The 69,172-nt window shown below is 58.3% G+C and overlaps 2 protein-coding genes across 2 annotated transcripts; one reads left to right on the top strand and one right to left on the bottom strand.

Annotated features, from left to right (window-relative positions):
- Positions 1 to 18,660: 18,660 nt before the first annotated feature.
- Positions 18,661 to 22,178, bottom strand: MFAP3 (microfibril associated protein 3; the record flags this gene model as incomplete). The annotated part of the gene is made up of 2 exons (XM_084242495.1): positions 21,849 to 22,178; positions 18,661 to 19,451 (listed from the first exon to the last, which is right to left on the bottom strand). The coding sequence occupies exons 1-2, from the start codon at positions 22,132 to 22,134 to the stop codon at positions 18,661 to 18,663; spliced, it is 1,077 nt and encodes a 358-aa protein (XP_084098621.1). The 5' UTR covers positions 22,135 to 22,178.
- Positions 22,179 to 27,435: 5,257 nt separating this feature from the next.
- Positions 27,436 to 46,012, top strand: FAM114A2 (family with sequence similarity 114 member A2; the record flags this gene model as incomplete). Its single annotated transcript, XM_084242496.1, has 13 exons — positions 27,436 to 27,645; positions 28,255 to 28,354; positions 28,758 to 28,850; positions 29,294 to 29,379; positions 30,420 to 30,554; positions 31,038 to 31,196; positions 31,796 to 31,919; positions 37,585 to 37,664; positions 40,693 to 40,812; positions 41,162 to 41,301; positions 42,750 to 42,822; positions 44,779 to 44,832; positions 45,911 to 46,012. 13 exons carry the CDS (start codon positions 27,436 to 27,438, stop codon positions 46,010 to 46,012), a joined length of 1,476 nt encoding a protein of 491 aa, XP_084098622.1.
- Between the last annotated feature and the right edge of the window lie 23,160 nt (positions 46,013 to 69,172).

The following is a 69,172-nucleotide window of genomic DNA, read 5'->3' on the forward strand; positions in this document are numbered from 1 at the left end:
AAGTCAAATAGGCTGCACTGTGAGGGCCAGATCTGCATATAAAACCCTCAAGCCTCATGGGATTGCTCAGAAGAATAATGAGGAGTATGGAGGTGGAGGGCTGGCAAAAACAGACACTTCCTGTTCCTATGAGAAGCCCAGACGCTGGGAATTGGAAGGCCACCAAGTCTAACTCTCCATTTGCTGCCATATCCTCTCCAGGTGGCTGGCCAGCCTCTGCACACGCTGCCAGGGCGGGAAACATGCCCTTCCTGAAGCAGGCATTCTGCAATCCCTCTGACCATTAAAAATAAACATTTCTATTTTGGATCCAAATATGTTTTCCTGTAACTTCTACCTCCTTTTCCGGGGAGTCTCAGAGAACAAGTCAAACTCTTTTGGAATGACCCAGAATAAAAGCACATGGAGGCTGAGGGTCAGGAAAACGTGGCCGTCTACTAGCAGTCAAGGGGCATGTGATCCAATGCAAGTGTGGGAGTAAAAGCAATTTGCATGTCACAGAGAGGACCCCACTGTCACCCCCACCATCATCACCCCATCACCACCATCTCCCCATCATCATGACCCCATCACCCCACTACCCCATCACCACCATCTCATCACCCCATCACCATCATCACCCCATCATCGCCCACACCCCCCCATTACACTTATCACCACTTCATCCTCCCCGTGACCCCGGCATCCCGGGCAGCCAGGCCGTCGCACACCAGGCGCTGTTCTGGCGGCGCCATCTACCTTCATCCCTAACTCACCCTGAGGCAGACGCTGTCATGGCTTCGCCGCACAGATGAAAACACAGAGGCCGCCGGAGCTGCGTGGCACCACTCGGCTGATTCCAGAGGCAGAGTCGGGAGCGGCCGTTGGCCGGATCCCCAGGAGCGTGTGCCCTGTCCAGGGAGCCCCCGGGAGTGCGGTGAGGATGGATAGTTCAGCCGCGAGGCTCAAGCGGGCGGCCACGCGTGGTCCTCTGCTCTCTTCCACGGTTGCTGAGCCGTTCCTGGGCTCCAGTGTGCCAGAGTCAGCCCAGAGACACCCCCAGCCAAAGGGCCCCTCGAGGCCAAGTCTCCAGTGGAGGGTGTTTTCCAAACGGCCCCTGGCCCGCAGGCAGCTCTCAAGATGGGGGTGCCCGGGACGTGGGAGGGGCCGCCCTAGCAACTCGGATGGGGACCCTGTTCCAGGGAGGGCGAGTGTCCAGAGCCGGCACCCTGCTGCGGCCGCCTCTCACTCGGCCTGAAACTCATACAGAGGCGTCAGAGGGACGAGTGCTCTGGGGACTGTGTTGTCAAAAGGGACTTAAGAAGTAAGGTTTGGGGCCTCCCTGGTGGCGCAGGGGTTGAGCGCTGGGTTGCGAAGCTGCCCGCGGCCTCTGCGGCGCCGGTTCGATCCCCGGCTGCTCCCCGGCCACCGGAGGAGGGTCCCACATGGCGCGCAGACCTCTCCTGCCGCCCGCTGCTCCCATCAGCAGTGTCCTTCGGTCCTTCTGCCTGCTCTGCTCCCCGCTCTGGCTCTGGTGAATTCTCTCACCCTCCCGCGCTTCTGACTGTACCCAGTGCTTGTATGAATGAATGAATGAATGAATGAATGAATAAATAAATAAATCTTAAAAAAAAAAAGAAGTAAGGCTTGTAGATCAAACTCAGTTCTTAATTGAGTCAGGAAAGCTGGGGAAAAATTAAAAGGGCGTCTGATGAACCAGCAGGAACACATTTTGAATACGCAGATTGAAAAGGAAGGGCAGGGCAGGCCAACCGCTGCCTCTGCACAGCAGTTAAGCCTGGAGGAAACAAAGCAGGAAGCGACCGGAGCCACAAACCCCATTTTGGAAGACACATGGTCTTCCGTCTGTCTGTCCTTCCACTTAATTCACCCACATTTCATTCATCTCCGCCGTCAGCGCGTAGCCGGAAGGCGGCTCCAGCTGCTGGGACTGGGTTAAGCTGAGAAGCAGGAGACCAGGCGCCGGCCCTGGGGGGAGCTGGTCATCGCCCCGTGGAAGCCAGGGTGGCTGCCTGACCCCAGCACCCAGCTGTCTCCCCACCCTCCCAGCCTGGACCCCCTACTCTTCTGGGGAGACCCACGAGGGGTCGCTTTAGTAAGTGCCAGCCTCTGCGCCCCAGCATTTCTGACTCTAGAGCTGACTGGTTTGGGACTGATGGGCGGGAAGGGCCCTGTTTCTGCTCCCTAGTCTCCAGGGGGCCTGGGGGAGAGGATTCCATTCCTGCATGGAAGGAAATGGGGGTTCAGAGGCTTTCCTCCTCTGGCTTCCCCGGCCCCCAGGTTGTTTCGGCCACTCTCAAGCCGGGTACCGCTGAGTAAACTGCTTAAACTCTCTGCTCCCCAGTTCCATCACGTGTGAAACAGAACGATGGAAGTTTTTATTGAGAAATGCGTGTGCCGCGCTTACCGCAGCGCCGGAAAATAACCCACACTGGGCGGGCCCGGACTCGAGCCGGTGCCAGAGCGCGTGGCCCATTTTCCGTAGCGTCCCCTTGTGTCACCGTGCCCTTGAGAGGCACTTAGCCTGGTACCGCCTCCCGCGTGCCACAGGGCTGGCCACTCCTGCTGCTGCTCCCCGGCGTGCGCCTGGGCCACGGGCGTAGAACAGGGCCTCGAAGAGCACTTGTTTAATAGGGCAAGCGGGCTGACGGCCCCGCGTCTGCTCCTGGGCCGCCAGCGCAGACTCTTTGCTGGCGCCGCCCTAAGAAGGAGCCTTACGAGTCAGAGGGAGAGGAGGAGAAGCTGGAGGAGAAACTGTGGCTCAGCTGGGGCCTGCCCCAGGGTCAGGGAGCCGGAGAGGAGGGAGCGGGAGACAGAGACAGAGACAGAGACAGAGACCACACTCCGCTTCAGAGACAGAGAGACACTCAGGAGAGCGGCAGCGAGGTGAGCTGGGCAGGAACCGGCTCTGGGCTGCCAGAGGCAGAGGTCGCTCCCTGGGGAAGGAGGGAAGCCGGGGCTTGAACTGGCAGCTGAGGGTCTGGAGAGACAGAGGGGCAGAGAGCGGGCCAGCGTGCCCGGCGGCTTGGCTTATGCCCGTGGAGCCCAGCCCCGCGCTTCTTGAGGCCAAGCCCGTGGCTTTGGGACAATGGGGTGGGGGTCAGAGGGTGCAGGGGTGGGGGCTGTCTGCGCTGATGGGACATGGGGGTGACGGAACCAGGGGATCACGTCTGGAGGACTGGGGTGCCTGGGCCCTTCTTCTGGAAGCCGCACAAGAGGTCTGGGCAGAAGCCCCCCCGCCATGGCTGGCCTTCCTCCCTCGCCCTCCCTCCCTCCTCCCGGCCTTCCTTCTGCTCCTCCCTCCTTTCTGCCACCCCAGCTGCCCCTTCAGCCAGTTCAAGGCCACCGGGGAGGCAGAGACAAAGCAAGACATGAGAAGCCCTCAGCGTGTGGCGGGCAGAGCAGGAGCAGAGAGCAGGGCGGGGGGTGGAGGTGTGTGTGAAGCTTTTTATGCAGATCTGTGCACACACATTCTGGAGGCCCCCGCCCCCCATGAGCCCCAGGAGAGTGATCCACTCAGGAGCCTCTTGGGGAGGCAGGCGCTCTGGACTGAGATGCTCCTGAAAGCTGCAGAGAAGAGGCTGCGGGGGGGGGGGGGGGGGCAGTTCCCACACAAAACACTGCCTCTGGCTTCTGACACTCACTCCAAGTGTCAAACTGTTTCTAATGGCTTTTTTTTTTTTTTAAAAAAGATTTATTTATTTATTTATTTATACAAGCACTGGGGTACGGTCAGAAGCGCGGGAGGGTGAGAGAATTCACCAGAGCCAGAGCAGGGAACAGAACAGGCAGACTGACGAAGTACACTGCTGAGGGGAGCAGCGGGTGGCAGGAGAGGTCTGCGTGCCATCTAATGGCTTCTTGAGCAGCAAAATCCTCTTTTGCCCAAAGGAGGCTTTAAATGGGACCCTGGTGGAGAATAAAGGAAAAGAAGCTTCCCCGGGAGTAGGGGGAGTGTGGAGCCCCCTCGGAGGGGTGCTCCCTGTACCGCCTCAGGCAGCAGGGGCTTGGCCTGGATGAAGCCCTTTGCCACCCGCGGGCGAGCTCCTCCTTACCCTGCTGCACCTACAGCCCTTCTACTCAGTGGGGCGCCTGGGCTCAGCGCAGTCCTGTTCTGGGGGCCTGTCTTCCTCCCCAGGGGATTCTTAGCATCTGCTTGACCTGCTGAGGCCTTGACAGCGCTCGCCACCCATGGCCAGGTTCATCCAGTCATTAGGGACTGCAAAACCCTGATGTTCTTCTTTGTTTATAGACCAGAATGCTTCCAGAAAGAGAAACATCACCTCGGTTTTTTCACATTTGCAGCAGAAAACACAGACTTCATGGTTGATTCATTCCATGTCTTCACCAGTTTTCAAAGCAGTGAGTTGGCGACCTGGCAGTCCTGGGGTTCAGGCGGCCTCGTTTTGTTTCACCATGAATTTGGGGCTTTAATGTAACGAATGGGTTTTGAGACGCCGTCCTGGGGGTGCTCTGGTCACCGCGAGCTCGGCTGCCACAAGCTCTCCTTCCTGCACGCCCCGGAGTCCCCTGAGCGTGTCCTGAGTGCTGTGTCCTCTCGCTCCCAGGAGGGAGCACCAGGCGCCTTTTGCATATGAATCAGCTGCTTCTGCAAGAGTCCCCTACCCGGCTTCTCCCTGGCCCTGTCCCAAGCGTCTACGGTTGCGTCTGGTGGCTTTAGTGCGTGTCTCCTCATGAGTAGGCTCGCAAAGCGCCTTTCAGTTTGCTGGTCATTTGTTTATCTGTCTTTGAGAACTGTCCACTGGTTTTGCTCATTTTTAGAAACAGGAGTTACGTTAATCATCGAGTTCTAGATTCTTCTGTGGTCCAGATAAAAGCTGTGTCTCTTGGGCGCCTTGTGATATTTTCTCCTACCTAAGCTCTTCATTCTCTTTTTGGTGCCTTTTAATGAGCAGAAGGTTTGATTTTGAGGAAGATAAACTTATCCGTATTCTATGGTAAGTGCTCTCAGTGTCCTGCCCAGGAAACCGTGGCTCCTCAGTCTGCTTCGGCCTGTTGCTTGCACAACCTGTCTTCACCTTGACTTACTTTACTTTCAACCTTATCTGCGCTTCTAGGTCTCGAGCATTTCTTGGTGACAGCATGTGATTGGGTCTATCCTGTCTGTCTGAGAATTGGGGTGTTCCTGTTACTTGCGTTTCATGGAAGGTCTTGTAATTATTGATACGTTTGCTTGAAGACTGCCATCCTGCTATTTGCTTTGCATTTGCCCCTCCTTTTTACCTCCTTTCCTACAGCCTTGTGAACTGATTATTTTGAGTATTCTATTTTATTTCTTGTGTTGGCTTTTTAGCTAGACCTCTCAGATTTATATTTAGTGACTGATTTATGGAACACATAGGAATCCTTAATCTGTCATGGTCTACCTGGAATTAACACCGTATCAATTCATGTTAATATGAAAAAGTTATTACAATACATTCCCACTTACCACCTACCCATCCTTTCTGTCAATATTATACATTTTACGGATGGTCTCACTCATAGCAGGAATTTAAAAAACCTAAATAAGGGACCAGGAAAAAGACTAATTAATACAAAGTAAAAATCAAAATCAACAAGCAACTATAAACCAGAGACACACTATGGGCAGGAGGGGCGAGGAGAGGAAGGATTAGGGTCAAAATAAGGGGGATGGGAATTGTATGGGGAATATAACCAAAATGAAAAGGCATACATTGTGCAAAAATGAAAAATGATGTAAGAATTATATAAAATAAAATATTACAAAAAATTATACATTTTGCTTCCACATGTTATAAACGCCACAATACATTGTTGCTTTAAATCACCCTTTAGAATTAAAAAAAAATTAAGAAACAAGAAACCATTTACATATCTCTATATACAGCTCTATTTATCCAACTAGATCAGTGTCTCATCTGAAGAGCTTTAGTATTTCTTGCAGAGCAGATCTGCTGAGGACAAATTTGCTCAACTTTATTCTTCTGAAAAGTGTCTTTATTTTGCTTTCAAACGAAGGTCATTTCCCTGGATGTAGAATTCTAGGTTGCCAGGGTTGTTCTCTTTCCCCCTTGCTCGTTCAACATAGTATTATGCCCCCCCAGCTAATTAAAAATCATTTATTCAAAGCAATAAATAAAAGTGGGTGTCTTACCATTTTTGTCCAGTGCGGAGTGTACTCCATGGCCATGGTCACGTCTAAGATGCTCTTGTAGCTTTGGTTTAAGCAACTTAACCATGATGTGCTTGTAAGCGTCCTGCTTGGTGATCCCTGAGCTCTTTGAAGTAGAATGATATTTTCCAACAAATCTTTCAACAAATCCGAAGAGAAAAAATTGCCCATTATTTCTTCAAATGTCTTTTACTTATTCCCCTACTTCTGCAACTGTAATAAAATACGCACCGATAGACAGACGGCTTGAGATTTCCCCAACAGAAACGGCACCCTTCATCTTGAGTCTTACCCTCTCTGTGCGCTACTCTGGGTGGATTCTACTGTCATAAAGTCAAGGTCACTGGTCTTCCCCCTGCAGTGCCGGCTTTCTATGTGCTTGTTCTTTCATTTTTCATTTCCTAGTTCTAGAATTTCCATTTTTTTAATAGTCCATTTCTCTGATTGTCTTGCACAGGTTCATTCATTATCACCATCTTTTCCTTGAAATCTTCAAAGCATATCAATAACAAACTATTTTAAAGTCCCCATCTATTAATTACAACTGTTGTAGAGCAACCCCGATACAAAACGGGGTGCCTGACTGTGGGTCCTCACCCGCGCGCTTAAAAGGACTTATCAATGCTCTACTGCAGGCACACGTGAAAGGTTAATAAAAGGTTTATTTACAAGGGAAGGGGAAATGAGGAAATATACAGCTCTGGGAGAAAAGCGGGAGACAAAGTTTTAAATGAGTCCTACCCGATCCGCCGATCTGGAACCCCAAAATGGCGCTCTGAGAGCTGGCCGCCAGCCAGGAGCGGTGAAGCCGGGAGGCGAGCGATCGCGAGCCAGAGAGAGCCCTAGGCCCACGTGTTTGGTTTTTTATATCCAACCTGGCTGCCCAACTCCACCCTCAGGTCCCAGCCACCCTCCCCTTGGTGGTGATGGGATTTGTCTTCCCCAATGTCCTGATGGTTTTAGTCTGGAGTGGGGGTGGAGTCCACAAAGCCTGTATGGGATTAACTCAGGACATCACTTCCCCTAACAATTCTCCCCTTTCACTTTATCCCAGCATCCATATGTTTGATCTTCATCACCATGGAAATGGTGGCAAAAAGTGAAAGGGGAGAATTGTTAGGGGGAAGTGATGTCCTGAGTTAATCCCATACAGGCTTTGTGGACTCCACCCCCACTCCAGACTAAAACCATCAGGACATTGGGGAAGACAAATCCCATCACCACCAAGGGGAGGGTGGCTGGGACCTGAGGGTGGAGTTGGGCAGCCAGGTTGGATATAAAAAACCAAACACGTGGGCCTAGGGCTCTCTCTGGCTCGCGATCGCTCGCCTCCCGGCTTCACCGCTCCTGGCTGGCGGCCAGCTCTCAGAGCGCCATTTTGGGGTTCCAGATCGGCGGATCGGGTAGGACTCATTTAAAACTTTGTCTCCCGCTTTTCTCCCAGAGCTGTATATTTCCTCATTTCCCCTTCCCTTGTAAATAAACCTTTTATTAACCTTTCACGTGTGCCTGCAGTAGAGCATTGATAAGTCCTTTTAAGCGCGCGGGTGAGGACCCACAGTCAGGCACCCCGTTTTGTATCGGGGTTGCTCTACAACACAACGTCTCTGTCCTCTCCAGATCTTTCTCATGACTACCATTAATTATTTATTTTCCTTGATTGTGGTCTCCTTTTCTAGTTTCTTCACATGTTTAATAACGTTTGATGGTGTGATGGGTATTTGGGATGCTGTGGTGTTCAGAGTCTGGATTTTGTGTTTTCCTGAATTTTTCTCAGGGAATACAGTTTGCTAGTGGATCAGCTCAGTCATCTGAAGGCTAGTTTTTACGTGTTGCAAGGTCATGTAAGCTTGTGCCCTGGGGCATGGCTTTTCCAGGATCTCAGTCAGTGCCTATCCTGTTCAGCAGGTCGCTCCACCCTGGATGATAGGACTCACCTATCTCCAAGTGTTAGGGGGAAAGGCTGTCCTAAAGCTAATTCCATACAGGCTTTGTGGACTCCACCCCCACCCCAGGCCAGCCGCACCTGACATTTCTCCCACAGTTGCCCAATGTTTAAATACTGGCTCACGCATTTTTTTTTTACAACACTCTGTGTATAAGACCAGGACGCAGTCAGGGTGGCCCCGTCAGCCTGTTTGTAACCCTGGCCGAGCGCCCAGTGGCTGGGAGGAAGGTCCCAATATCTGACGCGGCTCTCGGGTAGGGAAACGGAGGCTGAGCCTGAGTGAGAGAGCGAGGCCGGTTCCAAGCGGGCTGGGCAGGGCCAGGACGATAGCTCTGGTCTCTCCATTTTTTGCTCTTCTGACAAGTCCCTGGCTCACGGACACCCCCTGGTGGGACTGCCTGGAGGGAGGCAGGAGCTCCGGCCCCTCTCCCACAGCCCTTCCTGCTGCCCCTGCAGGGCACAGTTATCCACAGAACTGCACCCGAGTGGCCTTGTTAGGGGGAAAGGATGTCCTGAGCTAATTCCATACAGGCCAACCTGACCGCTGGGGACACCGCAGCCTGCGGAGGCGCAGGGCTCAGGACAGGGAGGGGTGATGGGGCAGGTCAGGGGGGCTCTTCCCCAAGAGCTAAGCCTCCAGCTCTGCCCACTTTCCTGCCATCAGAGACACAGAGTCTTTTAGCTGCAAAGTCCCTTAAAAGCAGGTGGTAGATTGTTATTATTAAATTTCTTTTTGGTTTTCATTCTTATCAAACAAACAAATGAAAAGGACAAAGTAATTACAATGTATCTCCTTTGTGGCTAAATTCCTGAGCTATAACAAATTTTAAATTAAAAATGGATGGCTTTCTTTTGCATAAAAACAAGGTCAGCCAAGGAAGGTCCACGTCAGGAAGAGCAAGACCTCCAGCCGGCCCTCCCGCGCGCGCATCCTCCCGGGGCCAGCCTGGCAGACGCACCCCCAGGCCCTCCAAGCCTCGGCCCAGGCCTCAGTGCTCAGCCTTCACTGCCTTTGCTTTAAACTCTGGTGCAAACCAGCTCAGCCCTCCCAGCCGCCTGGCCTGGCTCTGGCAGCCTCAGTCCACGCTGCACCCTAAGAATGTGGTTAGGGCGATGGGACGTTGGCGAATGGCTTCTGGAAGAGTCCTGGCGTTGGCAGGAGCCCAGCAGGGCTGCGGGGACCACCTGAGGCCGGCAGCCTCCCCCTCCTTCTGCTTCTTGCTGGGGTGGCCATCACTTCTTTTCCCTCAATTGCTTCCTCTCAAAGGTATTTGCATTTAAACAAGCGCTCACTCCTGCTGATCACTCCCCTGGATGCCAGCGGGGCTGCCTGTGGGCGCCATGGCAACAGGGGCCCAGTGAACTGTGGGCCAGCACCGCGCTCCTCCCAGCTGCAGTTGGCCGCGCAGTGTCCGCATTCAGGGGCATCTCAAGGAACTGAAAACAAGTGTTTGCCACCTCTGGGTCTCCTGGGCCTGCTCCAGAAGCCCCTGGGCCTCCCAGAGGGTCAGCCCCTCAGAGGGCTAAAGGCCGGAGCCACAGGGTTCCAAGCGGAAGCGGAATGGGGCCTGCCCCGTCTGGAGGGTGGCTCGGCTACCTTGGGTGCTCCTCCCCCTGCTGGGTGGGGAGGACCCCCGGCATCTGAGCCCAGCCCACCACACCCCACACCTCTCTAAGGATGCGCACTCCCAGCACATAGACTCCAGGGGCAAAGCAGGCCCAAGGCCTCATGCAGCCCCTCAAGGCTACAGCTTTTGGTGAATAGCTTAGCTGTGCGAATTTCAGGTTCCCCTTGGGGTGACTTGGGGTTCAGGGGGTGAGGAAGGTGGTGGTCAAGAGATTACCGGGCTTCCCTCCCTCCCTCCCTCTCTGAGATGCTGGGCGGTTTTATTCTGGGTTTGCTCACTCCCTGTCCGGTCTGCACAGTCTCCCTCGGAGGTTGGTCTCAGTGAGAGATTCCTGCATCTCTCCTTGACAAACAGCTTGGCTGCCGTGGACCTGGCTCTGTGTGGCGATGGGGACACCCTTCAGACAAGGGGTGCAGGGGATCGATCACTTGGGTGCCGTCCACGGAGCTGGGAAGCGGTGTCCCTCCCTGCAGACATCAGGGCTTTCTGGCCTGGCTCAAGAACTGCGCTGAGCACAGGAGCTGGGCATTTGGGGCGGTGGGGCCAGTGCTGCAAAGGTGGGTAGACAGCGGCCCCGGCCACGTCGGCCCCCATCTTCACATGAGCGTTCACAGAGGACAGTTACACGACACCCCAAGCCATGGCACCCCAAGCCTCCTCTCCCTACCATGTCCCAGCTGGCACCGTTGCCAGGGGGTGCACTTCATGCACCAACTTGTGTGCAACGGCCCCAGCGGGGGGGAGTGAACAGCCTCGCTGCAGCTGAGTAAACTGAGGCAGAGCGCGCTCTGCTTTTAAGAGTCTGACGCAGATTTAAATCAAAGTGGTTGGCATTTTTTCTTTCCAGTTTATTAGCGTGACTTGACTTTCTTTCTGCAGCCTTTTGAGATTTACAGAAAAACAGCGCAAGGAATAGAGAGCGCCGCGCACTCCCCAACCCTCCCTCCCCGTGTTCCTGTTAGTAGCCCCCCCGCATTGGAGGGGTGTGCCTGATGGCCCCCCTGGCTCAGCTGCTGCTAGCCACCATCCACAGCCAGCGTCCACTCGCGGCCCCACCAGCACAGCGTCAAGCAGTCCCCGGCACCTCCTGCGTGTACACGAGTCGGGCTTGGCGGGAGCTGCCGGCACCTGCTCTGTGCCTGCACCGGGTGGGGGGCCTCTGGCCTGCGAGCGCTGGGCGCCTGCCAGCAGCACTCAGCATGCACGGCTCTGCGGATGCGCTTTTTAATTTGTGGGGATGCGATGAAGGTTTGAAAGAGACGACCTTTAGGATCGCTCTGGCCCTGGGAGACTAAGGTGATGGAGGACTCCTCACCCATCAGGCTGCACTGGGAACGGCTGGGGCCTGGCGCGCCCGGCACAGAGGCCGGCTCTGCCACCCAGCAGGGCCCAGCACCCGGCCAGGGGCCAGGAGGAGTCAGAGCCCAGCAGCCGGAGCCAACTTTCCTCAGCGCCCTGGACCCCACATTTCCTGGCTTCTGAAAACCTGCCTGTGTCCTCCCTTCTCTGCGCCTGTGGGGTCAGATCTGGGATGGGAGCCAGCCCTGCCGGGCTCTGGGCGGGGTGAGGGGCTCTGGCCGGGGAGGCCCCCGCCTCGAGGGCTGGCTGGGACACCGGGCAGAGGGTGGCTGAGCCCAGCAGGCCCAGGAGGGAGGCGTCCTCCGCTGCAGGGAGTGCTGGGGGCAGAACAGGAGTAAGAGACGCAATAAACCAACCGTGTGCACCAGTCTGCTAGGGAGCCACCTGGAGGTTGTTGGCTTCAGAGCCCCAGAGGGCTCCAGGGAGCTGGGCTCACGGCAGAGGCTGTGGTGTTTTTAATTTTAATTTTTTAAACTTTTTTTTGATATTTAATTCCCCTCCCCCATCCCGTGCGTCCCCCTGTCCCTCCCTGCTAACCTCAGAGACCTCAGGGCAAGTGTCGACGTCAGCCGTTTTTTTTTAAAAAGAGTTTTATGTTACCGAATTGTCTGCTATAACATGTCCAGCATTTGTTTTTGTTGTTCTGACTTGCTTTGCTGCACACGACTCCCGGCTTCCTGCTGCTTGGTTGAGAATGCCGGCGTGCCCTCCTTTCTCATGGCTGCGTAATACTCCGTGGTGTGAGCAGTAAATACTCCTGATTTACTCCTGTCAGTGGCTTCCGGGCTGCTCCCGGCCATTGTAAATGCTGCTGCTGTGGCTGCGGCTGGGCACGCGGGTTCTCGTAGTCACGCTTTCTTGTTATTTGGCTGGATGCCCAAGGGCAGGATGGCTGGGCCACACAGAATCACCATTTTTAGTGTTTTAGGGTCAATCCACATCACTTTCCCTGACAGCCGCCCCACTCACATCCCACCCACAGGGTAAAGGGCTCCTCTTGCTCCACACTCTCCAGCACTCGCGCGCGCGCGTGTGTGTGTGTGTGTGTGTGTGTGTGTGTGTGTGGGTCTTTAAATATGTGGCATTTTCATGGCTTGAGAAGCACAGGTCTCCCCACTAGCGGAAAACAGGTGTTCCTATTTGGGGTGATTTGGTAGGTTATTTGGGGGGTTTGGGAACACTCAAATTTTTTTTGGTATAATTTTTTTTTATTTTGTATGCATTTTTGATATAAATTAATAGCATTCCCAGTCCCCAAAAATGACCTGCCAAGTCACACTGGATAGGGACATTCTGCTTTCAGAGAGAGGGCCAAGTCACTTCACCTCCCTGCGCCTGGCTCCCTCAGCACAGACTGGATGAGCGCAGCTGGGACCTTGCAGATTTGCTGGGGGATTAAATGGATTCACTACACAGGGCGCTGAGGGGCCAGAGCTCGGGGCCTGGACTTTGTAGCTGTTCTCGTTGCTCATGTGACTCTCAAGCCGCATGCACACCGCAGCACTCAGGCCTGTGGGTCGCTGACCAGTCACAGCTGCCCCAGCACCGTGGGAAGCTGAATGACCCACGGCCTGGCATCTGGCAGCTCCTGGGAGGCCCAGGAGTCACCCGCAGCCTGGCGTCTGGGGGCCGGCAGGAGCTCCAGAAGAGCTTCGTCATATCGGCCCAGCGGGTCCCTGCCCGCAGTCGAACCCTCAGCCAGGGGAGTCACACAGCTGGAGCTGGCACAAGAAACTTTCTCTTGAACCCCCAGGCGTAGGGCTTCCACGAAGGGCCCTCAGCTGCAGTCTGTTGGGCAGGAGGTGTGGCGGCCTCATGAGGCACGAGGACAGAGGCCAGCACGGCCCTGATGAGGAGGGCTCCAGCCCGGGAGGCTCCAGCCCGGGGGGCTCCTCTTCACTCCCCTCTGGGGTTCTTGGGGAGTGGGTTTCTGCACTGGGAACCCCATGCCCCTGGGCTGAGCACCAGGCCAGGCCCAGTCCATGTCCCCCCCTCTCCCCGGGTGCTGGGGTCCCTTGACCCCTGGTCGGGCAGGTGACAGTGCTGTAACCCTTCAATGAGATCCTTTCCGAAGCTGGCTGGACACAGATGCCGCTGGGCACGGCGGGGCCTGCAGTTGCACAAGGCTTAGTTAGGAGCGGGTAATAAACAGCCTCCAGCCCCAGCTGCACCCGCCTCCCACCTCTGCTGGCCCCTTACCTGGGCTGGAGCCCACTGTCCACGGAGGCACCAAAGCGGCCTCTCCAGGACACCTGCAGAACTGCGCACACCCCGTCCAACTTTCAGGGCTTCCCTCCCTGCCACGGACACTTACCGAGACCTACCGCACGCTGGCCGGGGCGCCAGGCACTGTGGGCAAAACCAAGTCCCTCTCTGCGAGGGAAGTATACATGTATGCAGGATGCTTGGGGAACTGGGAAAACAGGGGCAGGTGGGGCGCCACTTCCCAGTGGGGGGTGCTGACACCCAAGAGGCAGGACCCAGGCTGTGCAGGGAGAGGTGCTGTGGGTTTAGGAATAGGGTGGCCAGTTTGGCTGGAACAGGGAGAGGTAGCAGGAGACTGAGGGGTGGCAGGCCTCGAACTGGGCCCCGCCAGTGACACCAGAGTCACCGGGCATGGCCCTTTGTCCCCAGCAGCCTGGGCCGAACAAGCTGAACCCGACCTACCACAGTCCCAGACCCCCAAACCCCAGGCCGCGAAGGCTTCTGCCGACAGGAGGGACTTTGGGCAGAGGGTGACGTGACCGGAGCTTGACAAACACCTGCACCCTGGTGCAGCACCCCCCCCCCCAGATGCCAGTGGAATTTCCCTGAGATTTGGGGTCTTGGAATCTCCCAAAGTCCCAGTCACTCTAAGTGAGGCCGAGTGAGAGGCCGGCACTGCCTGCTGAGGGTGGACAGGGCAGAGGGGGCAGCTCTGAGGTGGTGGAAATGTCCAGGCTTCCTGCAGACAGCGCTCCTCCGGGAGCACCACGCCGTGCAGCTTTCTTTTACGCCTAGAGGGCGCTCCTGCCCATTGCCCATTCCTCTGCAACAAGCGGCTGAGGCATCCTAAACATCTTGCCACCCCGACTTTACCAACACCATACAACCCTCTGGCTGCAGCCACAGCCCTGGAGCTCAGTTCCTGCCTGGACGCTCACAGGGCAGGGGGCTGGTGAACAGCCTCTGTCCACCGGGCCGCGCGGGCCAGATGTCCAGAGTGCTTGGCTCCCCACCACGGACCTGCGCCATGAAGACTCACGGCCCGTCCCCGGCATTGGCTCCCCCTGTGCTGTTGGAAAAGCCACCAGCAGCCTGGGAGGGGTCCTGGAACGCCTGACATCTGTGGCGCAGAGCCAGGCGTGGCGAGAACAGGGGAGGGTGCTCGTGCGAGTTTTAAGATGTCTAAGAACTTTCCATCTAGCTGAAGTTCCTCAAGCGTGCAGAGACATGCGCCCACTTTCTTAATAACAATGCCTTCTGGGGTGGGGTCCAGCCCGCGTCCACTTCTGCCGGCTGCACTCGTAGTGCGTGGGGCTTCAGGAGCGCCCCTGGCTGCTGAGGCAGACTCCGCTGCATGTGCCTCTCCACCCGGCACCTCCTAGGTCCTGGGTACCTCTGCAGCTGTGCAAAGGTGGTGCTGCCCTGGGCAGCAGGTGTGCCAACCCTCTGCCCTTGTGCCTGCTGCTCTGCCCCATGCTATGTGCACGAGACCCCGGGGCCTGCTGGCTGCAGGGTGCGCTGAGCTGGGGCTCCGGGAGCAGTGGGCGCTCCACACCCACAGGTGGGAGTTGGGGCACGTAACCAGCTCCTTGGCCTGCGGTGGGAGCTGCGTACCAGGGGGATGAGGGGGAGACAGAACTCTGAGGTCCCCAGCAGAATGGAAGCGAGCACCCCACAGGGTGACCCGGCCGGCTCACTCCCCGCCCCACCCCTCGCACACAGGTCCTCCTGAGGACTGTGCCACCCGGAGGACGGAAGCCACAGGGAAGGCGGAGGGGCCTAAGGGATCCCGAGTCCTTGAGGAGCCGTGCGCCTGCCAGCCAACCTGCCCTCCCCAGCCTTCCTGTTTTGGAGCACAGGCCCCTTGCTTAGTTGAGCCCCCGCCCTCGGGCTCTGTGGCTTGCAGCCAAAAGCAGTCACTGGGACAAAGTCTGCAGCGGCGGGGGGTCAGTTGGGCAGGTTGCTCAGCACTGGGCTCATGGGCACCAGCCCTGCTGCCCAGCACGTGCCGGCCGCTGCTGACGCGCTGTAACCCTCGCGCCGGCCTCATCAGGCGGCTGTGCATATCCCACGTGCTGAACTCCCAGCATCCGGGGTGTGGGGCGGCAGAGCCCAGCAACCTGCCAGAGCCTGCGGCAGGCAGGTGAGGTCAGAGCGCCTGTCAGCTGAGAGCCTGCGCTTTCCTCTCACCCCCAACACCCCTGCCCCCCATGGGGACTTCTGCCAGACACGCTCCTCCCACCCGCCAAGTCTCAGCCCGAGCGTGACATACGTTCTTCCAAAGCCTGCGCTCAACACTCTCACTCCAGGCCCTGCTCGTGCTCTGGCCTCTGCCTGGAGCCGAGTCAGGAGGGCGCGACGGTCCGAAGGGGGGGAGCGCAGCCGCCCAGCAGGCTCCACGACACCAAGCACACACCGACGCTCAGGAAGTGTTTATAAACTCAAGATGGCCAGCCGGGGTGGGACACAGTGCCTTTACTCCCACTGAAATCAGGACATCAAATCCGGTCACCGTGAAGATGAACATACACCCACACAGGCATTCCCGCGATGACATACATCAATGAACTCAATTGACATTCAAGTACAATTTCTTCTAAAGAGCACCATCACACTGGAAGCGCCCGCTGAGGAGCTAGGAGCCGTGCGGGCTGGGCGCTGTCTGCATCCCGGCCTCGGAGGGGACAGACTGGCTCCCTCGCTGGTGGCCCAGGAAAGATGACGCTGTGTCCAGCTGCTGGTGTGTGGAGGAGGCTAGCACCAGGCTGGCCGGCTCTGGAAAGCAGGGGCTGTGCTGGGTGCTGCGGGGACAAAGCCTAAAGCCTGACCGGGGGTAGGGGGTGGGCAAGAGGCGCACACGGGTGTGGAGAGCACCCTGGGGCCCCCTGAGGCCCAAGGGACAGACCTTTACTGAACAGAGCAAGGGGGAGAAGCCAGGAGCCCCTCCCGAGGCCCCCGGTCAGCAACTCCCAGAGGTTTGTATCAAGCTTGCTGGTGACAAACCACCCTCGTGGCCCGACTCAAGAGTTACGTCACCTCAACCGAGGCAGCTTTGGGGGCAGGCCAACCCTCCCGAAAATTCAGCTCAAAAGACACCTGCCTGTCTGGAGACAGCTGGTCAGAAAGCTATCAAGGTGCTGAAGTGCTTATTTTTGGTAAATTTATTTCCACAAGGCCGCCACTCGAGCTCACGTTGCCGCCCGCGTGAGGGCACACGCGACGGCAGGGCGGCGCTGGCACATGTGGCTGAGTAAGGCGTCTCCGCTGATGATAAGCCCGGTGGCAGGGGGCACCTGCCAGGCACCGCCCGGGACTTGAGACTGCAGCTAAGTCCGAAAGGTCGAAGGTTTTTACAGGAAGGCAGGAGACTACCAGCTGCACGTCACAGACAACGCCAGCGGGCGTGGCCTTCTTCCTCCGGAGAACTCACTTGACAGAGTAAAACCAACGACACCGACTCTGACGAAATCCTGATTAAGCCCTTGTCCACGAGCAGGGACCTTCCAAGGAAGCCAGGTACTCTGACCACCGCATCGGCTCGCCCGCGGTTTCTGATGAAGCCAGGCCGGCCGGCCCGTGGCCGCGCGACGGGATTGCACAAATGCGGGGATTTCAGCAGTTCCTGTCTTTCCCCAAAGCACTGTCCCCTGACTCGGAGCACTGATTTTGTCCACCTCAGGGTCCCAAACACGACTGTCCCGAGGGAACACGTGCGGTCAACCCACGGCCTTTCATGCGGGAGCCACATCTCAGCCCCAGGCGGAAGGTGCTCCCCGGAGACAGGCGTGCCCAGAGAACAGCCTGCAGACGGGGGGTTGAGCAATTTCTATTTTCCAAAAGAAGAAGGGGGGGGTGTCCTACAATTGCGAGGGTGCACGAGAGCTGGGGGTCTGGGACAGTTTCCTTGAAGACACGAGGGCGCACAAGGCTAGGCAAGCCTGGGCCAGAAGACTGGCCGCTCTGTCCGGCTCTGGGCGTTTCCATGGCAACAGGATGGCAGACAGAAGAGACTGCGTTTCCACCTTTATCCTGAATGCCACCTCCGAGGGCTGCGGGCTGACCCAGAGCAGAGGGGTCTCGGCTGAGTGGGACGTGGGAGGCAAGAGCTCTCTGGTCACACAGGGAGCTGCCCGGCGTCCTGCATCTGAGACCTTAACATAAAGCTCTGGACATTTCCCTCAGGAACCTCTGCTCTGAGTCACCCTTGCAGCCAAAACGAAGGCACACAGTACAAAGCTCCACTGCCGCTGTCTTCCAAGCGTGCAAGCTGAGCCTTCTGCCGCCGAGAACACCGAGGCTGTCACCAGGCCACGTGGCAGCTCCTTCCAGGCCACGGCAGACCTGGTGTCTGCCTTGCGCCAGCCTCAGGCCTCATCCCCACGTGCGTGCGCCTACCACCCGCCACCACCCGGTCCCGCTTCTGGTTGGTGCTCCCGAGAACGGCCGCAGTGGCAGCCCTGGCTCAGGGTTCCATCCCTGAAGGAACAAGAATCATCACCTCAAGCACAAAGACAAGCCAGCGACGAGACAGAGGGCACGCAGCCTTTAGCACCATAGTGGAGCCCATGGAGGGCAGAGTGTGCCCGAGGCTTACGGAGGAATCTGGCCCAGGTTCCCCAGGATGGGGCGCCCAATGCCACCCTCCTGCAGAGGCCCGTGCTCGGGAAAGGGAGAGCTGGGTAGCCCTATGTCCACGGCTTACAAGCACTTGTGGCTGAAGCAGGCGCTCAAGCCTGGAGTCGGTGGGAAGATGCTGCTGGCTCAGGGGCCAGCGGACACAAGCCATCGCCCTGAGGGCCAGCGCACCCCGGGGACGTGGTGAAGACCACGCAGCTGCCTCCTGGTGCATGGACAGCGCAGACTTGCAGACTCGGGCCCGAGGTGGACCCGCCCAGCACCCACATGTGTGCTCAGGGGAGGACGCGCAGACACCCTGCCCTTGGCACTGGTGGTAGTGGAGGTCACAGAACACAGCCTTGGCCTGTCCTTGCAAGAGAAAGGGCCCAGGGCCTAGGAGGGTTTACCCAGAGGCGGGCTGAAGATCTGAGGGCCAGAGATGACCCTATGCCGGTCACGTTCTCCCCGCCGTCCTGGGGGGCGGGTACAGACTTCCAGGCCAGGGAAAGTGAAACCGCCCAGGCCAGGAGCCCACGACCAGGGCAGTGCCTCCCACCATGCCCATCGCCTGGGTTCCTCTCAGCCTCAGTGAGTGTTGCTCAACAAGTGCCAGGAAGACCGAGAAACCAGCAGGAAAAACACTGTTTTCACAAAGGTCTTTGGCAATAATTCACATTCTGTTACGCTTCTGGGGACCGAGGACCCTGTCCTCGGTGGAAGGTTCCCGTGGCGACAGCGGGTGGTGCTCACAGCGGGCAGTGCTCCCAGGCCCGGTCTTTGCAGGAGCTCGAGTCGGCAGGGCCCGGGTTGTCGGGCGGGCCGCATGGGCCGCTGTCCTGGGAGTCTGTCCCGAGGCTCTTGGTCTCGGACTGGAGGTGGACGGACGCCTGCACGGCGATCTCCTGGCCCTGCTCCTGCAGAGAGCCGTCATCCGAGTCCCCGCCCGGGAAGCTGCTCCGCCCCACCTCGGGGCTGATGACGTAGATGCCACTCTGGGCGTTCAGGGCTGGCCTCTCCTTCACCCGCTCACCCCTGCCGTCGGGGTCGTCCACGCGCACCGCCTCAAACATCTCCTCCACGAAGGCCCGGCAGTTCAGGATCAGGGGTGGGAGTGGGATGCTCCTGGCCAGCTCCTCGATATAGCGTGCGAACTCCATGGTCTTGAACTGCGTGACCTTGGCGAGCTCCAGGGTCTTGGCCGAGGTGATGATGGGGATGCGCTTGGCGATCTCGAAGGCCTTCTGCAGCTTCTCCGCACCCTCAGTCCGGAAGAACTCGTTGATGGCTTTCTCGGTCTTGCGCAGGTGGCTGCTCATCAGGCACAGCCGGGTCACGTTCAGGATGAGCGTGATAGTGAAGGCGACCAGGCACACGACCATGTAGTAGACGCTCAAGTCCCCCGAGGTGAAGATGACGCGCAGGGTGACGGAGTAGGCGGCGCGGGCTGGAGAGCTGGTGACGCAGGTGTAGAGCCCACGGTCATCGAAGGCTACACGGGTGATATTCAGGAAGTTACCAGAAATCAACCACTTTCCACCTGGTGAGCCAACAGAAACAGGTTCAGCGTGAAGACTTGGCAGCTGTGCCTGCTGCCCGCAGTGCTCCGCTTGCCAGGGCGCACCGGACCCTCACCTTCTCAGCCCCGCTGCATGGCCAGGTCGCCAGGAGCTTTCTGTCGAGAGCTGAGCGACACAGGCTGGGCATGAAGGACCTTCCGTCCCCACAGCCGCCTCTCACTGCTCCTTGACCCCAAATTCGCCTCCTCTCCCAGGGCACAGACACACGGGCACCAAGCTATGAAAGGCCAGGGCAGAGAGCCCCCCTTGCTGCCCACCCTCAGGCACCTTTGGTCCTCACCAGGGTGCTAGGGCCATTCTGGAGGGATGGATGGGCTAACGGGGGTGTGGGCGTGAGCCCTGGTGGCCAGAGGTGGTGGCCGGGGAGGCTGGGCAGTTGCTTGGTTATCGCCACCCAACTGCTTGCCCCTCACGTTCCTTTGACCTCTGAGACCCTGGAGCTCCGGGTCATCTAGGGGCACATGAGTTAGCAGGCACTCTGCAGGGGTGCCGCTCAGGCAGCGTCTGACTTCTAAGGCTACACTCAGAGATACGGCCCGATGCAAGAGGGGGATGCACAGCCCTGAAACAGTGACGATCCTGCCGGCTCTGGACCCGGAGATGTGGGCACAGGGCTCGGTGGACTGCGGACTCCGTCCATCCTGACGGTGCCACGACCACAGTCCAACGCTCTTGCTGATAACAGTGCAAGATTTATGAGCCTTGCCCTAGACTGACGTGCTCTTTAAACTCCTCTCACTTGCGGTTCATAAAATTTAACACAATTTTATAGAGCCGCGTCTGAAAGCGTCCATGATGCAAGTCATGGCTCTGAGTCAAAGCGGAATGAGAACATGGAGCTGCCGCTCCTCCAGCTGGTCTCGCGCTCTCCGCTCACACTATCTGCGGCAGCGTCAAGCCGAACCTCACGCGTCTGCTCAGGGCCTCAGAGCCCCGAGCGGAAGCCTGCATCCCGCTCACGGGAGTCTGACCCCACAGCAGCCTCCCCAGAAGCTGCCTGCAAACCCTCCCGCCAGCAATCACGCTCCTCGACCCGGGGGCCAGCTGCTCACTTTGTAGGAGACACGTCTGTCCCCTTCCCTGGTGTCTGCTCCTCCACAACTGACGGAGCATCCCTGTATTCCAAGAGGCTAGGAGACGATTTTCTATCAAAGAAGGTAAGGGGGTCTTCTCGGGGTGCGCAGCTGTGTGTGAGGACCCCAGGAGTCAGTCTTTACCTGCTGATTTCACATGGCGGTTTTCTTGAGGTGCATTGATACCCTTCAGGTGTTACCTTCTAGTTCAGTCTGTGACACCCTTCAGGTGTTAACTTCACCGGAAGGCCCTTCACGCCCAGTAGCTTTCAAGGAGTGCTGTGAGACGCCCACCAAGGAAACAGCACGCCAACGTGCCCACAGGCACACAAGTAGCAAAATCAAACAAAACTTGTCAACAGACAGACTTTGGGCACATTATTATTATTATCCTGTGTAATTTCTACTACTCAGAAACAAGAAATACAGCAGAAACTTCCCGTTGTCAAGCAAACTAAGGTAAAGAACAAAGAAAATATGTGCTGGGAGAGCTGGAGGCGCTCTTGGTGCCCTTCTAGTCCTCAGAGATACTTGAGCTTTCTTTTTTTGTTTGAAAAGATTTCTCTTTATTTACTTATGCATATAAGAATGGGGATACAGGCCAGGGGTGCTGGGGGTGAGAGGATTCACCAGAGACAGAGTGGGGAGCAGAACAGGCAGATTTACTGAAATAAACTGCTGAGGGGAGCAGTGGGGAGACAGGAGAGGTCTGCCACGCCAGGTGGGTAGCTCCCTGGCCAGGTATTGAACTTGTGCTCCAGACAGCTTGATAGTGCGGAGACTTAACCCCTAGTGTCACCAGGGAGGCCCGAGATAACGAACGTTCATGCATAGCTCTATAATCATTTTTTCAAAATCCTGAATCTCCTCTAACATTCCGAGTAATTCATTTCTGAGAAAAACTTTTAAATTTATGACAAGTTGACTTTAAGTCTAGCCCAAATCCAACTTGTGCATTCAGCCACGACCCCCTACTCGACTACTCGCTCCACAGTGTGGGCCTGGGCTGCCATGAGAGGGAAAGCAGCCCCCAGAGGAGGAAACGGCTCTGGGCCATCACGTGGACACCTTTCACGCTGATAACTATTCTGATTTTTGTTCTCCCGGCAAGTAATTAATGGTATCTTGCTCTTTCAGGTAGGCATAACACACTGGGTCTTTCTAACACTGTAACTGTTCACCCTGGCAACTCATCTTCCAGATTCCTCTCCTACTATGCTGTGAAACCAAAAGGGGAGAGTAGTGGAAAGGAGAGGCCTCGACTAACGACACCCCGGGCATTACCTTTGCCGTCCAGTGGCTGTCCTTTTGAGTTGTACCAGTGGACATCTTCCTCGTGGTCAGTCGTGAGAAGACACTCGATGCCAACGCTCGCTCCTTCCCTGGCTATGACGACGTCACTTGAGTGGGGCCCCGCCGAGAGCTCGAAGCTTGGGGGGTCCGATGCATTGTAAGGACTGTGACCGGCTCCCGGAACGTCCTCTTGGTGGAAGGCTACATCTTCCAGAACATGAGCAGCTGGCACCACAACACTCAGCACTAGGGGGAACAGGCCCCATTGCGGCTTCATGGAAACACGGGGTGCAGTCTGGTCTGAAGTGGAGAATGCCAAAGCCCCCTGGTGATGGGGCACAGTGAGTAACCGACTGCTTGTCAGCAGTTTTCAAAACACGTGGTGGATCCAGGTGTATTTTGAAGTCTTCAGGATTAAAAGTTGAGCATGGAGGTCATCCTAAGAGTCAGAAATAAAGTGTGACCCACAAAGATTCATAATGGGGTGAGTGCCATGTTCCAGAAACAAATGTGAAAATGATTAGGAGGTGCTGACGGGAGGGAATGAAAGAAAAAGCCCCACTGGGGCAGCCCTGAGCTGGCAGGTGCACCAGCCCTGCCCACTCTGCGGCCCCAGGGCCCTGGCCAGAGGCACCCCTCCAGGCTGGTTCCCTTGCCGGTCACATGAGGGGCTGGGCGAGATGAGGATGCTCAGGGCTCTCAAAGTTCCGAAATGGTGTGAACCTGTATCCTCTGACAAATTCTACGAGGCAGGGTCAATGAAGGCTAAAACATTTAGTGTAACAATCTCACTGCAACCCACACCATGACTACCTGCGGTGACATCAGTACCGAAGACCAGCTGGCGATCAGCATGGCCACGGAGCCCAAACCGTGAGCGTTTCAAGCCCTCAGATACACCCGAGAGACAAGATGCAGGGATAGAGTGGCCTTTTCTAACATTAGAAAGAAAACGGCCTCGCTAGGCAGTCACTGATGCTGGGGCAGACCCCCTCCTGCACAGGAGCGCCGCGTCAGACAGTCCCCTTTGCTAGTTTCTTCAACATCAAAAGATGTTGTTGGTAAGAACACCCAACTTCTAGTTCAGTCTGTAAAATAAGCTAAGAGCAGAACTGACACCTTCAACACGTAGTTGGTAGCAAAGCAAACCAACCACAAGTGTCAACGAAGAGCAAAACAAATGAATAAAAAGGCAAGATAAGGCCCAGTCAGCAGCCCGGGCACTTACACGACCATCTGGTGATTCGACTCCACACAGAAACCAACAATCTTGACAGCCGTCCTCCCCAAGACGGCGAACGCTGCTACACCCCACAGAAAAAACTCCTTGATGTTGATGTTCTCGATTAAGTTTTAAAAGCGTCCGGGGATCCTAAACCACAAAGTCTGAGAAGCGCGGCCAGAGCGATCACCCCGCGTCGAGGGAGGACGAGGACCCCTCCGGGGCCACCCGCGGCCGGACTGCGGCCCGGTGACAGGCGCCCACGCTGGGCCGCCAGGCCCGCGCACCTCGCGCCCCCGCCGGCGGAGGACCTGCCCGCTCCGGGGCGCAGAGCGGCCCCCCCTCGAGGGCGGGAGCCTGAGCGCTCGGGGCAGCCCGGGGCACCCCGACGCCGCCCACGGGGACCCCCCACCCACGGCGGAGCAAGCGGCCGAGGGTTCGAGGCGCCGAGGAGGCGGCGCGGAGTCGCTGGCGGGCGCCCCGCCATCCGCCGCCCCATCGGGGTCCCGCCCCCCGCCTCCGGAAGCGGGGCCCGGCGTCCCGGGCCGGAGAGGGGGCGCCCCCTCCGCACGGAGGCCGCCCCCCTTCTCCGTTCACCTCCCCCCGAGAGCGGCCGCGACCCCGGTCACAGCCGCCCGGAGACGGCCCGGCGGCGCCCCCGGCCCAGGTCCCAGCGCGCGCTCGGGGCCCGGCCCGCCCCGCCCCGCCCCGCCCCGCGCGCCTCCCCGGGTCCCCTCGGGCGCGCCCGCGCCCCCGGCCCGCGCCCCCGCGAGCGCCCCCGCGAGCGCCCACTCACCGGCCCGCGCCAGCCGCTTCCGGCCCCGGCGCCGCCGACCCGGAAGTGCTCGCGGAGGGCGCGCCGCGCGGGCGGACACGTCACTTCCGGGGCGGGAGGGACGCGGCGGCGGCGGCGGTGAGGGGGGCGGTGAGGGGAGGTGAGGGGAGGTGAGGGGGGCGGTGAGGGGCAACGGCGGGGGGCGGCGCGGCTCTGGGGGGCGGGGGCCGCGGGGGGCGGGGACTCGCGGGCCCCCGGGGGGCGCGGCCACCCCGCCCCCCGCTGCGGGCCGGCCCCGAGACCCCGGCGTCCAGTGGGCCCGGGCGCCCGCGGGGGGCTCCGGTGGCCGCGCGGGACCCCGCTCTTTCCCCCGCGGCCCCTCCCCCAAGTAGAACCCGGGGGTGGCCCAGGGGCCCTGGAGCAGGCGGGGGGGGCGGGGCATGCCACCCCCACCCCCAGCCGAAACCCGCTGTGCCTTTTGACTCCCCCAAACCCGGCGGCGGCGGCCTGCGGAGGCCGGGCGGCGCGGGCCTGGCCGCGGGAGAGGGCGCCCCGCGGGAGTGGGGCCGGGGTGGGCGCCGGCGTTTACCTGCTCGGAAGGACGTGCGCCCCGACGCGCTGGCACCCCGGCCGAGTCGGTGGGGGCGCCTCGTGGGGGCGCCGCGCGCTGAAAGTAGAACTCGGCCTTTCATTTACTTGTAGGGTCCCGGCCCGTCTCCCCGTTAGCAAAATAACCCGCCGCGCAGCGCTCGGGAAACTCAGACGCGCAGCCTCGGTGTTGATTCCGTCTCGGGCCTTTCCTGCCAGATTGAAATCGCTGGGAGCCGTTGCCCACGGAGAGGAACAAGGGTGGTGATAAAGGTAATGTGCGCACTCCCCGCCCCCCCAAATCCTCTTCCCACCCCGCTAAATGTCTGGCACGTTCTCGTTGCTGACAGCGTGCGGACACACCAGAGCTGAGTGCTGGGGAGCCCGTCCCCCCAGGCTTTTATAAAGTCTGTGGAGTGAGGATGTGGCGTTTTGCGCGCATGTAACACTTTCTGTCGCTTGGAGAGCACGTAGGAGAGTGAAAACATGGTGGGAGAAGCGTGTATGTGTTCAACACTCGGGACATTGGACTTTGTGCGAGAACTCTGCTCTTTGCTGTAGGCCCGGGACTGGGGGGGTCAGAGCCTGTCTTCAGTCAGCTCTGAGTCTAGAGTGTGGTGCATGGAGGTGCTCAAGCGCTCACAAGCGGAAAACGGACTACTTCAGAGCTGGTCTGTGTGTCTACGCGTTGGGGTTTCTGGCTTGGTTTTGCCCGGTGTCAGGCATGTGCCATCTCTGTAGGGTTTGGTGTCTGAGTTGTGTAAATCTGCCTTTCTGGTCTTAGGTCTTCCCACCCCCGCTCCCTGGCACCCACCACCCCGGGGTCTGCCCACACTCCACACTTCAGGCCTTTGCGCTCTCCTGTGTGCTGCTTCCGCACCCTGAGTTCTCTCATTGGAATCTGCTGCACTGGCATCATTGGCCACTGCTAAGCGCCCTTTAGTCACACGTTGCATGCACAGATGCTTTGAAGAGATAATCAGGAAGCAAAAGTGAGTCATGTGGTTTGGTGGAGCCTGGGAGACTCGGGAGCCTCAGCACCCTGGCTGGAAGGGCCCCCAGTTACTTGCCATGAACTAGTTATGTCCACGTTGAATGTGGGCCTAGGTGGCCAGGGTTTTCATTTTGCAAGGCACGTTTGAGATCTGGACTTGGCCGTGAATTCCAGGGTTTCCATGGTAGCAATTACTATGAACACTGGACACCGTGGGCCGATGTCACCTGCTTATGGTCGTGGGCAGTGCTGCTTCTGGTGCTTTCGCCATGGATCTTGCTCCCGATTCTGGCCGCCTTCTCTTGGTTCTCTTAGACATGAGTGATGACCTTGGGGTGCAATGACCTCGGTCGTTGACGGGCTGAGTCTAGGATTGCGCATAGTACATGCCAGGTATGTGTGTGCGAGACACGGTTCTTTCTCCCTCGTCGTATTGGGTCATCATGGTGGCGCCAGCTAGGCGTGGGCAGGTTCTCTGTGGATCCGGGCAGATGCTGAAGGAGAGTCTTGGAGCCCTCAGTGGTTTTTGCAGGCTTCTAATGCTCTTTCTATACTATTTGTAGTGAGGCAGCCAGGTCAGAGCGGACAGGGAGGCTAGCAGGCCGTCCAGCCCCCCGCAAATCTTTCTCTGGCATTCTCTCATGGTCTCTTCTCATAGCCTTTCTGCTGCTCTGTGACGCCGCCCTTGTAGTGTCAGCCTCTAGGCTCAGGTGCGCCCACGCACACACACACCACACTCCAGGTATCCACCATCAGGCAGGCGTACCTCGAGCCCACACTCCCCAGTGCCTCCTGCATTCAAGGCCGCAGGTGATAGCCACAGAGGCCCACAGTACAAAAGCTGGAGCAGTCCACGTTTGTCCTACACCTGGAAACCAGCATCTGATGATCTTTGTAAAAACTGAAACAACTGTGCTGGCGTGGGCGTGTCCACTGTTTCTTATGAAACTCAAAAGTGCCCCAGTGTAGCGGCAGGAAGAGCCAGGACAGGTTTTCTATGACCCGAGCAGACAGGGTAAGAAGAGAGTCCTGGAGCCCTCAGTGGTTTTTGCAGGCTTTTACTGGGATTTACCAGGTACACGGCAGGCAGGGGTGCTGGGGGGCCAGGAGGCTGGCAGGCCTCCGCCGTTCTCTGCTCACTGGTGGTTCGTTCTCTCTCTGCTTTGGGTGTGTCTCCATGACACCACCTTTATAAGCCCAGTCTTAGCCCAGGTGAATCCCATCTACATAGGCCCACACCCTACTCCAGGTGCCCAGAAAAGCCTGACACTTTTTACCTTACCCTACACTCAGTGATTACACTTTGGTCTTTAATTCCAGAGACATAAAAGCTCGTATTCCTATGAAAACCTGTTCCGGAATGTTCGTAGCCATTCTGTTTGTAGTTGCCCCAAACTGGAAGCCGTCCTGATATTTTTCAACAGATAAATGGTTAAAAAACTGGGAATCACCCCTCCCAAGCAACACCACTGAGAATTAAGGAAGAAACTGTCCACATACCCAACGTGGATGGTTCCCGAGGGACTCCCGCAGTGTGGACACAGTTGATCTCAGAAGGTTCCATGCTGCAGGTTTGTACTTTTAGGTCAGAATGACAAGAGTCTAGAGAGGAAGAACAGGTCAGCGTTGGCTGTGGGTGGAAGGAGGGTGACTTCTTTTTAAAAATATAACATGAAAGATCCCTGTGATTGACCTGTTCTGTGTGCTGACTGCTGGGGTCACGTGAGTCTGCGTAAATAAATGTTCACAGAGGTAAGCTCACAGGCCCAGGGGTGAGCCTGGTGAGAGCGAACACGGTCAGTAACTGTACACTGTGTGGGCTGTGATCTTAAAATTCTGTGACCCATGCCATAGGGACCCTGGGGTAGCAGCATATCATGTGTCTTTTATTTCCTAATCTGCTTGTAAATCTGTGATGATCTCAAACAGTTTGAACAAATATATAAAAATATGTTTTTTGTTCCCTTGGGTCTGGATTTTACCAGGCAATGGTCTAATCATGTCGGATAAAGATGATGCTGAAACTGCAGTGATAACTGAAGCGCCCCTCTGCGCTGGAGGTGGGGACCATGAGGGCGCCGAGAATGCTGGGCCTGCTGCCCAGAGTGCCACACCAGAGGACAGGCCAGAACCTGTAGCTTCCACTCGGAAAAGACCAGAGTCTAAGCCCTCCAGCGACCTTGAGACTGCACAAGCTCTCTCTGCTCAGGTATCCCAGGCTGGGGCCTAGTGGGGTGTCTGTTACCACAGTTACACTTAAAATGTTGGGGCTAAAAAGAATTTGAAATCAGTACCAGCTTAGGATTGTGACTATTTCTGAACTTTTGTAATCATAAAATACAATTTTCTCACTTCTGGTGATGCCTTTGCTGTGTGTTTCCTTTTTTTTTTTTTTTTTTTTTTTTTAAGATTTTATTTATTTTTATATAAGAACTGGGGTACAGGCCAGAGGTGCAGGAGGGTGAGAGGACCCACCAGAGGCAGAGCAGGGAGCAGAACAGGCAGACAACAGAAATATACTGCTGAGGGGAGCAGCGGGCAAGACAGGAGAGGTGCTGCGCCATATGGGATCCTCGCTGCCTGGCCGGGATCAAACCCGCACTGCAGAGGCTGCGGACAGCTTCACAGCCCAGCTCTCAACCCGCTGCACCACCGGGGAGGCCCTGCTGTGTGTTTCTTAAGTGCATCTGTCAGTCAAGCGACATATTTCTTTAGCCAAACAATATGTATTTGTTCACCCATACTGCAGGCTAATGATTGGATGCCTTATTTAATTTTTCCATTTTCCTTTTGTTTTTCTGTCTACTGGGAAAAATAGGAAACTGTTTCCAAAGATGTTCCCCAGACTGGATGGGGCTATTGGGGCAGCTGGGGCAAGTCCTTGCTCTCCTCGGCCTCGGCCACAGTAGCCACAGTTGGTAAGGTCACCAGTCATTTGTGTGTGTGTGTGTGTGTGTGTGTGTGTGTGTCTGCTTTCTAGAAATCTGGGTTAAAAATGTCTTTGTTAAGTCCATGTTTACTCAAAGCGTTACAGTTTGAGGGTGCGTTAGTGATTCTGATTTATACTGCCCCTGGGGTTTGCAGCATCTCATTAGAAGGTTGACATTGAGGAAGTTAATATAAAACAATTTTTGTTGATAATCAAAACTTTTTTGGTAAGACGCATTCCCAAAAATTAGTCATGTATGGTCAAAGTAACATCTCTTGTGACTGGAGCAGTTATAAAAACCTACAGCTTTGAGTTTTGGTTTGTTTCTTCAAGTATGAAGACTAATAGCAAGTAGTATTCAGATATGAAAATGTTACCGTTTTTCTCATTAGGACAAGGTATTTCAAACGTCATTGAAAAGGCAGAGACTTCCCTGGGAATTCCTAGTCCTAGTGAGGTTTCCGCGGAGGCCCATCATGCTACAGGTCAGTGCTTGGGACATTGAAACATGGAATTATGGGTCAGAACACAACAGTTGTGTCCATTTTTTGTAGATAAAGAATTGAGTGTGTGATGTTAGGCCATCGTGGGACTGGCGAGAAGGGGGGTTCGGAGCCTTTAGCTGCCGGGTCTCTGTCCTTAACCACGCGCGTGCCGTCACTTCACGCCGCTCTGTAAACGGACAGCGTGTTGTTTCTTGGAGGACTGCCGTGGATACACTGGTTGCTAACAAGTCTTTTGAACTGAAATGAAACGTGACGCAGCTGTCTGTCGTAGCTTTCAATTTAACACAGGCAAATGGTTTACAGTCACGAAGCAGAAAGGTCTGGGTCCTTGTGTGTGGGAAACGGGGACAGATGCTTAAAATTTTGAGCAGTCAGCGCTGTCCGCACCATCTCTTCATGTCCGTGCCCGTCCTCCCCCGCAGGCGAGCCCGGTGCCGCGGAGGACAGCTCGGCCGCGGCGGGGCCCTTCGGCGTGCTCGCCACCATCTCCACCGCCGTCCAGAGCACGGTGAGTGCGCGCGGCCGCTGGTCCCCGAAAGGCCCGGGCCAGTCCCTCTTGCCGGAGCCCATCCCTCACCTTCCCCTGAGGGGCAGTGGGAACTACGCGGACGCGTTCCTTGGAGACACGAGGTGGGGCGTCAGGGAAGACGCGGGCTCGGGCAGGGCTCCAGGCGTTTTGTGGACTAGGGGTCTCGTTTGCCGGCCCTGGAAGACGGCCCGGTTCTACAGAAGCACCGGCGCCGTCTTAGGCAAAGGGGAGAGGAGATCCCTAGGATGGACACCTGGAAAGGGAGGAGATGATTAGAAACATTCCAGAAAGAGTCACATCAGAGCTTATCCTTCCTCCACGTGGAAGGGGGGTGGACACTTGGTAGACCTTTGTGTTGCGTCACCTAGAATAACACAGACGCAGAGTGTAACACACATGGAGACGTGAAAGAGTGAGCGTGCATGGGAGTCTTTACAACATGAACACGCTCCGACTAAGGAAGGACGTTCCCAGATGCCTCCCCGGGTGTGCCCTCCCCTGTCACCTCTCGCCCGCAGTTCTGACTAGCCTGCATCGCGGTTCACTTCGTGCTTTCAGACTCTACCTCAGTGGGCTCGTACGGTGAGCGCCCCCGTGCCGGGCGGCCTCAGCTCTGTGTCTGACCAACCTGTGGTGGTTTCTGTGGTGCATGCCGTTCTCTTCGCTGTTTCCTGTGGCCACGGCGCGTTTCATGTCCTTGCGGCATTTTATGCCGCGGTCGGTGAGAACTGGAGCAGATTCCAGTTTCCAGCTGTTACGGAGACTCTGCCACGAGCGTTCTCGTGCCGTGGCCTGACCTCTATGTCCTGAGGGTCCGTGGCCCGCCTGGGGTTGCCAGTCACGGGATCGGCGAGTGCCCGGCGGCAGTAGGATGCCGTGCTTCTCGGCCTGCATCCGCCCGCGCGCCGCAGCCGCATCTGGCCAAGGCCTCCGCCCCTTGCGCCCGGCGCGGGCTCTGCTGAGGCCTGGAGGGCGCCCACGGGCCGCGTCCTGCCCTGACAGCCGCGTGTGTCTCCTAGGGCAGGAGCGTCATCAGCGGGGGTCTGGACGCCCTGGAATTCATCGGGAAGAAGACGATGGACGTCATAGCAGAAGGGGACCCCGGCTTTAAAAGAACCAAGGGCCTGATGTACCGGAACGCAACGCTCTCTCAGGTGCTACCTGTTGGCCTGCCTCTGCCGCCGTCTGGTATTCCCACCTCTGGTAACGTGGAGCCTTGTTAGTGTGTTGTTGGGATTTTTTGAAGAATTTTCAGTGGCTTTGTCGCTACAGCTCTTCTCCCACATGGGGAGGGGGGCAGAGGATGCCCTCTGTTTCCCTCCGCTTTCCTTCTCGCACGAGCCTCCTGTTCATTCAGTTCTGGACGCCACGTTCTTGGGATGTGTTTATTTGATTAATATTTAAGCCACTCTCAGAGACACCGAGATACTGGGGTGTTACTTCCTCGTCCAGGATCAGCTCACATGTGATCATTTCTCCTGCAGCTCCGGAGCCCATCAGATCTGAGCGGCAGCCGGGCAGAGGGGACAGTGCTCCGGGCTGCTGCCCACCTCCCATTGGGCCCCTCCACACTCCCAGCTCAGCTCGCCATGGGGCTTCCTCCTCGCTGCCATGCAATGCCTCCATCTCTCCTCCAGGTTTTACGGGAGGCAAAGGAGAAGGAGGAGCTGTCGTCCTCCAATGAGGTTACCATGGAAATGGACAAAAAAATTCATTATGGGCTGCTCTTTGATGAGTTCCAAGGCCTTTCGCACCTGGAGGCCCTGGAGATGCTCTCCCGGGAGAGTGACATAAAGGTGACTCTGGGCCAGAGGCCCTGCTGGTGGGGGTGAGGGGGTCCTCCAGAAGGGCGTGTCCTCCAGGGCCTGATTTCTTCCCTTTTCGTACAGTTGGGAGATGGGATGTCTCAGGGGCTTGAGATTGGAAACACTGCACACACAGGCGCGTTTCTGTGTAGTTGCTCGCGACAGAGCGAGTCAGGTGGTACTTCTGGGAAGGTAAACGGCAGGGCGCGGCGGCACCTGAGGGCTGGTGTGATAGCACACCTGTTATTTTCCCGTCACCTTGATCTTTTTTAGTTTCTTTGGCTTAAGTTGCCAAGTTACCTGTTAGCTTTGAAATGATTACGCCTACTTCATGTCACCCCTGCTTCTCCGCCATGGTGAGGCACTCATGTTTGCTAGTCACTTCTGGCTTGTATTAATTCTGAGAGTGCTCATTCGGCTGCCTTTCTGTCGGGGCCAGCCTCTGCATGAAGGTGGTCAGGGGTCACTTGAGCTGACTCAAGTGAGCTCACGATGTCTCAGTTTGATTGATGTCCTTTTCTTCACGTGGGAACGTTTTCCACCTTTCGTGCTCCTATAGCTTGTTATTTTCCTTATGTATATCCATTTAGGTGAAATCTATTCTTAATTCTCTGAGTGGAGAAGAACTGGAGACTCTCAAACTTGAATTGGAGCAACTCAAAGAAGCGTTTTCCCTGGCGGAGTTCTGTGAGGAAGAGGAGGAAGAACGGAAAGGTAGCGTGTGAGGCCCCCCCCGAGCAGGGGTAGGAGTGGGGTGCACTTGTACTCAGCTCACTGCCTTTGAAGTGGGTGGTTTTCCCCACCCACAGTAGTCTGATACCACTGTTTGCAGTGAGAATTTTCACATAGTTCTCAGTGGCCTTGCGCCTGGCCAGGCAGAGGTGGGTAGCTGCTGGACACATGTGCCCCCTCTCAGCCTGCCCCGACGCGGGCTCCTCCACGTCTAATCCTGCGTCCCACTTCTTCCTGCTCTTGAGGTTGGGCAGCTTACCTTGTCATATTCTTGCCTCAGCCTGGCTGGTTGTCCATGAGCTTTTGTCTCCCTGGATACTGACCCTGCCATGCTGTCTCCCATGACTGCTGACCCCATTTTGACTTGAGGCATGCAGGGTGCTCGTCTCCAAAATGTGGGCAGTGGTCTCTCTTTTCTTTTTCTCGCCATGAGAGCTCCGAGGGCCTCTCAGCACCTGTCAAACTCTAGTCACGATGCTTTCCAGGGTGTTTTTATGCCACATCTTAGTATCTGCCTACATTAAATTCCCTCAGGACCCACCATTGCTACACTTAGTATCTGCATATTAAGTATATGCATAGTTTTGCACAGTCTTCAGTAAAGGAGGTGATTTCCATAAAGCCTAATTTCTGGGCAAATGAATTTTAAGCTTTAAGAGTTGTTTTGTTTTGGGCCTCCCCGGTGGCGCAGCGGTTGAGCGCTGGGTGCAAAGCTGCCCGCGGTGCTGGTTCGATCCCCGGCTGCTCCCCGGCCACCGGAGGAGGTTCCCACATGGAGCGCAGACCTCTCCTGCCACCTGCTGCTCCCCTCAGCAGTGTACTTCGGTCCTTCTGCCTGTTCTGCTCCCTGCTCTGGCTCTGGTGAATTCTCTCACCCTCCCGCGCTTCTGACTGTACCCAGTGCTTGTATAAACAAACAAACAAATAAATAAATAATACATGCCTCTATAAACAAAAAACAATGTAACAAAATGCAGGTGCCTGCCATCAGGCATGCAATCCTAGTGGCAGGAGGGCAGAAAAGCCTGAAAATCATAAAAAAAAAAGAGTTGTTTTGTTTTAACATTTAGCTGGAAATATTCTGAGATATTAAACAGTAATTTGCTAGCCTTGTTTTTGTAAGTAGAAAGTCATGAGTACAGTTTTGCCCTTTTTTTTTTTTTTGAAAATTTATTTATTTATTTATACAAACACTGGGTACAGTCAGAAGCGTGGGAAGGTGAGAGAATTCACCAGAGCCAGAGCGGGGAGCAGAGCAGGCAGAAGGACCGAAGTACACTGCTGAGGGGAGCAGCGGGCGGCAGGAGAGGTCTGTGCGCCCGGCAGCCGGGGATCGAACTGGCGATGCAAAGGCTGCAGGCGGTTTTGCAGCCCAGCGCTCAACTGCTGCGCCACCAGGGGAGGCCCCAGTTTTGCCTTTTTCTTGATGAAACTTAAGATTTGTAAAAGTGAATATTCCTTCAGGGCCCCCCAAGACACCAGCCTGTTGTCCTCATGGGAGACTAAGTCACATGGCAGGTTGAGAAGTGTGGTTTGCAGAGCTTTCGTCTATGAGTCAGAACTGCAAAATAATACCAAGATGTTATTTGATTGTCCAGAGAAGTTGTTTTTACATTTGCAAGTTTCATGTGGAAGTAGAGGTGGGTCTGGCGAGGAGACAGTGGCTCCGGCTGCACCAGCACTCGGGCGGGCCCGATACTTGGGCTGCTTGCTGTGGCTCTTGTTCTGATGAAGCGGTGGCAGCTGGCTTTATTATGAAGTCTTGGCGCTTGGGTTTACACCCATGCGATGCCCGGTGGCTCATACTGATCTGTCTTGTGGAGAAGCACGTGTGCGACCTGCTTGTGCAAGGCCCAGCAACCGCCTCTGCGTGGAGCTCTGAGGTCAGGCGCACGGACTCTTCAGAGTAGGGTGTTGGTGAACATTTTCTTGAGGATGAATCAGGGAGCCTTCACTTCCTGGAGAGCAGCTGACAGTGTTTATGACTAACACTAAAATTCAAACTAAATGGAAGTTAGAGTTGAAAAGCTTGTATCTTGCTGCATCCGGCGTGCTGATTTTTCCGATGAATTCAGTGGTGAGCGTAACAAACTTGATCACTTTGGGATATTTTATTGTCAAGTACATCAGCATTTGGAGAATCTGTAACTCAGAAAACTGCTCTCTCCCCAACAAGTGGTGCGTCATATCCCAAACCCATCGTGGGAGGGAGACAGGCCAGCGCGCCTCAGCCAGTGTGGTGGCGCGGACCACCCGGGCTGCAGCCTCCCGCTGTGCTCACCAGGCCGGGGCCTGGCCTTGAGATTTGACGCCAGATTACAGAGTATCTACCCGAATCTCAGTGGGCGTCTAAATGCTTCTTTCCTTTCCAGCTGGACCTTTGTGAATATGGATTTTCTTCACATATTTAAAGAAAATGACGTATTTGAACAAACTGAATGAAAAATCAGGTGACAGAGTGGTGGCTGTCTCCTGGAAGCAGCATTAGAAATTTATAGGGAAGTAAAACAATGATAGTGAGTTCACTGTAGTGTTCCTTTTCTGGAAAATAAAGTTATTTTTCTAAAAAAATAACTTATGTTAACAGTCAGTGGGGCTTTTAAATCAATGAATTTTTGAACATTCTCATTTTAGTTTCAACATGGTAAACGTTGTGTATATATTGCAACATTAAAAACACTTGTAAGGGTAAAGTTCCTGAGAGTGAAGGGGTCCTGAGACCAAAATGCTCATTAGCTGCTTGTTTTTTTTTTTTTTTTCTCAAGATTTGTTTATGCATACAAGAACTGGGGTACAGGCCAGAGATGCGGGGGGTGAGAGGATCCACCAGAACAGAGTGGGGAACAGAACAGGCAGACTGACAGAAATCCACTGCTGAGGGGAGCAGTGGGGAGACAGGAGAGGTCCGCCACGCCATGTGGGTAGCTTCCTGGCCGGGGATCGAACTTGCGCTGCAGAGTCTGTGGACAGCTATAGGCTGCGTCTTAACTCCTTGCGCCACCCGGGGTGGGGGGGGGCACTAGCTGCTTGTTAAAGTGCCCTGCCCCTCTCAGCTTCTAGAAGTCTGGGTGCTGCTTTAGATGGTATACCTTGGCTTCCTTCTGTGCGTATTTTTTGTTCTGGTTTAATTCTTTTTACTGTCAGTGACCTTGCTTCTGCTGTCCCCCAGCTCTCACGTGTTCTGTTCTGGCCCCCTGGAGGGCGCTGGAAAGCCGGGTGTGAAGAGCAAAGCCTCTGAGAGGGGCTGGCCTCCCCTGCGGCCAGGGGCTCTGCCGAAGGGGCTCTTCTCTTTGTTCCCATTTCTGCTCCACACTGCGTCCTGAGGAGCAAGCCCTGCTGACGGCAGTGTCAGAGCCTGATTGGAAAGTGGGGTCATCCGGAACTGGACCCCTGTGTCACTGGTTGTAACCAAAGACTGTCCCTCTCGGCATTTAGGATTTTACAAGTTGCCAACCAGGGACTGTAGCTCAAGACCAGATATTTATGCTCATTGGGGTCAGTGGATAGTTCTGTCGTCTGCGTGACCAATGGACGTTTCTAGCGTCACAGTGTCTGTGCAGTGTCATGTGCAGCGTCTGTGCCGTGGAGATGCCATGGTAACCAGAAAGCCCGATCTCTAAATACCATTTAGAGGACTCTAAGGGGGTTTTGAGCACATGGACTTGTACCTGTGATATTTTTCTCTGCTACTCGTTTGCTGGAGATCGGTGCTCTGGAGAGGTAGCTTCCCGCACAGCCTGCCAGCGCTCTGGGTTGAGCGTGCACCCCTGGCCTTGTATTTCGCGACAGCACAAAGTCACCAGCCTCGCCGGTACAGAGGGGAGAGCAGAGCACGTGCCTGGTGCCGCGGTGGGGGTGACCCCTCCTGAGTCCCCCAGAGCCCCGGCCCGCCTCGGGCCCAGCCCTGCGCTCTTGAGAGAGTGAGTGAAGTGTGAGTAAAAGCTCCACACTTGCCCTGCGCTCTGTTGCGTTATCCTGTGAACCCCCGGGGTGCCTGCATACTTCCCACTCATCCCTTTTGTTCCAGTCACTTCCAGCTGCCTGGCCCAGGCTTAGATGTTCAGACAGTCGCTGTGAGCCGGAGCCGGCAGCCCTGCTTGTCCTGCTGCGCGCCGGCTCTCGGGCCTCGCGTCACCGCCGGTCGCGAAACCCTTTGAATCCTCTGCCGAGAGAGCACGACAGGGTCGCTGGGAGAGACAGAAGAACCTACGGGGGATTTTTTTCCCTAAGGGCCGGGGAGGAAGCAGCGTGCGGCAGTCGGGGCCTCGGCAGCTGGCGCAGAAGTGCCCTCGCGGGGCGGCTGTCTGCGGGTGCGGAGCCGGCCGGGGTGCTCACACGGGCGCGTCAGTGGGAAAGGGCTCTGCCTGCCTTCCTGGGGCAGGGCGGTCCGGCCCCCGTCCCTGGGAAGCGATGGGCTGCGGGAGAGGGAGGGCGCCGTCCTGGCTGTGGGACGAGCCGTGGGTCTCCACGCCCGACTTGCCGCTGCGTGCGTGGTTCTCAAGTGTGGGTGTCGGGGTCCCCCTCGCTGCTCACCGGCTGTTCCAGCAGCTTCTGTACCATCCTTCCACATCCTGCAGGCCCTGGCATCCTCTTTTCTTCCCCCCCCCCCTTTTATTTCTTTCTTTTTTTTTTTTTTTTTTTTTTTTATAGAGGCATGCTTTATTTATTTGTTTGTTTGCTGGTTTGTTTGTTTGTTTTTGTTTATACATGCACTGGGTACAGTCAGAAGCGCGGGAGGGTGAGAGAATTCACCAGAGCCAGAGCGGGGAGCAGAGCAGGCAGAAGGACCGAAGTACACTGCTGAGGGGAGCAGCGGGCGGCAGGAGAGGTCTGCGCGCCATGTGGGACCCTCCTCCAGTGGCCGGGGAGCAGCCGGGGATCGAACCGGTGCCGCAGAGGCCGCGGGCAGCTTCGCAACCCAGCGCTCAACCGCTGCGCCACCGGGGAGGCCCACCCCCCCTTTATTTCTTAGCGGGATCCTGGATTCTTGCCTCGGCCTCTTACCGTTTCAGCACATTTCCCGCCGGGAGCCCAGGCAAGGTCTCAGAGTCGAGCTGCGCCGTCTGTCTCAACTCGGAGACTCGACTCCTTGGGGCCCCCGCCCGGCCTCGCTTCCTGGCCTGGTTTTCCCCTTCACTCCCGCTGTGTTCAGATACGCCCCGCGGCTGGGGCCTCGCGCCTCTGGGTCTGTGCGCTGGTCTTCTCGGCCTGCAGCCTCTGTTCTCCTGGCTCGACTGGCCTCGTGTTTCATGTCAGGACTTGAGTTCCGCTTCCCTGGAAGCCCGGGCGTCGTGCCTGCGTGTCCTGCCCTCCCCAGCTCTCCCGTCTGCTTCTGGGGCCATCGAGGGCACGGGATTTGGACGGGGGGGTGGGGAGGCCTGGATGGACTCCTAACCCTTGCTGCGAGGTGTTGAGGAACTCAGCCTCTCCGAGCCCTGGCTTCTTCTTCTCAGGGGTGGGATGCTGATGCTTCCCTTACAAGCCCTGCAGGCGTCCCTGACGGTGGAGTCTGTAGGCACTGGGGCCCGGGGGCATGGCCTCCCGCTGCTGCTCCTGCGTTGCTGCTGTGAGCCTCTCCCCTCCCCGCCCTGCCCTCTCCTTCCCTGGGCCCTCCCCTTTTTTTGATGTGGGGCTTGCTGTTTTTTAGGGGATGAAGACTTTACCAAAGAGGTAACGGAGCTGTTTGGCCAGCTGCGGGTCTCCTCCCGGCCGGAGAAACTCACCAGGGTGAGTTACCGCTTGGTGGTTTTCGTATATTTGCTTGTGTTGTTCAAGCGGATAAAGACTCTAGTATCGTCACTTCCTGGCAAGCGAGCCCTCGGGGAGCAGGGGGTTGCCACTCCCCAGAGCCCTGGCTCAGCGAGGCCCGTGCCGAGGCCTGGTCTCTGGTCGGGCTCCCACGTTGTCCGTGCAGCCTGCTGTCCAGCCTGGAGTGGGCCAAGGGCCAGCCTCTAGGACAGTAGCAGCATGGGCCGCGTGCCAGGGCCGGCTCCCGGCACGCTGCAGCCTAGAATAGTTTATTTTTTCTCTCCTTGTCAATTTAATTTTGGACCGTATAGAGTATTAGTGAATTTCCAAAAGTCAAGCTCTACAAAGAATACCCCCGGGGCGGTGTCGCGGCCTCCCGGTTCCCACCGCCCGCCCTTCTCTCCTGTGGAGTGAAGGTGCTCTTGCTTTAGGACGTGTCCTTCCTGTGTTTATTGTTTAGATAAGCAGCGTGTTTAAGATGCGGAGATGTCATCTCCTTTCTTTGCGGATGCTGACATGGCACGAGCCGGGTGCTCTGCCCGGTGCACTCACTCGCCCGCGTTTATTTTCCTAAATTTATTGTAGGTTATTTTTGTTGTTTTTTCCTAAGTCTGCGTATCTCACCTCCCATCCTAAATCTTAAGTTTCTTCAAGTCTGGATCTGTTTGTTGCTCCTTAAAATCCCAGCTCTGCTACCTCTGACGTGCTGTGTGGTTTTGAACAAGCACAACCGCCCTCTCTCATCAGTTTCTCTGGCATGAAGTCCCGGACAGTGTGCGCGCTCCAGTGAGGCGTCAGCGTGTGCACAGGCAGAGCTCTGGCGCGTTCCCTGCTCGAGGAGAGCTCGCTGTCTGAGGGCTCCGGCAGGAGCTCTTGCTCCTGCATGCCCTAAGCCTTTGCCGTGCAAGGTGCTTGGGAAACAGGGCCTCTCCCCCCGCCGCTCCATCCGCCACCCTGCTCATCTCAATCCTCGTTCTGTCCCAGATACACGCCTGACTTCCCTGTCTGAGTATTTGCGCGCTTAAATCCTTCTTGAAAAAATAAGTTTAGCGATTTCCTGGGCTTTGTGAAATGATGCGTGAGCAGCAGCGCCCCACTTGCTTGAGGAAAGGTGCTGCCGACTCCTTCAAAGTGGGCCCCAGCGCAGATGGGACGGGGCCTTCCTGACACCCGGACCCGCCTCCCACCCTGGCCCACGCTCGCCTCCACTCCAGGCCACTGTCCACGCCCTTGTCCTGGATCACTTTTCCATCGTGAACTAATCACCGAGTGGATGGCGGGATTGATTGGTTTGTGGGCCTGGATTGTTGGCCAGTCCTTGGAGCGAGGGCGGAAGCAGCCCTGTCATGAACACGTGAACTAAGAAGACCCTGGAACCTGTGTGTGAAGGGAGGGCACTAGGGGTGCTTGCTAGCTAAGCAGTAGCCATTGCACGCAGTGTCCAGATGCCAGCTGCGGGTCCCGAGGGGCCCTGTCAGGTCGCCTGCGGAGGTGTGGTCTGGCGTGTCAAGGGTTCAGGCACGTATTTAGCTTCTGTGTCTTGTCAGTGTCGGGCAGAAGGACATGCAGAGAAGGGCCTGGGGCACTTCAGTGGCGCAGGGCCTGGTCTCCTGGAAGGCCTTGAAAGTTGCCTGGAGGAGATGTTGTCAGATGTTGTCTAAGCACCTCGCCGGGCTGAGCCCGCACAAAGGCTGTTCTCGCCCCCGGGAGCAGCACGTGACGGCCACTGTCACAGACTGTGCAGTGGGAAGTCGGGAGGGTGCAGCGGAGGAGTCGCTGGTCCCGGGGGCTGCGGCGTGTGAAGGCACACGCCTCTCCCAGGAGCCCCGACGGCAGAGCAATAGGGGGCTCTGGGCGGGCCCCGGCGGCCCTGGGAAGCTATTGGGGAGAGGAGCCCCGTCAGAAGCAGGTGCCACGGCGCGCTCGACAGTGACCACACTCAGTGGTGCTGGGTGGAGAGGAGGGGGCGGCCTGGGCGGAGTCAGCCTGCCACGGAGAGTGACTGGGTGGGCGGCTGTCATGGGCGCCCTGGTGATGAGCTCCGCCGCACCACTGCAGCCTCGGGGATGAGAGCGTGGAGCGTCGGGGCGAGGAGAAAGGCGGTCAGTGCAGGTTTTGCCCACGTCGTGTGTGTGAGGCCTGTCGGGTTTCCTTCACGCGTGCGGGCGCAGGCGGCTGTGTCCTCCCAGGAACTGGCGGTGCTGACAGTAAGGGACGAGGCGTCTTGCAGGTGAGGATGGCTGGAGTCCCTGAGGTGGGGGTGCAGAGCAGGGCGGGGGGAGGCAGTGCAGAGCCTGCCGGAGCCCCGGGTGACACTGCTGTGCAAGCGCCTGCTTTTGAAGTGTGTCAGGGGTTGGCAAGGAGCCAGGGAGGAAGGCCCAGAGGGGTGGCCCAGCAGGTAGTACGTGCAGAAGTCGTAGGAACCAGGGAACAAGCAAAGGTCCTCACAGGGCGCTGGGCCGATGGTGGCGTGCGGACAGAGTGAGAGCCTGCACAGCGGTACAGGAGATGCGCCGTGAGGACAGGCGGCAGCACAGGCCCAGCTGCCACACCCTGTCCCGCTGCAGAGCCCGACACCCAGTGTCCCTGTGCATTTGGGCAGTGCCTGTTGCTGTCCACTTTAAGAACCAGTCTCGTTGCTGGGCAGAGGAGTGGTCACCATTGGGCGTGGAAAGGGCTGTGGTCTAGGCAGTGTTGGCCATGGAGGGCCGAGCAGACCACCCAGGTCTGCCATCTGGGTGTGGGTCGCAGTTACAGGGACACATGTGCCTGCGTGGGTGCGCAGGAGGTGTGCGACCTTACTGTCTGCAAGGGACACCTCTGCTTGAAAAGAATCAAAGGATTGGAATTCTAGAAGCTGTGAGTGGACAGCAGTCTCTGGTGCTATAGAGCATGTGAGCCTGGGTCTGAGCCGCTGGAAGATGGGTGGTGGGGTGCCGGCCTGTGGGCGCAGCAGTCTCAGAGCACTGAAGGGAGCTGCTGGTGGGTGATCATCTCTCTCTTTCAGGCAAGAAGCTCAGCCTATGAGTGGGTCAGGACGGTTCTGGCCCAGCCATCAGCGGAAAGGGAAGGGGGAGAAGAGCAGTTGGAAGCAGAAACCGAGCAACTGAACAGCGTTTCCATCGAGGTGACGGGGCTCCCGAGGCTGGCTTCTCTCTCTAGCTCTGAGGTGTGGGTGGCGCAGTCAGGGCCCGGGTTCTGGGTTGTGGCTCTGCCGTCCACAGCTCCCACCGGCGATCCAGGGGAGGCGCCCAGCTGGGACGCCAGAGGCGTGAAGGACGGGGCCGGGAGGTGTGTGTGTCTCGAGGGTGGTCCCAGGAGCTGCCACCACGTACTTTGCACCTTAGTCACGCGGGCTCACCTGACCCGAGGGTCTCCGAGCCCAGCGGCGCGGCCGAGTCGCCGCCGGGGTGGGGCTCACCGAGGGGCCGCGCAGGCACGCGCTTCCTCTCCTGACCTCCGTTGTTTCTGCCCAGGACATCCACGCCTCTGCCATCCGGAGCCTCGCGGAGCTGACGGCCTGCTCCATCGAACTGTTTCACAAAACGGCGGCCCTGGTCCTGCATGGCGGGAAGCAGGACGTGACTGCCTTAGACCGGGGCCGGGCCCTTTCCCAGTAAGTGGCTGAGCCCTGCCGGTCGGCGCGTCCCCGGGGCCGATGGGGCCTGCCCCTGCGGCACCACTCACGCCCGGGGCTCGTTCTCGCCGGGTTTTACTTCCGTTAAGTGCCGAGGCCATCTGCGGTATGACTCTGCCCTTTTTTGTTGACCAACTCGTGCTCGGAGAAGTCCTTCTCGGATTTTTAGTTCTGAAAGGAATAGAATTCAGCCCATGACGACGTCACCACCGGAGCCGTGTGTCAGGCTCGGCACTCAGGGCTCACACGCCGAGTTCTGGCTTGTGAGATGGCCTGGGGTTTAACAGCAAAGGAGCGTGGCCTTGGAGAAGTTAAGCCTGGGATTTATTTATCTATTTCATAGATTTATTTATTTATTGTATACAAGACCCGGGGTACAGGCCAGATGTACGGGGCAGGGGAGAGGTTGTGAGAGGATTCAGCAGAGACAGAGTGGGGAACAGAACAGGCAGACGGACTGAAATACACTGCGGAGGGGAGCAGCGGGGAGACAGGAGAGGTCTGCTGCGCCATGTGGGTAGCTCCCCGGCCGGCCAGGATAGAGCCCACACTGCAGAGGCTGTGGACAGCTTCACGGCACTGTGCTCAACCACCTGCGCCACCAGAGAGGCCCTAAATCCAGGTCTGTCTGGACCTCTTCCCCCACCACATGGTGATTTAGAACAAAAATAATAGGATGCACGTAGAGAGAGGAGGGGAAGGACCGTTGCCAAGTAATCTCGTTCAGGGACGAGAACTGTCTCTGCAGGCAGCGTGTGACGCGTGCACAGTGTCAGCTTTGGGGGCCCCCTGGTTCTCAGTCTTCTTTGCCCACAGCTTGCTGCTGCGCTCCCTAGGAGGGCTTAGCTTCCTTCCTTCCCACCGTCCTTAGGGATGAGGGAGTTGCAGCCTGATGCGGCCTGTGGCATGGGAAGTGGCTGCTCCCGTGGCTGGAGCACTCTTGCCGCTGGCTCCCCCTCCCCACTTCGTTGTACGTGTGCGTGTGCTCAGGGTGTGGAAGCTGGTGTGTCTGTGACTTGTACACGTGCATAGGTTCACACTCGCCTGTCTGGATAGATGGACGCGCGTGGCTGGGGCAGCTGGGCATGCAGAGACTGGCCTTGAATATTGTGTCGGGGTGACTAGTATCTTTCAAGTACTGTTTTCCCCCTAAATGTGTTCTCTGATTTAGCCCTGAGAGCACAGTTCCCTCTAGGGGTTGCGGCAACAACTTTTCCTACGGCCTGAGCCGCCTCTCCCTGTGGTGTGAATGTCGGCGCAGAGACGTCGCCAGGTTTATTATGTACTTGATTTAACAGCTCACCCCCGTGAGAAGCTCTCTTCTTTCATCCTTCCTGCCAGGAGGGAGTGGTTTTCCTTTGACAGTTGTTCAGTGGCTTGTTGGAAAAGAGCATCCAGAACCCACCGACGCCTCCCCTCCTCCCTAGGATGACCGTGGCGCTGTGCAGAGAGCTGTCCTTCCTGTCCAGGGAGTTCACCAGCTGCCTGACCGCCGCCGGGGTGAGTCGACCGACGTCGCTCCTGCTCCACTAGCTTTTCAGGCAGACGCGTCCCTGCTCACCTGCGCGCCACCCGTCTCGTCCCTCTGCGTGTTGACCCGGTGGTTTTGGTGGCCTGTGAACTCGGGCAGCCGTCTCCGTCATCCCGTTCTAGCCGGTCCCCGGCTGTCCACAGACGTGCTGTCCTGCCCATGCCATGTCATTGCATCACCACGGCGCCGGGTCTGGCTGCTGTCCTCGAGCGCCATGTTTCTGAGTCTCGTCCACCTTGTCGCAGGCCTCGGGCTCTTTGTTCTCGCCAGAGACACTCGGGAATCTCCGCCACTTTCTGTTTTCCGTTCCCCTGCTGTGAGGCCTGGGCCGTGCCTCCCTGGGCTGTGCGAGGGTCCGCAGTGTACTCTGTTCCCCCGAGACAGCTGGGTGGAGCCCTTGATAAGACCAGAGCTGGCCCTAGTTCTGAGGGGAGCACCTTGCTCACTTGGGGCACCCCCTGCCTGGCACCTGCCAGTGGTTGTGGTGAAGCTGAGGCTTTTTTGGTGAAGGGGTCGTCAGCGGCAGTGGAGGCGTGTGAGCTCCAAGGACAACTCGGGAGCTGCTGCTCATGAGTCAGGAGAAACCTGGAGCATTTCGCAGAGCAGAGCTGGTGGCTCTGCAGGGGGCGCCCGGGGCGGCAGGGGCCCTGGTGAAGTCCCCGCTCGGAGCTGAGCGCGCTAAGCCGCAGCCTCGGTACAGACCCGCGCCCCACCCAGGGTGCTCTTTTGCTTTCTTTGCAGTGCATTTGGTTTTATTCTCAAGCCACAGCCAACAAAAGTCCCGTAGTTGTAATTCAGCACTAACGCTTGTCACTGCTCTTTTAAAACGCTGAATTTGTGGCAACAGATTCAATCCAGACTTCTTCACGAGCCTCAGGTAGCGTAAGAGCCTTCTGCAACGTGAAACAAGGGGAGGGGAGAATTTGATTTATTTTTAATTGAGGTAACATCTGCCTGATACCTTTCAGGTGTTGTCACCATACCACACCCACCACCCTAGTCCCCTGTGCTCCCTGGAAAGGGGGAATTAGGAGAATGTTTACACGTCACTAGTGTACCCTAGGCTACGCGCTTTTCCTGAGTGAAGTGCACCGCGGGGCCACGTCTGCGTTTCAAGTGCGTTTCATTGAAAATCAACGTGTGCCGTGTGCTGAGGCGGCACCGAGCGCTCGGGTGTGGCCTCCAGCCTCAGGTTTTCTTTCACAGGGCTTCTGTGCTTCCTGAAGTAGGTCTTCTGAGCCAGCCCTTGCCGTGTGTTTGGTGACGGTCCCTTCCCCCGGTAGCCACCTGTGGGCCCTGCCAGCCTGGCCCCGGGCCAGCTCCTTCAAACCACTGCGTTCGAGCACGTGTTCCAGATGTGCACATTTTGTTTTAAAATTGGCCTACAACTCTGGTCACATGGATTTCCACCCCCCTTCCAAAACAAGGATCGTTTTTATTTTTATTTTTATTTTTTTAAGGATTTACTTATACAAGCACTGGGTACAGTCAGAGGCGCGGGAGGGTGAGAGAATTCACCAGAGCCAGAGCCAGAGCAGGGAGCGGAACAGGCAGATGGACTGAAGACACTGCTGAGGGGAGCAGCGGGCGAGGCGTCTGCCTTGCCATTTGGGTTTCTCCCTGGCCGGCTGGGAATCGAACCCGCGCTGCAGAGGCTGCGAACACCCTCACAGCGCGGTGCTCAACCCGCTGCACTACCAGGGAGGTTTTGAAGATCATTTTTAAAGTCCATACCAAACCGCAAGAGGGCACTCAATTTGGGTGACAGCCTTGCCCAGGGCCCGAGACTGTCTGCTCGCCCGTCCAGACCTTTTCCTTGCTTCCGCGTGTCTCAGCGTCCAGGCGTGCCTCGGTGCATTCGTGTCCTGCTTATTGTGTTTTTAATGTGCTTTGCTCTTTAATTGACGCTGTATCCTTTATTCTAGGTTAGAGAAAAGGCAGACGTTCTAAATCCGGTGATCACGGCAGTATTTCTAGAGGTTGGTGATGGAGGTTTTGAAGTCTCTTAACTGCTGAGATACTGTGCATTGGCTCCTTAAATATTTTTCTACTTTTTGATTTTTTCCCCGTCAGATTGGTCCTTAGCCAGGCTGGGTGCAGATGTGGGCAGATGCTGTGTTTGATTCCTATTCCCCATTGATTACCCAGCGGAAGCGGAAGCAGCGGGGTGCATGGGAGGGAGGGCGGTTGACGGTCTCTGCGTCCTGCTGGCCCTTGCAGTGAGTGAAGCCCCTTCTGGAGCCCCCGGGAAACCTGAGGGCAGAAAATGACCCGTGGGCCAGCACTGCTTGTGCGGGACTAAGGCCCACGCCAAGGAGATTTGCTATAGAACAAAACAAAACATTTTGTCATTTTTTTGCCTAGAAATTTGCTTTGTTTTGTCAGTGAGGTGGCTGTGTTGGCATAACCCTTCTCAGCACCCTGGGTTTAAGGAGGCGGGTGGTTTAAGTCCTAGGAAAGGGGGTGAGGAGGCTCACAGGGTCAATTACATTCTCTTTTGTGCATGGAATTTTCTGTATTCCATGTTTTAAAGACTCTTGTTAATTGTGCAGGCAATTCAGCTCTTCGGTGACCTGTTCAAGGTCCACCTGGCTGGCCCGCAGCGTAGCCTGTCGACGGCGAGGAGCGCCGTCCCCTTGCAGGGTGCCGCGCTGTGTTCGCGGAGCCGAGTCCAGGCCCCGGTCACGACGGGCTGCCAGCCCCGTGGGTGGGGGGGCCTTAACTTTCTGGAATCCTCTTTGAGTAATTAAAATGCTGTGACAGGATCTACCCACTCAATCGAGGCGTAAAAACTTTGAATGCAAATTCAAACCGGATGCAAAGAACAGCCCCGGTTTCTGGGAGCCAGCTGGGCAGGAATGCCACCTTCTGTTTTGGGACCATTCACCATTCTTTCCCCCATGAATTTGCCCGAATGGCTATGTCTGGGCTTTCATGTGCCGTGGTATGAAGTCAGACAGGTGGTGACTGATTCTGCCCCTTGGTAGTTGTCGTTTTTGTGGTTTTTCCCTGTTAAATGGCTGTGATTTTGCATGTGTGTTTTCCCTGCCCTGACAGGCTTCGAACAGCGCGTCGTACATCCAGGACGCCTCCCAGCTCCTCCTGCCCGTGCTGGAGCTCTCCCTCGTCGAGAGCCAGGCGGGACACCCGGAAGCATGAGTGTGGTCGCCGCGCCCTCGCCAGGACGGTCAAGAGCGGAGGCCCTCGAGCTGCGGCGCGCAGGCAGGCGGGCTCCCAGAAGGCTCAGGCCTCCGCACGGCTCTCTGTAGTTGTTACACCTGTTTGAAGAAGCTTTTGTAGAAAGTCCAGGAATAGTGAGTAGCTCTAGATAAGGGTCCCGGGACGCTCAGGCAGAGGCGCGGGTGTCTGTCTGGCACGATACAGAACACCAGCGGCTTGCTACGGTTCTGATTGGCAGCCCACGGATGTAAGTGGTTGTTAAGCAGGAGGGAAAGAAATGAATTTAAGATTGTAGATGCATCTGCTCGGCCTGTTAATGCCGTGTACATTCTCCTTTCTGTAATAAACCTGCGACTTTTAGAAAACCAAGGATTGTAAATTCTTGTGTAACAAGCACCCGTCAGGGTGTGGGATTCTTGGACCTGCTTAGTCTCATCCGCTCACTCTCCTCAGCAGACAGTGGCGCTGAGGGGGCACCCAGAGCTGTCCTGTGGCCCCACGGCTCAGCTCTAGCACACGCCCTTCGCTCCGCTGTCCCGCACCCAGGAGCACAGGGGTCAGCTGAACCGGAGGCCATCACGGCCAGTTAGAGACCTGCTCCTGTCGCTCTCGCTCGCGCCCGCGGGGGGAGCCTTCTCGGCCCCGGCGCCCAGGGCCCGCGGGAGCCCTTCCTTGGAGACCCGCGCCCTGCAGAGAGGTGCGGCGGCTGTCTGCAGGCGCGGGGCTGGACGCCCCCTGCGCCCTCCAGTGTTTAGGGAGTCAGTGCCCTTTCACTCAAAGATATTTTGGTTTCCTCTCTTTAAAAAAGTTCCCACTGTTTTGTGGGTTTTTGTGATTCAGACACTTCAGTGAGCTCTGCCGCGCCGCTTCTAGAGCCTTTAAATAAAATGATGGTCGTGCGATCCCGAGATCGCTCTCATACCAGACGCCAGCAGAGCCGCGACGCAGACCGTCGTCCTGGCGCTTCTGTCTGTCCTTGTTTGGGGCAGGCAGCCGGTCTAAGCAGTGGGGAAAATGAGTAGATTGGGATGTGCGCGCCCGAAATCACCTCTGAGGCAGAAGCCAGTCAGCCCAGCTGGGTGGGCGCAGGAGGGCCGGGAGCGGGGCTGGCTCTTGAGTGTTTTGCCCACTGTCCTTCCGCACGTGAGACACGACGCAGCCGTCACCTCCACCCCCGCCATGTAAAGGCCCTTCTCCCCTGCCCGCCAGCCAACCACGGCCCAGAGGCTCCCCCGGAGCATCCACGCACTCGCCTCCACCGAACGCTGCGCAGGAGCAGGAGGGGTAGACGGCTGGCTGGCCCCAAGGGCAGCGGTGGGGTGGCTTCTGGCCCCACGCCCAGCAGCGGGGACACCCCAGGAGCCGTTCCCGCACGGGTGCTGTGCCTGCTTCTGGAACCACCAGCTTCCCAGACGGTGGGCGCCATCTTCTGGCTGGTCCTCGTCACCGCCGCCGTCTGCCCTGGCCTCTGGGGCTCCAGGGAGTTTTGAGGCCTCCAGAAAGCTGGGTGCCCCGGGGCGGAGCTGCTGGCTAGCCAGGGAGCGGTGTGTCTGCGGGCGGCATTGCCTGTGCTGCTCTGGCTGCCAGCTTGTGGAGTAGCTGGACAAGGGCCCCCCCACGCCAGAGTGGGAAGGGTCCCTGGGGACCCTGGGCTCTACGGCTACCCAGGGGCAGGTGGGGAAGCAGACCTGGGGAGAAGCTGGGACTCGACCTGGGCACCCACAGGCCTTCCAGGACGCCTGGTGTCCTCTCTGCCCAGCTCTGCCCCTGCCCGCTGGTCAGAACCCCCCTTTCTCTGGACACGGGCCCGTGAGCTCTTCAGTGCCCTGCTCAGGCCATCCCTGGCCCCCCACGTCTGCCCCCCCCCCCCCCCGACGCACACCAGGCTCTCCTGGAGCAAACTTGTGAGCGAGGAATTACTTGGGTGTGGGCGCCCCTCTGGGTTCCGGCTCCCCCGGCAGGGGCCTGTCGAGGCAGGAAGGGACAGTGCAGGATCTCTGGGACCCGGGCAGGCAGGTGGAGGAGTCCTGCAGCCCTCGGTGGCTTCTGCAGGCTTTTATTGGGATCCACCAGGTCCACGGCGGGCGGGGGGCTGGGGGGCCAGGAGGCTGGCAGGCCTCCCAGCTCCTGGTGAACCTTCACTCTTCCTGGGCTCTCTGGCCTCCCGCGGTCTCGTTCTCTCTCCTGCTGCTCTTAAGTCCTGCGCGCTCGCTTGTCCTGGTGGTTCTGTTCCCTGCGATGCTGCTCTTATACGCCCACTCTCAGCCCTGGCGCGCCCGCCTCCGGATGCCCACACCCCACTCCAGGTGCCGCCCTCAGGCGCACATTCAGGACGGCAGGGATCCCTCGTTGGCGCTCACGGCGGGAGGGCGGGACAGCCTGACAGTCGTTTACCCTGCAGGCCCCACCTTGGCTGAGTGGTGGGCGCTCCCGGCTCTGCCCCCACTCCGCCCTGGGCTGGCTCCCCCACGCCCCACCTGGGGCGGGAGCGTCTGGGAAGAGTGCTGTCTGCGCGCAGAGCTCGTGGACGCCCGGGCGGGTCTGCCCAGCGTCCAGGGCCGCGCTGGCCTGAATGGTGCTGTCGGTGGAGGCTTGGGACCTGGCCAGGGGGCCGCAGTGACCAGGTGGAGGCGCAGGGATGGCCGGAGGGCCCGCCCCATGCCTGGGCGCGTGGCCGGGAGCCTCAGGCCTGCTCTGTGACTGCCGAGGCTCAGTGAACGGGGCTGAGGTTTCGCGGAGAGATGCCGGCAAGGGACCCCTCTCCTCGGCCTGGTCTCGCCGTCTGCAGAGCGGAGCCGTCTCTGTCCAGCCAGGGCGGTGGCTCGCAGGAGGCCATGGAGGCCCCTGGGCCCGCTTACCCTGCCTCGCCCCCGGGCCCCTGATGGTTGTGGAGGGAGGGACGGGGGGCTCCTATCTCCCCATTCCCCACCTGACTTGACTTCCAAAGCACACCCCCTCCCCCAGGCCCGCCAGGCACAGGGGTGGGGCTGTGGGGGCTGAGACGGGCCCATGGACGTGCACTGGGTGGCGGGGCAGGACGGACGGCCCGCCGGCCTCCTGGGCTTCGCGCCGGCCAGTCTGACGGAGGACCTGACGGTCACCTGGGGGCTGTTAAACAATGCAGACCCCCCAGGCCATCGCCCCGGAGTGGATTTAGAGCCTCTTCGGTGGGCCGAGCACCGGTTTGGCAGGAGCTCCGGGACGGTGCGGAGGCCCCCGGCAGGTGGTGTGCTGGGGCGAAGGTCCAGGACAGGCTGACCTTGGCCGTGGCTGGCACTGTTTGCTCCACGTCCGGTTCTGTGTGGAGAACTGTGGCTCCAGAGCCCAGTCCCCCACCCCTACCCAGGCCTTTCCAGTTAAATCGACCACGCTGCCCTGCCCCGGCCCAGCTCCAAGGCTCCCAGCTGGGATGAAGACCCCGGGTGGGGCTAGAATCCCAGGCGGGAAAGCGGCTTCTCCGGCAAGGCCTGGTGACGCCAGCAGGTGGCGGAGCCGGACCAGGCAAGCAGCCGCGCCAGCTCAGCGCAGGAAGAAGCCCCTCCCTCCGCCTCCCGTTCCTGGGGTCCCCCCCCACCCAGCACCATCCTGAGCCGGCAGCTTTGCACGTGCTGCAGGTGGCCCTACCGGCCACGGCGGCTTCCCTGGCGCTCTGCTGCTGGGCAGAGAACTGCCTCAGACCTCCGATGGGTGGGGGTCTCTAGAGCTGCTCCGAGTTCCCGGCTGTGGGACCCAAGTCAGAGGGTCCGGCTTTTTAGAACATGCACTTTAACTAATGGTTGTCATTGTGGTCAGAGCAGATGGCGAGATGCAGCCTCCTGGCAAATGCCCCGCGCACCAGCGTGAGGTCCGGAGCTGGTCCTCTGGGCCGCCTCCTGCGTGCCCCTCCCTCCAGCCCCGGGGAGAGGGTGTTCGGGGTTTTCTGCCCTTTTTGGCCCTGGGAGGTGCTGGGAGGGCTCTGGGCCCCGGAGCCTGTGTCTGGCTCAGGAGCGGCTGCCCCCTGCCCTGCTGGGCCGGGCTGGCTTCCTCTCCCTGGAGGCCAGGCCTGGATGGCGCCCTGGTCAGCAGCCTGGCAGGACATACCTCCCCTGCTGGCTGTCCCACCTCCGGGTGGGGCCTGGGCGAGAGATGGGGGCAGACGCGCATAGTCCTCTGGGAGCAGGTGCTGCGGTGCGGCTGGGGGCAGCTCCCGGCAAGGACAGAGGCTTGGAAGGTACATGGGGCCCCGTCTCTGGGCCGGGACAGCGTGGCAGTGCCTGGGCCCAGGAAGGGCAGTGGGTGGAGAGCAGAAGTGGACAGAGGCTGCTGGTCACGGAGGAGCAAGTCTGAGGGTGGAGGCTGGAGGGAGGACAGGCAGGTGGGTTGATACCAGCACCTCTAAGCCCTGGGCGGCCCCCAGGGGACCCCGTGCCCATACTGGGGCCTGGCAGGAGGCTCCCCCCGGGGAAGGTTCTTAGGCAGGCGGCCGCCCCGGTCTGCTGGCGCTTGGGGCCGCTTGGGGAGGCTCCTGCACACGCCCCTTCTCGCCTCCCTGGGCTCGGCGGCTCCGGCTGCGGCAGCTCCCTGCGGCGGCTCCCGGGCCCTGGCAGCCGGCGTGGCTCTGCGGTGGAGTTTCTGTTTGTCTCTGGCAAACTGAGATAAAAAAGACCAGAAGTGAAATTTTAATGAGGCGAGGGTGCTTTCATTTTTAGGACTGAACTTTATTCTGAGGCAACGACCTTCCTTTTGGTGTTAAATGCTCTTTCTTTTGTGAAATGATTATGAAGCCAAGTCTCGTCTCGTCCTTCCTCGCTTGGCCACTCCAAAAGCTGGGAGTTCTCCGGGAGACCTTTCTGTGCCTGGCCTGTCCCCCTTCGGGCTGCGTGTTTGTCTGTATGCAGCAAACACCCCCACATGCAGGTGCCCCTGGCGGGTGAGCCCACCCTGGCGGATGTCCCCTGTGGCTTGGCCCAGGCGCTCTCCAGCAGCAGACCCAGGTCTGCTCCGGCCGCCCCGTGGCCAGGGCCGTGGTGGGGGCCCAGCGGGGTCGGGGGGTGGCAGGACGGCCCGGGCTTTGCCCCTCTGGGTGAACCCCTGACATCCACACGGCGTCTCTGGAGTCTCCCGACACACTTCACTTTGCAGACACTGCAATTCAGTTGAGAATCCTGGGAGGAGGTGGCTCCTGCACTCTCGGGGGGCCCTTGAGCGCCAGGTGTCCTTATGGGAGAGGTGTGGAGTTTCAAGACGGGTGCCGGCCGGGATGGGGAGGCTGTGACCTCAAGCCAAACACCCCACGAACTGCGGAGACCAGCCCAGACTCCCCAAAGCCTCGGGGTGCGTGGCCCTGGTAATGCCTCGACTTGGGGTTTCTGGGCTCCGGACTGTGAATCAATCAAGTCCCGCGACTTGCGCCACCCAGTCTGGGCTGACCTGTCCCGGCAGAAGACCCGCCGACCTGCCGCTCCCTGGCGCACCGGGCCTGGCTGCTCGGAGGTTTCGGGCCAGTCGAGTTGCTCCTTAATACGCACCCTGTGTGCGGAGGCTCAGCGGGCCCCGTGTCGGGCCCCAGCCTCACGCCAGGTCCCACTGGCCCCCGGCCCCACCGCCCCGTCTGTGTGGGCTTCACCCCTGTGTCGCTGTTGGGGGGTTCCTGGGGGCCCTCACCAGAAACCAGCCTTCCGGCGCCGGGTCTGGGATGTCCGGCTGCGAGAGCGTGAGGAAAGAAACGCGGGTGGCTCGAGCCCCCGCTGCTGCTGGTGAGGCCGCCCCAAAGGCCCGCGTGAGGGGGTTCCCAGGGCAGCAGCTGCGTGAGGAGTCGTCCCCCTGCCTGTCTGTCCAGAAATGCCCAGGGCCAGGACAGGCAGCGGTACGGGCCCCGGCTGGGCCCTGGGAGGCGTGGGGGCATCGGGCTCCAGTCGGGGGAGCTCAGCCCGCGGGGGGTTCTCAGCTCTCGTGCCCCGGGACGCTGTTGGCGCTCAGAGCTCCCGGCACCCAGGTTCTGATGCCACGGGCCGGAGCGGCTCCCTGAGGTGGCCCCGCGGTGAGACGGGGGGCGCAGGACTGTGCTGGAGCAGAGGCGGAGCTGGGCGCTTGGGCCTGTTCTGGGTCTTCCGTTGCTGGTGCCCCCCACTAACTCGGGGCTCACGGACGCCGCGCCCAACCTCGGGCCCCTGGACTCTCCTTCTCGGGACCTCCAGTGGGGGCGCCTCCCGCTCGGGAAGCTGCGGACGCGGCGGAGAGCTGCGAGATGGGAGACGCGCGCGGGGCTGCAGCGAGACCCTGGGGAACCGAGGCCGAGGCCGGGAGGCGCTTGCCAAGGTCATTCAGCTGGGAGTGGGAGGGCCTGACTGGAATGGGGTCTCCTGAGTCCCAGTCTGGGGCCCCCACTTCTGCGCCCTGCAGCCTCTTGTTCCGGTACCCCCAAAAGCAGCTCTCGGGACAGTGCTGCCCCCAAGGCGGGGCTCCAGGCCGCCCCGGCTCCTCTGCGAGCAGGTCGCCTGCGGGACCCCGGCCCCCTGCGCGGGCTCGGCACGCTGCCTGGTTTTATTTTTGTTTTTTTAAAGAAGGAAACATTTGGTGTTTGATAAATCAAATCCGAATCTATTCTGCGCAGCACATTTCCAGGGAAGGTGGAACGCCTCGGGGAAATCTAATCCCAGGCTTCTGATTCATCTTCATTTGAGGCGTCTGTGCCTCATCCCCGAGTGGCTCCCCTGGCCCAGCCCTCCGCGCTTCCCTCACCTCGCTCTGCCCTCAGGGGCGGCCGGCCCCGCCGGACACACGGCCGCGCTCCCTCCCAGCCACGCGCCGGAGCCCGCACCCAGCTTTGCAGCATGGAGACATGAGTCGTGAAAAAAAAACCCCTGAAAATGCTGAGGACCCCTCTGGGCCGGGGGCGCGGAGGCCGCAGAGCCGCGCCGGGAGGCCTGGGGCCGTCCAAGCTCAAGGGTGGGCGAGGGCGGTCAGGCGTGTTGGCGGAGACCCACGAGCACGAATCCAGGACGCGTCTCCAGGGGCAGCCGGCGGGGCCAGGCCAGTGCGGGTCACGCTGGGCGCGTGGGGGTGGCCCTTACCGCCCCCACCCCCACAGGCCTCCAGGCGGGGTCTGCGTCCGGGCCAGCCAGGGCCAGGTGTGGGCCCCGCCCTGGGCTCTGTCGCCACCTGAGCAGGTGGAGGTGTCACCCCTCCCAGCTCTGCCGCAGGAGAGGGAGGCCTTGGCCCCTTCTGGTCCCCGCGCGAACCTCCCGTGAGCCCGTCACCAGGACGTGAGCTTGAGTTCAGCATCTGCAGAAGGAGCGACGAGTCGTGGACAGCAAGACTGTGGCTATTCTGGGGGCGGGAGGCGGGCTGGGCTTCTGCACATGAGGACGGGGGTCTTCCAAGTCCCGGAGTCCCCGGGCCTGCGCCGTCTGTGCAGACCTGGCAGCTGGGGCGAGTCCCCGCCTTGGATCCACGGCCTTGGAGACGCGGCCGGGCCCCTCCCGCCTTGTCCCTGTCCAGCCCTGGTCACTGGAGTATGGAAGGTCGTCCCCTGTCGGGGAGCCCTGCGTGGCTCGGGGCTGGCAGCTCCCGTGTGCAGGCGGCTCTGCTCCCCCGCAGAGGCTGGATGCAGGGTGGGGTGAGAGGTGTGCTTTTTGGAACTCCTGGCACAGGCGCCACTCTGCTGCCCGCTGGGTGGAGGTGGGCCCTGAGATGCCGGGATGGGGCCTGGCATCTGGAAGTGTCCCTCGCGCCCTGCGCGCTGCAGAGATGGGCCGCCCGTGGTGCTGACTGAGCTTGAGAGCGGGGAAGAGACGGAAGAGCCTGGAGTGCTGGGGTGTGTGTGTGTGCGCACCCTAGTTCCCTTGTCTCCCTAATAGCAGGGGAAGACCCCTGGCAGCCCCGCAGGCAGAGGACGCTAAGTCTGTCAGCGCCGCGTGGGGTCGGCCTGTAGGTCAACCCTGCGAGAGGCCTTTCCTCGAGTCATGCGTCCTGCTGTCTGCTCCTCCCGAGGGCCTCGGCCTGCCTGAGGCTGAGCCCCGGGCGGGCCCTAGCTCTGCGTTGGGGCCTCCACGTGATGCTGGGGGGTTTATCTTTTCTCTCCTAATCACTTTTGTGTCAGTTTAACTATTTTCCAGCTGGGTGGCCCGAGGAGGTGGGGGAAGATCAGCTTCCCCGGACATCTGCTCATCGGGATCACTCAGTGACCCCGAACGGTGCTGTGGGCTGACACAGACTCCAGTGAAGCCAGAACCCGCTTTCTCACACCAGAGGAGACCCTGTGTGGGCGGGGAAAGGGGGGGCGGCTGAGGGCCCCTCCGAGGGGCACGTGAGAGGCGCTGCCTGCTCTCCCCTCCACGGGCCGCTCTGCTTTGGCTCAAGTTTCTGCTTGGACAAGTATCCAGAGACCCCGGTGGTGTCATGGGTGGGGCGCCTTTAGTACGCAGACCCCCGACCCCGCCGGCAGTACCGGGCAGCTGGAGGGGGCAGCCCGAGGCAAGCAGCACCCGCAGTCTCGGCGGTGCAGGCGGAGTCAGCGCTCGGGCAGTGTAGACTGAGCCGGCAAGGCCTCGTGTTACCGGGCGGGGTGAGGGCCCCCCAATCCACACCAGCCCTTCCACCTCCCAAGTCATCTCCGAGACGGCCGGCCGCTGGGTGAGGAGGAGAACGCGGCCTCGTCGCTGTCTGGTGACACGTGGAGATGCTGGGGTGCAGGGCGCGGCGTGGACTGAGCTGGAGGAGGTGGAGGTCAGGAGATCACAGCAAGCGCCAGGATGGACAGTGTGGGGGCCGTTGCCGGGCAGCAGGCCCTGATGAGGACGCCAGGTTTTGATGAAAGGAGGTTTACTGCGGGTCGACCAGCCAGGAGGCAGGAGAAGAAACTCAAATCTCTGTTCAGTCGGGGAAGGGGTTTAGGCTGGTTTTGGGGACTGGACTTGAGAACAAAGGAGTTAAATGGTATTGGCTGGGGGTGGGGGTGGCAACCAGTGTCCCCGCAGGCCTGTGGAGCCTCTAGAGGGCGGGTCTCAGGCCGCCCTGGCAGCTTCCCTTCTGCATCGCCCCCTCCCCGGGCCTCGCTGGCTGGGGCCAGCCCGTGGGGTGTGGGGCCTGCTCCCCAGCAGGCTCCTGGCTGAGAGCCTCAGCTCCCCTGCTGGTGAGCACCAGGCCAGAGGCGCAGTCAGAGGAGTCTGTCTTCCTCCGTGCTCTCCTGGGAGCAGCTGAACCCCTTCTGCTCTGTTTCCAGGCTGTGGCGATGGGCAAGAGGCCATTCAGGCGAGGCAGGCTGGCCAGGGCTCGTGGCTAGGAGGACCGGTGCTGGTCAGGAGTGGTGGCCACTCCAGATGAACGAGAAACAAGGCCAGGCCAGGACTGTGGGCAGCCTCTGGGGCCTGTGGAGGTCACCCGGGGGCGTCTGGACTCCGCATCTTAGGCCATGGGAAGCTGGGCTTCTTGGTGAGGGACCAACATGACCGACCTATTTTGTCACTGGACAGTTAAGTCTGTGGCCTTGCAGAGCAGAAAATCTCCCAGCCTAGAGGGGAAATTAGGGGAAATTCAGCTGTAAATCTTATCTGTAATCATGGTTTGACATCTAGAAAATACAGAAAAATACACGAAAAACTTACTCTTAGGAAAAAAAAGGGAAAAACTACTCACAGAAGTGAAGAGTCTGTTAACAGTTTTATTCTTTTACTTAGTTTTCACGCGCACGTGTAATGTGTGTCTGTGACATCTCTGTGTTCCACTGTACATTATTACGGGCTCTTCATAAACACGGTGGCATCCTGCTGCAAGACTCCTCACGCCTTTCCCTGGTGATAGGTATTTATTTGTGTAAAAATGTCTTCGTCTAATGAACATGATCCGCTAAATATTTTGTGTGTGGGTACAGTTATATTTACAGTTTTCGTCATACTTATATCTGTATTTAGAGCTGTTTAAAAATAGTCCCCAAAGTAGAAATATTATATCAAAATATAGGAGTGAATTAAAGATGTTTGGGAAAGTTGCTCTCCACGGCTGGTGCCCTCCCCAGGCCCGTGGTGGGTGCTCCCACTGGTGGGAGCTCCCTCTGGTGCAGCCTGCACTGTGATTCTAAATTAACCCTCTTCGCTAAATTGAGAGGGGTAAATATTTTGGTGTTCGTCTCTTTGATTGCTTGTAAAGCTGAATATCTTTCCATATGTTTATATGTTACTTAAGCCTCTTTGGTGAGGGCCTTCCCGGTGGCCTAGGGGTTCAGTCTCAGGCTATCACCTGCAGCCCTGGGTTCAATCCCCAGCCAGGGAGCTGACCCTCATGGCTCAGCAGACCTCTCCTGTCTCCCCACAGCTCCCCTCAGCAGTGGGTTTCAGTAGATCCACCTATTCTGTTCCCCACTCTGTCTCTGGGGAATCCTCTCACCCCCTCACCTCTGGCCCGCACCCCAGTTCTTCTACCCCCAAATATATACAATTAAATAAAAGAATAAGCTCCTTTGGCCCCTCGCTCTCTGGTGCCCTTCAGCCAGGAACTTCCGCTGGAATGATGATATTATGATTGAGCAAGTTCTTTCTATATAGTGACTTTTATAGCCATTGTCTTGATATGGTGGTTTCTGATAATACGGTTTCTTTGAATAAAATAAAAATAAAAGACATTTTTATTTTTTTAAAGATTTATTTATTTATGCATACAGGAACTGGGGTATAGGCCAGAGGTGTGGGGGGTGAGAGGAGTCACCAGAGACAGAGTGGGGAGCAGAACAGGCTGATCCACTGAAATACACTGCTGAGGGGAGCAGTGGGGAGACAGGAGAGGTCTGCTGCGCCCTGTGGGTTGCTCCCTGGCCAGGGATCGTACTCGTGCTGCAGTGGCTGCAGACAGCCTCATAGGTTGCGTCTTAACCCCCTGCGCCACCAGGGAGGCCCCAAAGACACTTTTTTTTTTTTTTAAGATTTATTTATTTATTTATACAAGCACTGGGTACAGTCAGAAGCGCGGGAGGGTGAGAGGATTCACCAGAGCCAGAGCGGGGAGCAGAACAGGTAGTTGGACTGAAATACACTGCTGAGGGAAGCAGCGGGCGAGACAGGAGGGGTCTGCCGTGCCATGTGGGATTCTCGCCAGCCAGCCGGGATCGAACCGGCGCTGCAGAGGCTGCGCACAGCTTCATAGTGCGGCGCTCAACACGCTGCACCACAGGGGAGGCCCGCCATTGTATTATTTACTGCACTAGGCCTAAGACCCTTTAGTAGGAAACAGGAAAGGTTTATTTGCTTAGCAGTTCCTTTTCAGTGGTAGCCCAGCGGCCCGCACTGTGGGTGCAGAGAGTCCGGGGAAGGAGACCCATCCCACCGCTGGTCTGTTGCCTGCAGCTTCTCAGCAGGTGACCGCGGCCCAGCCTGGTCAGGGCTCCTGAGCAGCGTAGGAAAAGGCGCTGCGGCCGCTCTGACCCCGGGGAGACCCCATTGTCAGCCTTCCTCTCTGCGCCTGCTCCCTCGCGGCTGCACGGGGCCCTGGAGGTCTGAAGGCTGCTCCTGGATTCAGCTGATGGGGTAGAGAGATTCAGAGAGGCCACTCGCTTGCCCAGGGCCACCCAAGAAAGTCACCGTTAGGTCCCTGGGCCACGGCTCCGTCTCCATGGCTGCCCTGCCATTTTTGGATGGCGCTTTGCAGCAGCGCGTGGCTCAGTCTTAGGGCACACGGCACACACCCCAGGCACGTGTGCATATGTGCACACCCCAGGCACATGCACACACACACCCCCCCACGCGCGTGCCCACCGACATGCGGACGGCAGCTCTGATCACAGGGGCCGTGGTCGGCACTGCAGGATTTGATCTTTTGGAACAACCAAGCCGAGTCTTCTTCACTCGTGCCCAGAAAGCCCAACTGTGAGAACTGTGTTGACGTGAGGCGTTTTAGTGGAGACGCCATCAAGGTAGAGTTGGGATAGGACCCTAAGCACGCGGCTCCTAAGTGTCGGCCTGGGCTTTATGAGGGTGAGGCGCGTGCGGGAGCGCGGGCTTCCCACCTCGGGGCTGAGGCGGCGCGGGCGGCCCAGTCGGCAGGACTCCAGGGCTTGGGTTTCTCTGCAGGGCGTGTTCTCGGCGCATCTTGCCTCCGATGCCGTGGTCGTCTCAGACAGACCCGGAGGATTTTGTCAGGGACGGGGCGAGTCCCTTTCGCAAGGACCGGGCGGCAGGCGGGGCCGGGCGGCAGGCGGTGGCCGCGAGGGGCTGGGCCGCGGGCCGCGAGTGAACAGGGCGGCACGGCATGGACTGGCTGCTTGGAGCGTGACTCCACTTACTCCTGCTTTTTGTCTAGGGGCGTTTTCTCTTGCAAAATGGAGGGGGTCCAGCCACACTCTCACCCCCTGGAGCATCTCCACAGGCCCCTGGGGCCCCCAGCTCTGGAGTGTTGCTCCAGAGACCTGAGAGAACCCTGGCCCCGGTCACTTCACACGTGGTGGGAAGCTTGTTCGTTGTCTCCAGCGCAGCCCAGAAACCTCGTGCGGGGGAGAAACTGCAGGCAGCCAGGCAGGCGCCTGATGCGGGCGAGGGTGACGGGAGGCCTGTCATCCCCCAGCCTCGCCGAGGCCGGAGACAGCCGATCAGGGCGCCCGCACCCGCCCCGGCTCTGCAGCGGGAACACCGCTCCTTCCGGCGCCTCGTGGCTTCGCCCTGAGATTCTGGAGACCGGATCCCCCAGGGCGGTTTAACAGACAATTGCCCCCGAACACGGCTGCTTCTACCCCTTGCTAGTGGCCAGGAGTTCGGGGGGAGCCACGGGTCCCCGCAGTGACGGGAGCTCTTAGGGCCCTTCCCGGGGCTGGGCACGCGCTCCGAGCGCCCCGCTCCAGGCAGACTCCCTCACAGCACGGAGGTGTTCCCGCGGGTCCCGGGATCCTGTCTGGCCCAACCAGGTGGGCTCCCCTGACTTCCAACAGTCCACGCTTTAGTCTTTTAAAAAGCAAATTGTTAATGGATGATTATCAGTTAATAGAATTAGAGAGTAAGCTGCTCGGAAGACATTTTCCTGCCCTCCCTGAGCCAAGGCTTTGCCATCCGGCTGACAGATGGGCCCATCTTGCTCTCCCGTCTTCCCCGGGGCTGGTATCTGAAGGGCTTTTTGGGTTATAATAGGTATTTCCATGTTCACAGGAAACGTCCTTTTCAGGAGAATGCAAAGACCCCCGACATAACGGGGAGGTCCTTCCTCCACACAGAGCCCGTCCGCCCCCAGGCGTTTGCACGGGGTCTGCCCATTGTCTGAGGCTGTTCTCCAGACGTCTCTTTTCTGTGGTTTAAGCACACGCAGACCCCCTTCAGGAAGGGGGTCCGGGCTGCCCCTGACCTCGCTGGGCGGGGCCCTTTCTGGAGATGGAGGGAACTTTCTTCTACCACCACAGACACAAACAGCAAAACTTCAAGCCCAAGCAGGGCAGAACGAGTTCTGCAAATGCCCCTTGAATTACTGGTGCCTTTTGAACTAGTGTCTGAAGGACAGAGAAGTATCTTTTACTGCAGCCAGAGAAACGCCAGTCCAGCAAGTTCTACTCTGGTCGGCATCCCTAGAACTGGGGGGCAGTTAAACAGCAACACCCCCGCCAGCTCGTCAAGGCGAGCGTGGGGGTGGGTGCTCTCCCCGTCCGCTCCGCGCCCCCTGCGCCCCGCGTGCAGAGGCCGGTCCTCAGGCTCCGTGGGTTCTGCCGCAGGCGTGTCCGGGGAGCTAGGTGCATCTACCGCGGGGTACCGGGGTACGGCTGCTGGAGGCCACGCCGTGGCTCGCACGCTGGAGGCGCCTGTGGACACGGGTCGTGCCTGCCTGTCCCACACGGCCTGGCCCAGCCCCGGGGTGCCCCGCTCGCGCCGCCGGCAGTGGACACAGGTGCGCTGAGCGCCGCGAGAGGAGCCGCGTGTCCAGCCGGGCCGGCCTTGTCCAGAGCAGGTGAGTCCCTGCCCGAGCTGGCCCGACCCGCGTCCTCTGCAGGGCAGGTCCAGCCCTCACCAGGCCCCTTCCGAGCTGGTCTGTCTCCTTCTTGGTGGGCGCGCACGGGGGTGCAGGAGGAGGTTGGGGGACCGGGCTGTGGCTCCCGTCGGGATTTGGGGGAGATGCTCTCATGCAACCGTGGACTTCCCATCTGGAGTTTGGGTGACGACCAGGCCGGGGGACCTACCTGAAGCCTCGAGAAGCCACGGTGCCAGGCTCCGGGGGACAGCACCCCACACCGCCCCTTTCAGCTGAGCGGTTGGACACTGAGGGGTGATGTGGTGGGCGCCCCCACCCCTTCCCAGGTTTATTGGCCTGTGCCTTGTCCCTGCTCTCGGGGGCACCTCTGATCTGTGATTGGGTTGTGCTGTGTTGACACAGATGCCACGTCAGAGTTGCACCCTCGGGTGATGCCACCCTTGAGTGATGCGTCCTCTTTCATGTCACAGCATCACAGAGTCGTCACTGAGAGGCTCAGCTCATGGGGCGTCTCCCCAAAGCCAGGGGGCTTTACCCCAGAGCGGGCGGCCCCCAAAGTTCAGGGGTCCCTCCTTGTGGTCCCAACTTGTGAGTAGAGGGTCCTGTCCCACGCCCGCCGCCGCGTGGATACAGCTCTCTGCTGCAGTAGATGAACGTAGCCACCGATTGGTGTTGCGCCAACATTTTCATGTTGTTATAACACATAATGTGCAACAAGAGTCCTAGGAATGCAAACACCGTTTCCACAAATACCCCACCACCGTCTCTGTGCGGATCACCCTGCGGCTTCTTCTAGAAGGAGCTGGGGTGGCGGAGCAGGGACGAGCAGGCCACCCCCACGTGGACCCCATGTTCTTAGTGGGGAGGGAGGCAAAAAAAAAATAAAGAACCATATGGGTGTCAGATGGTAAGTGGTCTGGAAAGAAGGAGGAAGCGGACGAGCGCGTGGGGTGGGACTGGGCGTGTGAGCTCCACAGCATCCAACATTCATTTAAAATTCATTAACATCTTTCCTCCTGTACCTCTGAGGACCTTGCAGAAAGACACCTGTAGTCCCCCTTTGCATCTCTTTACACCAGTGGCCATCTACCCACCCCCAAATCTAAAGCTTGTGGAATTAAAGATACTGCATTTTATTCTCTTTGGCACATATATTAACATGTCCAGGGAGAATTATGCAACCGACTCTTTGAAATTTGAAGAAAAATGCTTTTGAAGTTTCTTGATTTTAGTTCTAGTCTCTGTGCTGTGGTAGAAATGGGAAATAAAAATGAGAGTTGAGGGCAGTGGTTTGTGTGAGGTCGTGCGGTGTTCACTTTCTAAATCATAAAAATTGGTGGTTACTGTTTTTCCCCCTCTCTGCAGTACCTTTGCTCCTGTTGTTGCTTACATAATATTGATTCAATTTGTTAAGTTTTTGATGATCAACTGAAATACAACTCAGGGCATCAGAATCTTTAAAAGGGCATTTATTGGTGCTCACAACTGTAAAATCATCTGCCTTCAGGCATAGCTGGATCCAGGCGCTCAAATGAGCTCACTTGGAGTTTGTTTCTCTCCCTCTAGGCCAGCTTTTACAGTAGCTTCAGTCAAGCAGGGATTTTCATTGAGGGATATATTGTCTACAGTCTACCAGCTTAGCAACCGTGTGAAAATACCTTTTTCCTAATGGATTCAGCAAGGGTTTCAGGTGCCTCCAGACGGCCCCTTGTGGGTTCTGTGCCCTGATATCGAGATTGTGTTCTGTGATTGGCCTAGCTTGGGTCATTGGAGCTTTGGGGCTGCAGTGGAATTCATCTTATAATTAACACGTAATCTGCAAATGGAGGGGAGAGATGCTCGACGCAGGAAAATGGTGGTTGGGAAGACAAAATAAATAAATAAATAAATAAAGGCAGTGACTCTACAGGCTCACTCTAACGCTCGACCGCGCGATGTAGGGGGAGTCTGCGCAGGGTGGGCGGGCCGACACCTGGTGACGCTGTGCGTGTGGGTCACACACATTCCTTGGCATTGTCTAGAGTCCGTGTTCTCATGGTGCTCATCACCCCTGCCCTGCAGTGCTCCTCGGGAGAATTCATTCTCATCAAGGACGTATAAGGATTTGTCCCCACCCAGTGCATTGACGACCAGGTGCAATTCTAGGGGATTGATGAGAAAGTGCTTCTTGCTCAAGCACTTTGGATTTTGGAAATTGTAACTAGAGAGGACCTAATTTTTATTTATTTTTTATTTTATTTTAAAAATATTTATTTATGCATACAAGAACTGGGTTTCAGGCCAGAGGTGTGGGGGGTGAGAGGATTCACCCGAGACAGAGTGGGGAACAGAACAGGCAGACTGAAGAAATACACTGCTGAGGGGAGCAGTGGGGAGACAGGAGAGGTCTGCTGCGCCATGTGGGTAGCTCCCTGGCCGGGGATCGAAATCGTGCTGCAGAGGCTACGGACAGCTTCATAGGTTGCATCTTAACCCCTAATTTTTAAAGACATTAAGTATGGAATTGTAGCGGCAGGAAGGCACAGAGCAGGATCTCCATGATCCTATGCAGAGGGGAGCCCTTGGTGGCTTTTTCAGGTTTTTTTGAGTTTGCCAGGTACACGGCTGGCAGGGGTGCGAGGGACGGGGGGAGGCTGGCAGGCCTCCCAGCCCCCCGCGAGTCTTCATTCTTCCTGGCCTCTGGCGTCTCTCGTCTCTCTGGTCTCTGCTGCTCTGCTGGTTCTGCTCCCCTTCTGTTGCCCTCTCCTGCTCTCTTGGTTCCGTTCTTCTTCTGCTGGTCCCGTGACGCCGCCCTTACAAGCTTAGTCTCAGCCCGGGTGTGCCCATCTACATATGCCCGCACCCCACTCCAGATGCCGCCCTCAGGCACGCGTGTAGGATTATAGGGATCCATCGTTAATGCCAATGGCGGGAGGGGGGAAAGCCTGACAGTCACTTACTCTACAAGAATTTGCCAGGGTTTTAAACCAAGGCTGTAAAGTCACTCCTATATAGTAAGAAGGAGGAGGAAGTAGAAGGAAGAAGGTTCCTTTCAGAATCTTCCGCTGCGTCTCCCTCTGAAAGCCCCTTCCCCGTGGGGCAGCCGTGTGACGTCTCCCTTGGGCCGCGAGCTGCCCTCTCCGGGCCCGGGAGGAGGAGCTCGTGGCCGATGACCTGCAGGGCCAGGCGCGTCAGCACCTGCTCAGCCTGCAGTGCTCCCGTCTTCCCCGTCTGGGTTTTCCAGATCGCAGGAGCCAACATGGCGCCGTGTCCACGGTGGCCACTCTGGAGCCACTGGGGCAGGGGGAGGGTGCGGGAGGGCCCGGAGGGCTTAGACCTGGCTCCTGGGAAGGGGGCGGCTTGGCAGAGCGCCGCTGACCGGCGGGCAGGGAAAGCCCAGCAGGCTGTTAGATGGACGGTAAGAAAGACCAGTCGTCCCTCCAGCCGTCGCTCAGAGACAACTCCAGCAGGTGTGAGCGCGAGCGTGTGAGCGTGTGAGCATGTGTGTGAGTGTGTGTAGCAGTGTGAGTGTGTAGCTGAGTGTGTGTTTAGCAGTGTGTGTGTGTGTGTGTGTGTGTGTGTAGCAGCGTGTGTGCGGAGGAGAGCCTGCCATGCTCTGTGCACACCCCTCACGTGTGCTCTCTCGTGCATCACGGCTGTACCCCCAGGTCCCACCGACATGACGCGAGCGGCTCGCTCCCCTGAGGGCCGCCCACGCCTCCCACAGGCTGGGCCCCAGGCCGCTGGGCTCCTCTGGTGAGGTTTGGCCCCGTCTAGTTGAGAGCAGCCCGGCCGGGGTGGGGGGCGCGGACCGGGATCTGGCGAGGGCACGGCGATGTAGTCTCCAGGCAGAGCCCGAGGATGGGCACTGCTCGCAGAGAGCCAGGCCCGGCCCAGCCTTTCGGCGTGCAGAGCCTGCTGGCTCTGAGACAGGGCTGGACGACGACCTGGGGCTCTCCGGGGTTCAGGGAGCTGCTGTCCCCTTCTGCCCATGGCCAGGGCCCAGCTTGGCATCGAGGCCCAGGGTGGAAGCCAGGAGGCTCCTGGGCCCCTGGCCCATCCCAGGCCGGGAGCCTCTAGCGCAGAGGCCGCCGGGCGTCTGGACCAGCCCCGCAGCCCAGGAAGAGGCACTTTCCCTCTCGAATGACACTCAGGCTCCACCGGGCTCCACGTTTGGTGCAAATAGAAGATTTAAATCGTGGCATTGCAAATGAAACATGGAAAAGCAGCAGCGAAGCCGCTGGCTCTCAGCACGCGTCACCCTCTCGGCCGCGAGACGGCGTGCGGAGACCACGCGTGTCCCATGCTTGAGGAGGCTCTTGGCTGAGCCCTTGATGTTGGTGAGTTCTTGTCGAAGTTCACTTTATCCTGACGTTTGATTTTCACTGACTGTCAGAGTCAGGAGGGTACCGCGGGGAGACGCTGGTCCAGCGAGAAAGGTACAGTTGGACAGCTTGCTCGTCTGGTGTTCGGCAGAGACCCTGCCCCCGCCTTATGCAAAGAGAGGCTGGGGTTGGGCCTCCCTGGTGGCGCAAGGGGTTAAGCACCGCACTATGAGGTAGACCGCAGCCTCTGCAGCATGAGTTCGATCCCGGACGGCCAGGGAGCAACCCACACGGCGCAGCAGACCTCTCCTGTCTCCCCGCTGCTCCCCTCAGCAGTGCATTTCAGTCAGTCTGCCTGTTCTGTTCCCTACTCTGTCTCTCACCCCCCGCACCTCTGGCCTGTACCCCAGCTCTTGCATGCATAAATACATCATTTTTTTTTTTTTAAGAGAGGCTGGGGTTGAAATGTAGCTGGTAAATTTCTGTCTTCTTAGATGTCTGTTGTTGGTTAGTTGTAAAAACTGGGTTCAAACTACTAAAATTCTTCATTTGGAAGATTTTCACACAGGTTGGGAAGGGAGTTTTATTCAGAGCACAGTTCAGGCACTGTACGATGGGGAAATATTTCCAGCATCTATTTTCAAAATGTTCTGTCCCTACCTAGCGTTGGTTTCTTAAAAAAAACCCACAAATTTGGAAGACTTTAATTTTTATAAAAAATGGCTACTTTATTTTCAACAACTCCTGTATTTTCCCATAAAATAATCAGTTGATCTCATTGGGGTGCTGGGGGTTCTGGTGATTACTTCCCACCTCGTTACAGAGCAGTGTAAATGCCCCACGACTTAGCGGCCTGTTTCATTTATAAACGAGCAGCCCCAGTGAGCCCTGGAGCCCACCCCTGGGTCGGGTGTCGGGTCCCCAGCTGAGCTGTCCAGCCCGTCAAGGTGGCCCCAGGGCGCGTGGGGGGTGGGAAACAGGCCACCCTCCCTCCCCGTGTCAGGCGGCACCCAGCTTAATTTCTTTCTTTCTTGATTTCAATCAAAAAAAGAGTGTACGAAGAGGTTGTGATTTATTGTGTCCTGTTCTCCATCTTGCTGCAGAGCGCTGGAGGCTCATGCCGTGTCCAGTCACATCCAAAGTCACGTCCAAGGTCACGTCCAAGCCACATTCAGGGTCACATCCAAGGTCACATCCATGGACACGTCCTTTCTGATCTTGCAGTGTGGGAACCAGACACGGCGATGTGTTGAGTCCTTTCCGCTCCGCTTCTCTGTGATTCTGTTGCAGCGCCACAGGGTCAGCTGGCAGGAAGGCGTGGTGCTGAGGGTGGAGGCGGTACTGAGGGGTGCAGGTGTGCTGTGCCTGGGCGTCCCGGGATAGCAGAGCAGGGCAGGATGCAGGGAGGGCAGTGGGGCCTGGAGACACCCCTGTTGCTTCTGCCCTTGGGCAGGTGGACTCTGACCTTGGTGACCTCATGGTCAGTGGAGAGGGGTGCTCATGGCTCTCGGAGAGACCCCAGGTTGTTGGGGAACAGAGGATGCTTTGGAGCAGGCGTGCCTCACCCCGGAGCCAGGGTCTGGCAGGACGACTTGGTTGGGACTAGAGCTTCTGGGTTCTGGGGTCCGTTGCCGGCAGCAGCCGGGTGGGCAGCCCTGGGCTCAGAATGCCCAGCCCCAACAGGTTTGCGAGTCTGCCCATCTGTCCTCCCCATCATCAGGGGAGTAATAGAACTCCCCTCCTGGGCTGCTGAGGGGCTAAGGCTGAATGAGGTGAGACAAAGGAGAGAGTCACACAGGTCTGGTCCTGGGCGCAAGGCCCGGGGGGCTGCCGTCGCTCCTGTGGCTCTTTAAATTATGTCTGTCGAAGTCACGATGGTTGACAACTCTGTAGATTTAGGGGAACAGGTCTCCCTGGGCCCTCTTCAGATGCATGCCCCTACTCACACTGCCAAGGCTCCCATGCCCCCCACTGTCCAGCGGGCCCCTCCCCCATGCTCCCCGCCCCCCTCCTGTGGCCTCAATTCTGCAGTCCAGCTTCCGGGGTCTGTTTAGGTTTGGTTTTCTCTGGCCCGTTGCTTTGTCTTTATGTTCCCGCGGGAGTGACATCACCCGGCTCTCTTCCTCGGACTTTGTTCCTGCAGCTCTTACCAGCGCTCGCCTGGGGAACCAGCACACCTTTTTGGTTGAACCCAAACTCAGCCCTACCAAACAAAACAGTAAAAATGAGCTAAATTCGCAGAAATAGAAAAGGCTTTCTTCCCACTGGGTTTGTTCTGAGCCATCGATTCTTCCCGGAATTTTTTTTTTTTTTGCTGGTCTTTAAATATTCCTTCTTCCTCCCTGCAAATGCCACCTCTTTGCACCAAGCAAATCTCAGCACCAAATACAACTAAGTTTCCTTTTTTTCTTAACAACAGCTCCAGCTTGGCTGAAGCAAACTATTACCCTGTTAGAGATTAGCATTTGCAAGTGTAAATCTGCCACCGCCAGGTGCTGAGAGCCCGGGAGATAAGGGTGTTAAGAGGGGCATCTTCTTGTGGGAAAAGCCTCAGATTAGCTGGAAGCCTCATTAATGCACGCCGGCTCTCCTGCTCAGCTGGCCGAGTTGAGGCCTTCAAATCAAACTCCTGATTTAAAAAATGGGAGAAGGAATTAAAAATGTCCTCTCTACGCCATTCCCAAATACATACGCCTGGGAAATTCTTTCAGCCGCCTTTTGGGAAGATGAAAGGCTTTCTGAGAAGAGGGCTGGAGGCTGAGGCTGCTTCTGCAGCCAGCTGGGGACTGCTCAGAAGGAGGGGTGCCTGGGACCCCAGGCAGGGAGCAGCAACTTCAGAAAACTACCCAAAATGCTGGCTGAAAGGATGTCAGAGTAGCCTGGTGAAGAGGCTTTGAGCGGCCCCGCCCACTGCTTCTCCAGCTGCTGGCCCGGCCGCAGGGGCGTAGGGGCTTCCTGAGGCGAGGGGGGCTGCAGGGTCCACGTGGCGCCTTCTGCCCCCAGCTCTGGCCTGAGCTGGACAGGGCTAGGCTGCCAGGGCGGAGGCCAGGGGCCAGGCCCGTGGTTGGAGCTTACGAGCCTCAGCAGGGACCTTGCCCCAATTGCGCCTCCTGCCAAGGGAGTGACAGAGCCTTCCTCGGGGCGGTCCCCGAGACCCAGGGAAGTGGCACCCCGCTCTCAGCAGGGCCTGGCCAGCTCGGGGCGCGGCAGTGGCAGCTCCAGGGAGCACGGCCGGCTGGCGGGGCAGGTCCCGGGAGCTGGAGCCACAGCCCCTCATGACTCTTTCCCGTCTTCACCCCATGTGTCCCAGGGTGGGTTAGCCGAGTCCTCCCTTCCCCTGGGGATGTTTGGCTGGAGAGGTTTGAGTGTTCTGGTACTCTGGGCGCAGGGTGAATGTCTGCGCTGGCAGAGGCGTGAGCGTGGGGGTTCTTGTCCACGACCCCCACCTGCGCCAGGCAACTGGGGTGGAGGGGGGTCTGGTGGGGGTGAGTGCAGGGGCTGGGGCCTCAGCGGTGTAGCTGCTGGGGTTCAGCCCCGTGCACAGGCGGAACCTGTGCCGCTTCTCTGAACTTCTGTCCCGACCCCGTGAAAAAGGTGGTCGTGCCGCTCAGCTGTGGATGCCCGGGGCCTCCGCGCTGGCCTTGGTGCAGCGATGCCGTGGCCACTGGATGGGGCCCGCAGAGCAGCCTCGGGGTGCTGGCCACCTGGGGGTGCCGGGAGAGCGGGCAGACACTTCTGCTCATAGAGATCGAAGAGGTTAGCAATTTCAACGATAATGACAAATTGAATCACGCATTCAAATTGTGTTCTGAAGGGAACAGCAGCCACAGAGATAAAAGATTATCTTGCTGGACACCAGAGGCCTCAGACGCTGGCGAGAGGACAGGTGAGAGCACAGGGGCAGGCCAGGCGGCACGGGACAGCGCGAGGAGCCGCTCTCCGTCTGGGTCTGTCTGGGGTCTGCCTGGCATCCAGGACGGTCAGGTGCCCCTGGGCGGGGCGGGGCAGGGAGCGTCCGGGCCACAGACACCACCAGGCTCAGCAGCGAGCTCCCCCCTCGCCTGCTTGCCCAGGCCCAGCCGGCTCTGGACAGCCTGTTCCACTCTCACCACCGCCATTATTCTCGTCCCCCCCCCGCCCCCCCCCCCTTTTCACCCTTCTGCGCCGTGTGGAAGCCCCGCGGCTGTTAGTCAGGCCTCCTTCCCTTCAGGGGAACAAGGGCGATCAGTACATGCTCTCAGGCAAGCTGGAGACCCTTGGGATCAGCGCCTCCCGCAGCTGCTGGACTCCACACCCGCCACCTTCTTCGCTCCTACAACTGCCCCCACTGTCCTGGGAGTCACCCCACAAGTGGCTGGGGAGCCACAGGGGCGATGGGGCCAGAAAGCAGAGGTCCGAGCAGGACAGGAAGCTCACCCACCTCGTTCCCCAGGAGGCCGGGTTCCCGAGCGACCAGGAGGAAGGGGGTGTGGTGCCTGCTGCTGTGTATAAACTCCCCAAGTCCAGTGACTTAAATCAGCAGGGCTCAGCTTCCCTGCCCCTGACTGGAGTGGACACAGTGGACGGGGTCTTGGGGTGACCCCACCGTCGGGTGCAGGGGCCACTGTTGTCTGGGGGCTGGCGGGAGCTGGCTTCCACGGAGGCACCCTCATGAGGCTGGGGCCGAGGCGCCTGTCCCCCGGAGCCCTGCTCTCCGCCGTGGCTTCGCGTCTGCGGCTGAGTCTCCAGGGGAGCGGCTCGAGCGCCAGGGTCCTCCAAGAAAGGACGCAGAAGCCGCCGAACCGGTGAAGAGCAGGGCCCACACACTGTGCTCTGGCCCCTGTAGCCATGGGCGCGTGGGGGTCCAGGACATCCAGCAGACCCCACTGCTCGGCAGTGTCACCGGCGGGAGAGCACGCGGAGGTGGCAGTTGTCTCTGGAGGAC

This window comes from Talpa europaea (genome assembly GCF_964194135.1).
Source record: "Talpa europaea genome assembly, chromosome: 9".
Classification (NCBI taxonomy): Eukaryota; Metazoa; Chordata; class Mammalia; order Eulipotyphla; family Talpidae; genus Talpa; species Talpa europaea.